This window comes from Hyla sarda, chromosome 4 (genome assembly GCF_029499605.1).
Source record: "Hyla sarda isolate aHylSar1 chromosome 4, aHylSar1.hap1, whole genome shotgun sequence".
NCBI classification, from domain to species: domain Eukaryota; kingdom Metazoa; phylum Chordata; class Amphibia; order Anura; family Hylidae; genus Hyla; species Hyla sarda.
Window position 1 is genome coordinate 358,463,304 of NC_079192.1, and position 72,089 is coordinate 358,535,392.

Consider the following 72,089-nt stretch of genomic DNA (forward strand, 5'->3'; position numbering starts at 1 on the left):
AGGTGCTCTGACCCGCTCCTTGGCGGTCACCAAAGATGAGGGCCCTTAGAACTACCTCTTGGAACTGCAGGTATGTCCCAGTGTTGCCAGCATACTTGTACAGTATAAAAGAGTTGTACATGGCAACCTGTACCATGTAGACCGCAACCTTTTTATACCATACACATGTTTTCCGCATGGCATTATATGGCTTGAGGACTTGATCAGAAAGATCAACTCCCCCCATATACCGATTTTAGTCCAGAATACAATCGGGCTTGAGGACCGGTCCCGCGGTACCTCACACAGGGACAGGGGTGCTGCCATTCCCATGAATTGTGGTGAGCATAAGGACATCCCTCTTGTCCTTATACCGGACCAACAACAGGTTCTCATGGGAAAAGGCACGGGACTCACCCCGAGGGATAGGAGCATGTAGGGGATGGGGCGGAAGGCCTCTTTGATTCTTCCGGACTGTCCCACAAGCGACCGTGGATCTGGCGGCGAGGGATGTGGCGAGGGATACTAGTATAAAAGTTATCCACATAAAGGTTGTAACCATTATCTAGCAATGGGTGCAAAGGCCCCAAATGATTTTCCCGCTAACACCCAGAGTGGGGGGACATTCTGGGGGTTCAAAACGGGAATCTCGTCGCTCATACACTATAAACTTGCAAGTGTACCCGGAAGTACTCTCGCAAAGTTTATACATCTTCACGCCATACCGCGCTCGCTTGGTCGGGATGTATTGCCGGAAGCTGAGTATCAATAGAGACCTCCCGCCCCGGGACATAAGCCTCCCAGAATCTGGCCCCGAAGTGATTGATGACCGGCCTGATTTTATACAGGCGGTCATACGCAGGATCAGTTCGGGGGGGACATGCCGCATTATCAGCATAATGCAAACATCTCCGAATGGCCTCGAACCGGGGACGTGTCATGGCCATACTGTAGAGGGGTGTCTGGTAAAGGACGTCCCCACTCCAATATTGCCTGACACTGGGTTTTTTAACTAGACCCATATGCAGCACGAGGCCCCAAAAGGTCCTCATTTCGGCTGCATCGACTGGAGTCCAGCCGCCGGGTCTAGCTAAAAATGAGCCCGGGTTAGCGGCGACGAACTGTTGGGCGTACAGATTCGTCTGTGTAACCATCAAATTAACAAAGGCGTCACAGAAAAAATGATCGAAAAAGTCCATTTCAGTGAACCCGACAATGTTACTCTTGATTCCTGAGTCGCCAACAAACTCAGGAATCACGGGCTCGTGGTCCGCAGGCTGAGTCCAGACAAGTTCTCCGGCATGATGCACCAGTGAACTTGGCTGGGGGGCTCCACTAGTATGAGCGCCAGGGGGACTCATACTAGCATGGGGCACAGGGTCAAGGGCAGAGGAGGTTTGCGGAGCCGCACGGCGGCGTCTCCGCCGCCTTGGTGGCTCATCATCTGAACTAGATGATGAGGAGGACGATGAAATAAGGAAGGTGGGGTCTTCATCATCCTCTGAGCCGCTCTCGGTGTCGGAGGCAATCATGTCATATGCCTCCTCCGCCGAAAACACTCTGTGGGCCATTTCCCTACTCTAATGTGGATACGGGGGTGGGGGGTCTGTGTGGGGAAAAACTTTATTGGTGTATGTGCTGCGTGTGGTGTGGTGCGATTCTACCTCCCTAACCCACCCTAGCCTAACCTAACTAAACTAAACTAACCCGCCCTAACAGAAAGAAAAAAATATATAAAAAAGGGGACTTCTAACGCAAAAAAAGCCCTGCGCCAAAAAAAGCGTTTATCTAATCAGTGGTGTGCGCACTGATTAGCGCTTGTGGCGGCAGGGGGCGCAGAAGTCAGTGGGGGGTCCAGCCACTCAGCCCAGAACAGTGGCTGGTGGCTTGTACGCAGACCCCCACACCAAAAAACGAAAAATAAAATAAAAAAACACTTAACCCCTAAAAAATTCCCCCGCCTGAAACCAAAAAAAAACGCTGATCAGTGATAAATCACCGACAGTGGTGGGACAGGCTGCACACACAGGTACGGTCCGTCCACACAGTACACGCCTGCTACTGGTGGCACGGAACGCCTATGGGTGCAAAAAAAGAACACGGTAACCGAAAAAAGTGCCTTTACCACAAAAAAACGGACCGCCTATGGGTGCAAAAACACGCTAGAAAACCCGAAAAAAAGCGCCGGCACCCCAAAAAAAAAAAAAAACGCTGATCAGTACTACGGGACTGATCAGCGGCGGGTGGGCTTTAACAAACGGTGGCGGACCGCTCTTTTATAACTAAGAGGGTCCGCACACATGCTTAGGAAAAAAAAAAAGATCAGCAGGGTCGGGGTCACGCAGCTAAAGGTGCTACGGACCCACGGACACCCACTTAGGTACGCTGAAAAAAAAAATGACTTTTTTTTTTAACCCTAACCTGTCCCTACCTAATCTAAAGCTATCCCTGGGGATTTCTGTGCCAAGGGGCCACAGAAAGGGGGCAAGGGGCACTTTTTTTTTTTACTGAGGGGATGGTGGGCAGCACAGGGCTCCGTCCTGCACACCAGAGCAACATGCTCCTAGCCCATCCAATCCCCTCCCATTATATTGTGATTGGTGTGGCCACTTTGGCCACCCAATCACAATTGTACTGAGGGGGGTGGCCACAATGCCCGCCCCCAGTACAGCATGGATGGTGATTGGTGGTGTATACTACACCACCAGTCACCATCTATATCCAGGTCACAGGGTCACACGTGACCCCGATGACCCGGAACCGCTGCAGAACGCCGGTAAGTAGTTACCGGCGTCCTGCAGCGATCGCCGGTTTAGGAGGTCCTCCGGACCTCCTCCGGCACACTGCCGGGATGTCTGCTGATAGAAATCAGCAGACATCCGGCTCCGATCCCCGCCCGGCGAGCGGCGGGAAACGGAATCGCAGCGCATTGCTCGTCTGAACTGGCGAGCGATGCACTGCGATCACCGACATGGGGGATCATCATGACCCTCCTGGGCGATATGCCGGGAAGCCTGCTGAACGATTTCAGCAGGTATCCGGCTCCGGCGCCCCTCCGGCTAGCGGCGGGGGGCCGGGATTTGACAGGACGTACTCAAACGTCCTGAGTCCTTAAGGACTCGGAAAAGGGGCCATTTGAGTACGTCCTGCGTCCTTAAGGGGTTAAGTGATGAAATGAAGATGTACTTTATATTATGACCTATGCGACTTGTTTACTGTGTATAAAATAGTGTTTGTAATCAAGTTGCCTATAATGATGTCACATATTAGTCCATAATGTGTGTCCTGGCACTAGGTACACTATGTAATGAGAGGTGGACATAATCGGCATGGCCGGTTGGAATTGTGTGTTCTAACACATATATAGTTGTAGGCCACTCTGTGCCCCCATATATAGTTTAAGGCCCTCTCTGTGCCCCATATATAGTTATAGACCCTCTCTGTGCCCTGTATATAGTTATAGGCCCCTCTGTGTCCCCATATATAGTTATAGGCCCTTCTGTGTCCCCATATATAGTTATAGGCCCTTCTGTGTCCCCATAGACATACTGCATCCAGCCATATACAGTATATGGCTGCAGTCAGTATGTCTGTGTTCTGCCTCCTGTCCTGACCACTACTCCTCCTTAGCAGTAGGTCCCCGAACCGGAGGACCAGTGGTCAGAACATTGAAGGTGGCTTGCTGGAAAATTACAGTCCTGGCCACCCATACACCCTTCTGCTTGGCTTTACCCCTCCAGAATGTGCACACATCATGTCACTGTGATGTCACTATGCATAATAACTCTGTTCTGTGAGGTCACTGTGCATATTATCACTGTACATGGTTAATATGCACATTGATGTCCCAGTACAGGGTTAATATGCAGAGTGACATTACAGTACAGTGAATTACACAGTGATATCACAGCCCAGGGCTAAAATTTACAGTGATGTCACAGTCCAGTGTTAATATGAACAGTGATTAGAGATGAGCGAACTTCCAGTAATTCGATTCGTCATGAACTTCTCCGCTCAGCTGTTGCTGACTTTAGCCTGCATGAATTGGTTCAGCTTTCAGGTGCTCTGGTGGGCTGGAAAAGGTGCATACAGTCCTAGGAGAGAGTCTCCTAGGACTGTATCCACCTTTTCCAGCGCACCGGAGCACCTGAAAGCTGAACTAATTTATGCAGGCTAAAGTCAGCAACAGCCAAGCCGAGAAGTTTGTGACGAATCGAATTACTGGAAGTTCGCTCATCTCTAACAGTGATGTGACAGTACAGTGTGTACTAGTACCGTGATGTCACTTTGCACATGGGGGGTGGACAGCAGGGTAATAGAAGAGAATGGCATAGTAGAAGTAGGCTAGGGTACACTGCACAGCATTTATATTGTTAACAAGCCACACGCCTGCACTTGGGGGCCCCCCAGAATACGTAATGTAATATATTTACACAGGACACCACCAGCAGAATATTGAGTACAGCTCATGAGTATAATAGAGAATATAACTTAGGATCAGTACAGGATAAACAATGTAATGTATGTACACAGAGGACCCACCAGCAGAATAGTAAGTACAGCTTGGGAGTATTATACAGGGTATAACCCAGGAACAGTACAGGATAAGCAATGTAATGTATGTACACAGAGGCCCCACCAGCAGAATAGTAAGTACAGCTTGGGAGTATTATACAGGGTATAACCCAGGAACAGTACAGGATAAGTAATGTTATGTACGTCCACAGTGACCTCACCAGCGGAATAGTAAGTACAGCTCTGGAGAATGCCAGCACTTATTGTTCTGCTGGTGGGGTCACTGTATAAAATAACATTACCTACCCTTTACATGGTTTTACATTATAGTGTATATACTGTATACCAGTATTTTCCAATTAGGGTGTCTCCAGCTGATGCAAAATTACAACTCCCAGCAAAAACGCTGTTCAGGCATGCTGGGAGTTGTAGTTTTGCAACAGCTGGAGGCACCCTGGTTGGAAAACACTGCTATATGACTCCACACCAGCAGAGCAGTTATGGAGGAAGTACTCACCAGACTCTCTCTCTCTTCTTTCCCGGCTGCTCTGCTCTACAATCTCTCAGCTCCGCCCCCACAAGTGCTGGTCACATGATTGTGACATCAGCAAAGGTCCTACACCTCCAGCATCCTGTAGTACACAGCAGGTTCTAATCAGGCAGTCATTGCCATTGTGCTGTGTGACTGCCCGCCCAGGATCTGCCTGATGCAGGGAGGAGATAACTGACAGCTGACATTCGGAGCACCAGTCTTTGCATTTGAGGCACAGGCCCAGATTGTTTGAACCTAGTGATGCCCCTGCTGTCCTTAGATGTCAGTACGTGGGAAAATGTCATGTAACAGTAGTGCTATTTTATAGATTATCATAGGCCCAGATTTATCAAACTGTGTGAGAGAAAATATAGAGAGATTTTCCCACAGCAACCAATCACAACTCAGCTAACAAGCTGAGGTAAAGTGAAACCTGAGCTGTGATTGGCTGCTGTGGTAAAATCTCTCTATTTTTTCTCTCACATAGTTTGATAAATCTGGGCCTGTATGTTACTAAGAAAGTGCAGGGCTTATTGCAGAAATCTACCAAGATGCTGTCTCTACAGTCATTAAAGGCTGCTGGGTTAAGTGCTTATCTTACCTTTTACATGTTGACCTTTCAAACTTGTCAAGTTTAATATAATTTTGGATTATGAGTAAATACATTTTAGGGAATGATACATTTCAAATTTAAAAAAAATTCCTGATTAAAGAATGTTCAGCTAATACCAAACCTTGTGGACAAGTTTCCACTTGTTTTTTTTGCTGTCAGTTTTTGGAGGACTGCCACTGCAGTTTTTCAGCCAAAGCCAGAAATGTATTCAAAAGGAATAGGACATATAAAGGAAGGACTTATACTTCTCCTCCCTTATGGATCCACTTCTGACTTTGGCTCAAAAACTGCAGTGGCTGCTTTCCAAAAACGTGGAAACTTAGCCTGTTTGGTTTCAAATCTACAACTTTTGTATTTGCTATTAAACAAAAATTAAACAAAAATTCAAGGGAGGCACCCCTTAACTACGAAGGACGTATATTTACATCCTCCGCCGGCTCCCGCGATATGCGGGGTCATGCAGTGATTCCGCGTCATATCGGGTCGGTTCCGGCGGCTATCAACGGCCGGGACCCACGGCTAATACAGGACATCACCGATCGCGGTGATGCCCTGTATTAACCCTTCAGACGCGGCGATCAAAGCTGACCGCCGCGTCTGAAGTGAAAGTATCACGGCTGCTCAGTCTGGCTGTTCAGGACAGCTACGGTGAAATCGCGGCTTCCCGAACAGCTTACAGGACACCGGGAGGGCCCTTATCTGCCTCCTCTGTGTCCGGTCGGCGTATGACTGCTCCGTGCCTGAGATCCAGGCAGTAGCAGTCAAGCGCCGATAACACTGATCACAGGCGCGTTAATACACGCCAGTGATCTGTGTAAAAGATCAGTGTGTGCAGTGTTATAGGTCCCTATGGGAGCTATAACACTGCAAAAAAAAAAAAGTGTTAATAAAGGTCATTTAACCCCTTCCCTAATAAAAGTTTGAATCACCCCCCTTTTCCCATAAAAAAATAAATAAAACAGTGTAAATAAAAATAAACATATGTGGTATCGCCGCGTGCGTAAATGTCCGAGCTATAAAAATATATCGTTAATTAAACCGCACGGTCAATGGCGTACGCGCAAAAGAATTCCAAAGTCCAAAAAAGCTTATTTTTGGTCACTTTTTATACCATTAAAAAATTAACAAAAAGTCAGATCAAAACAAAAATGGTACCGATAAAAACTTCAGATCAGGGCGCAAAAAATTAGCCCTGTAGATGGAAAAAAAAAAAGTTATAGGGGTCAGAAGAGGACATTTTTAAAAGTATATATTTTCCTGCATGTAGTTATGATTTTTTCCAGAAGTACGACAAAATCAAACCTATATAAGTAGGGTATCATTTTAACCGTATGGACCTACAGAATAATGATAAGGTGTCAGTTTTACCGAAATATGCACTGCGTAGAAACGGAAGCCCCAAAAAGTTACAAAATTTCTTTTTCTCTTCGATTTTGTCGCACAATAATTTTTTTTCCATTTCGCCGTGAATTTTTGGGTAAACTGACTAATGTCACTGCAAAGTAGAATTGGTGATGCAAAAAATAAGCCATAATATGGATTTTTAGGTGGAAAATTGAAAGGGTTAGGATTTTTAAAAGGTAAGGAGGAAAAAGCGAAAGTGCAAAAACTGAAAAAACCCTGCGTCCTTAAGGGGTTAAGGACATTGGAGCTAAATGTCTGTTCTGGTGCCCTGGTACTTAAATCACCAGGAAGTACATTTATATCCTGAGTGGTATACTGACTATGAAGCGGAAAAAATCAATAGCAAAGAGGGCACTTAAGTGCCGAAAACGCTGTGCCCCTCACCAATCAGCACCCCGCAACATGTATATTGTGGTCTGGTCAGTTTGTTTGCTCATCAGATGTCCTCTTACCTCCTCTGTATAGGTCCCAGCTCCAATTTGCTGCTAGAGCCTGCTAAGCCTGGCTCTACCAGCAACTAGCTGACAAAACAGAGTACTTCTCTGCAACACCACAGCATTACTTAGTGTAAGCAATCTAAAGATTACAAGGAAAGGTCCATCATAACACACATAAGCCCCTCCTCTAATAATAATAATTAAAATCAGCCCCTTATCCCATTAAAAAAAATAATATATATATATATATATATATATATATATATACCCCCCAACCCCCCCCCCCCCCCACACACACACACACATATTTGGCATCATTGTGTGCAGAAATTTCCAAACTATTAAATCATAACGTTTATGATCCCTTACGGTGAACGGCAAAATCATAAAAAAAATACCAAATTCCAAAACTGATTATTTTTGGTCACCTCACATCCCCCCAAAAAGGAATAAAAAGTCATAAAAATAAAAAGTCATATATGTGCAAAAGTGGTACTGATAAAAATGAAAGATCCCAGCACAAAAAATGAGCCCCAATACAGCCCGTATACTGAAAAAAAAAATTATAAGGGTAAGAATATAGCAATTTTAAACATATGTATTTTGCTTTTGCTTTTTTTTTTTTTAAGCAGTACAACAATATAAAAGCTATGCAAACACAGATATCATTTTTATTATACTGACCCACAGAATAAAGACAACATTACCATAAAATGCACTCTGTAAAAATGAAACCACCCAATATTTGTTAACCTACGGTTTTTGTTTCCATTTCTCCCCACAAATGTATATATTTTTTCTTGCTTGTGCTGTACATTTCAAGGTAAAATGAAGTGTCCTTACAAAGTGCAATTAGTCGTGCAAAAAACAAGCCCTCATCTGGGTCTGTGGATGAAAAAATAAAAGACAAGGAGGGAAAAAATGAAAGTGCAAAAAGGTAAACATGCTGCGTCCTAAAGGCAAAACGGTCTGTGTCTTTAAGAGGTTAAGTGTAATGATTCATTAATTTTTGCAAGACGCTGAACACATACTAATCATAAAATCTCTGTGTGAAGCCATTGTTGCAATTGTTACAGTTTGGCTATAATATCCCTTACTTTGATTTACTATCTATGTGTTCCCTATGTGTCACTACATATTTGTAAATAACATTGTAATTAGTACAGTATTTTATTTATTTAGTTTTGTTTGTTTTCTTCTGATTTATTTTTAGCAGATATCATACTGTATGATACTTTATAGCACTCAATGCATTTTTCTATACAGCTGTGTTATTGTTCTTAAAAAAAGGGGTTCTGTCAGGCTTTTTTTTTTTTTGGTCCAACAAGTTAGATGGATAAAGTCAGCAAGGGCTAATGCAATTGCCAGCACCAAAGAACAGGAAGGGAATTATTGCTCATTATTCTCTCCACCCTGAACCACAGGCATATTTACATGGCAATCCTAATTGTAGTCGCACCCAGGCTCTGGTGCCTGTGTCGGTCCAAAAGCCCCCCTTTAACATAGGATGATACTAGTATTATAAGTGTGCATTCACACACACTGGATCTGCAGTTTTACAAAGTAGTCAAAAATAGACAACAATTACCTTGTAAAATCCGCAGTTGCAGATTTTACAACTTCAAATCCGCAAATGATCCTGTGTGTGTAAATTAAACTTAGTAGGCGTAACCCATGTTACAGACTTTGCATCAGGGCCCAGGAGCTTCAAGTTATGTCACTGCCTTTAAAATAGAGTTCTGCCCGGCCGTGTCTTCCTCCAGATTATTCTATTAACCCTAAGATGTTATATGCAGTTCAATCCTGTGAAGCTGTTGATGTAATGCTTTTTTGTCTACATCAATGTCAGCAATGAACATTAATGATAATCACGGTACTCAATCATTATTAATACAAACCACTTAGGGAGCATGTTTACACGTACACATGAAAACAGAGCCTGGAACAGTTCATTAATGGAGGACATGTATAAAGGAATGACTGAGAAGTCTTCTTTTTTCTAGTCCTTTCCTCTGTATTTTTTGATTGCAATTATTCTTGGTCAAATAAATTATTTGGAATATATATATCAGACACAATCAACGGTTATACTTGATAGCTGATTAGAAAAAAATATATAAAACTTTTTATTTTTGTTTGAACACCTATATTTAGGAAAAAAAATTCACACCCTTCTTAAAAAGTATTGGCAAATATTGGAACTGATGGCATAAGCTGTGATAAGAATTATTGACCGGGGAGGGGGGGAAGTAATGTAGTGCTCTGACTGTCGGTGGTTGTAGCTAAAACAGACTAGTAATTCTTTAAAGTTTAGCCTGCATTTCAGCTACGTTTTTATAGGGATTCACAGGGATTTTGGGCCTCTCTATAAACACTATATTGAATACAGACAAAGTCAAACACAGAGGACTAAACAATTGCTTTTAAAAATCACTTAACCATTTCATTTTGACAAACCTTTTATTGTGTGTGAACTCACAGAGCAAACTTGGATAACTGGTATTTCTTCCTCATGTGTGGCATACATTGCTGCAGAGAAAGGGAGGAGGGGGCTCCTTCTGTCCTCATCATTTAATGAAACTCTTTGGCTATTTAATAGAGGAAACTACATGCAAATGCCTATGAAATACCTAGTTAGCACACATTGAAACACATTATATTATATGAGGACTTATATTTATTTATGTATCTATCATCTTTTTTCTGATTTCTTTCTAACCTATCTTTTATATTTCATGTATATGTAATTCTTTCTTTTTTTCTTTCCTTCCATCCTTCCATTCCTCCTTCTTCAATTTTTCTTTTTTTTTATATCTACCCATTTTTACTTATTTTATCTTAGATAAAGTCTCCTGGTTAGTTTATTGTATTTTTTTAAGCATAAAATATAGATATACGTCAGCGTCATGGTTGAAAAGCAAGTATAAAAGATTTCTACTTCTTCCTGACAAAGCCATATCTGTTATACATGCCTCAGCATGTGTTTTGTGGCTATTTCTGATCAGCTCTGACGGCAGTCCTTTTCAGAGCTGCGGGAACTACAACTGCTGCTTCTGGCACTTGTAAACCTACTTGCTCGGATACATTGATATGAAATACTTCACTGACTAATCATATAGGAGCTTAGAATTTAGGTTTTATTTTACAAAATATTTATCATTTCACTCTAATCAAGAATTGAAAAAGTCTGTAATCATGATCTTAGGCTGCTTTCACACTATGGAATTCTCCGTTTTAAAGATCCATTATAAAGACCCGTTAACAAAACCATTAAAAACGGACATAAACGGCTGTTACAAAATCCCATTATAGTCTATGGGATTTTTACATTACCTGTTTTAACCCCTCATAGCCCGTTATTAATAACAGACATTATTGTGTGACAGGAGAAAGTAACAGTAGAAATAGTGCATGCACTATTTCTCCTGTTCTTTCTCCCATCACAAAATAATGTCCATTATTAATAACGGGCTATGATGGGTTAAAACGGGTAATGTAAAAATCCCATAGACTATAATGGGATTTTGTAACGCCCGTTTAACGTCCATTTTAATGGTTTTGTTAACGCTTCTTTATAACGGATCTTTAAAACAGAGAATTCTATAGTGTGAGAGCAGCCTTAGCTTCTAATAGCTGCCAGCTTTCCTGAACTCTCATATTAAATAAAAAATAAAAAAACAACAGCTTTTAAGTTGTAAAGAAGGAAGCTGTTAAGATGTTTTGTTAAAATGTAACCTAAAGTGAATAATTTTTTGCAGTAATAGTAGTGAAGTTGCAGCTGCTTTTACCTGCCAGCACTGTGTACTTAATTTCTACTACTAAAAGGTTATAGCGTCATCTATTGGATTTTAGTGAAATGTGGCATAAAAAGATTAAATACCAACAATATGAAAACTGCTTATCAAATATATGTATAACTGTGAACTAGCTGGCATTACAGCTATCCAAAATATAATACATGTAGCCAAAATTATACCTTAAAATGCATACTATACAATACTATGTTTCTGCACATACTTCTATATTAGCTAGTTATATAGTATATTAATAGACAAGTAAAACTAATGGCAAAATAAACACATAAACTTTACTCCAACTATAGAATTGAGCTATAGAAAATCCAGGTAAAAAAGATGTGTGTGCATAAAATAATGCAACATTTTTAACATCAACTTTTTGGGATCTAGCATACTTTGAACCTGGTGGTATTAAATACATTTATACATATATATATATATATATATATATATATATATATATATATCTCCACAATCTATGAACAATCTATATACCATAAAGAATAAAAACAACATGGCTAATGATACATTTATTACGTTTAGTAAAAGTTGTTTCATAATTACATTATAATAAATAACAGAATTTAACTAGCAAAAAACACCAAGAAGCTTTTGCTTAAATCTGTTTTATTCCCATGCTCTTAATTTTTTGGAAAAAAAAAAAAAGTATTCACAAAAAAAAAATCTAAAACATAAGTTATAAAAAAAAAATGACACTGCATTCTCTTATCCTGCACAACATCATTATTAAACATCCAAACATCCACATTACAGTTACCACAGGTGTACAATACACTGAAGAGAAGGAGGGGAGCAGAGGAGAGAATGAGGGACATTTGTGCATTTTATATGGAGTTTCCTTAGAGAAAAAACATTGGCACATATCCGGCTAAAATGTTGATTGCCATATGATAAAAAAAATTCTGAATTAGAACAGCAAAGCACTATTCTTGCTACACCAGAATACTTTGCTTTGTTGCACGCTTTGACTGAATACTTTTTGTGACTGGTAAGCAAACTGACTTCGAAGACTGAATTGTTACATTTTCACACTATTAGGTATCTGGAGTTATTCGATTTATTTTACATAGCATATTAAAAAGATACATGGGGAGCTAAAATAGATTGCAGATAAATAAGATTGATCAACTGATCAAAGCATACGATAAATACAACTGGTTTGGTTTGGGGAAAGTCACTGATGAAGGCAATGCTGTTTATAAGTTTGATCACTGGGATGGTTATGGGGCTATTGGATGTTTCCATTCTACAGGAGGAACAAATAAACCAATAAATGATCATTTTTATCTGGACAACCATTGAAATCCATGCACTTGAACCAGTTTATTAAACTATGGCACACACTCATTAGACACAATGTAGCGGCAGATATATATTTATATATTTACATATAACCTTTTTAAGTGGTTAACCCTTATTATTTTAATACCTATTAGTTTAATATTTCCTCTCTCCCGCCTCTCCCCCTAGACTCTTCCTCTGCAAATACCTGTTTTGCAGTAGCAAATGATCACCAATCTCAGTGTAGACCACAATACATCTCCCCCATCTTTGATGACTACCAAAAATTTTAGATGAAAACGTTACCTCCACTAAATCTCTCTATAAAGTGGACACTGGAAAATCCTGTGCAAGTTCAAGTACATACAACCCGCATAATCCAGAGAGAAGATTGCAACTCATCCATGTTTATTAGTTTTTTGTTATTTTTTTGTGTCTCTTGCAAAACATTTCTGGTCCTTTATCAAAGTCAAAAGTCCACAGGGCACAATGGTTTGATGCTCGGTTCATCAGCTGTTGTATTGACAAGCATTCAAACTAGATCCTGGACTTTGTAAACTGCTATATCCAAAAGTTGAATGTTGTTTGGATTTAAGTCTAAGGCTAGCCAAACTGGAATTACAGGTGTCCCTATAAACGGTGTATGGGGAACCGGGAGGTCCATATGGACATGCTGTTGAAGACATAGCTGAGTTGAGCGAGGACCCACTGATATTATTAAGATTATTGATATTATTTAGGCTTGAATTTGGCATGCCAGGTACAGCAGAGTGCCCCATACTGGATGGCATGCTCATTGACGAAATAGAACTTGGGCCAGAGAACATGGACTGAGAAGACAAAGGACTCATTGAGTTGAAGAAAGTGAAGCTTTTGGTAGATAGTGGAGCAGGGGTCAGGCTTTTAGTAGCCCAGTTGTTGTAGGGATATCCTGCATACATGTCATCATAGGGCTGCATGAGGCCACTGAACTGAGGAACATAGCCATTCTTACATAGGTCCATTTGCTGGTTGCGCTCCCTTTTCCTCCACTTGGCTCTGCGGTTTTTAAACCAGACCTGCAAAGAAAATAAAAAAAGGTTAAGCCATAAGTGTGGCCTTACCATACAAAGGTCCCCCACAACCATCCAGAGTAGACCTATACTTGGCTGACCTCAGTAATAATAAGAGAACAAGTGAGGGTCAGGCAAAGAAGACAAACACTTCAAACCAAAATGGGAAGCATTTAGAAATTTCCTTACAACCATTTGTGTTGGGAGAATAATGAGGCAGGCTTATAGATGATGTCTGGTGCCTGGGCGTCTTAGATCTATAAGGGGAAATATTAATCAGTAAATCACAGTGGTGCTTATAAAGGGAATTAATAGGCTCCTCCAAGCAAAGTTTTTGAGCTCCTTGAGGAGGGAAGTCTTGGTGAAGGAAATTAGTATATCTGCCTTTACTTTATCATCTAATAGGCCTGCATTAAATCTAAATAAACCAAGTCTAACATTTTAACAGCAATTGAAACACTCCCTTTATATGGAGTCACAAAGTGAATGTTGTTGCTTACATTTCAAGCTTTTCATAACTTGTATTACATTCTATGAGAATAGACATTCAATACTGAGAAGAACTTAAATCGAACAAAATAATGACATTAACTTCCAGTCAGAATTGACAAGACAGGATATTTATTCATGCAAAAAGGACCAGAGAGACCATTTTTTCATAACAATAAAGAATACGATGATGGCATTTACCATCCTTGAGTGAAATTTGCTGAGTGGATCATGTATGTGTAATAGCAGTAACTCAATGAAGTGTTCCTTTGTGGCTAGTTAAACTGCCTTGTAGAACTACAAGTCAAAACATCTCAGCATTGTGTTTCCCATCACGTTTTAGGCATGCTAGGATTTGTAGTTCTACAAAAGCAGCCTGTTTATACTATTCATTTAACTAAATGTAGGTTACTTTTAACTTGTCGATTTTAATATATTATTGGGTTGCTATAGCTAATCAGATAATAGTAACTTTACCTTTTAATAATAATTTGATTCTAGATATGCAGCTGCTTCCACCCTTTTCTGGATTGCAAGAACCTTCTGAGCCTAGTTTTAATTTCCCCTCTTGTAGCAGCCCCTAGGTCCCATCGTATATTAATTGGCCATGGTAAATGTTTTATCAAGGACTTCTCTCTAATAATATAGTGTGCATAATAAAAATCCCTGGTTACAGATCATAAAAACAAGGATAGGATTAGTAATGTTGAAGCCCAATCTTCCCACTGCCCTTTGGATATGCAATGTATACAGGTAAAGCTCATTAGGATTTACTGCCCTGACCAGTTGCAGTTGCATATGTTCACATTGCCTTAGCTTTGCTTTACTTTTACAAAAAACACTCAGGGAACAAATAACGACTTTACAAAAAGCATTCCTAATTAAAAGGGTATTTGCAGCAGAAACACAACAGACAGAACCATTCATCATATGGTGTTTCCGTAAAAAGTACCTCTCAGAGGTTAAAAAACAAAGGTTTAATTAAAGCTCCACACACAAAATTTTCATGGCATTATGCTACTTTAAAATCTATAGCAATGTTTGTGGCATATTGGTGTAACTTGTTGGGGTTTGTAATATCTTTTGTTTTTGTGTAAAAACACAGCTGGCTCTGGGTATGGCGTTCTTTCTGGCATTTTTCCATATAATTCTCTGTTTTTTTAAGTCCTCGAGATCACTTAAATAACACCATGTATGTTACAAATGTAACAAAAAATGCATCAACATAACAGCACTGAAAATTAATGAACTTCATGGTATTTTAGCACTTAAAAATGCTAAAAAAAATTATGAGTGTGAAGGAGGGTAAAATTATGAGTGTGAATCAATAGCCCTACATAAAAGACTTGATTGTATGTTTAACTATTTTATGTTAGTTATTATGGTATCTACCTGTGTGTATTAGATTTTAATCTTATCTTGGTATGCATTGTCTGTTATCTATATGTATGTTCTAAAATTTTTAGAGAAATGTAAATTAGGTCTGCACTAAATCTACTTACATTGCACATAGATAACTAGACATATTGAGGGACATTTATCAATGTTTGCTTATGTATTCTTTTTTTTAGTAGTTTTTTCCTTACTTTTGTGTTGCTTATGTGTGACTTATTTATCAACTGGTTTCAGCCTGTTGATAATTTTCTTTCACGTAAGCAATTTTTACTTTTTTACTTTGGTAGTAGCTTTTTCTGCTCCATGTTTGAGCTGGAGTAAATTTAGTCAATTTTTAACGCTGTTGCGACTTTTTTTTGCGCAGTTGCGACTGTCGCAGTTAATAAATACCTGACTACCCGTAGTCCATTTTAAAATTATTACTACATAGTTAATTTTTGGAAAACTTGCTTTTCTCGCTTTCCAGTCAAAATGTCTCACGAAAAATCGCGTAGTCGCAGTTGCGACAATTTTGCGACAATTATAGTAAAGAAAACCTGACTAAACCCGTTGATAAATGTCCATAATTAACTTTACTAATATAAGAAGGCAAGTCTATTATTTCATTTACACATAAGAATTTTCCTAACTATATTATTGCATAGTATTTTATTGTATTTAGTATACTACTACACAATAATATATATATATATTTTAGTATTATTGAATTATATATATATATATATTCAATATTTCTTTACCGTCATTTTATATAATAACATTATGGTAAACATTTACTATACTTTTTATTATAATCTAATATTGCCTGATCTAAACATATGCACTGTGTCTGTTAGGAATGTAAATCTTTCTACCTGCATGTCTGCATATCTATCTGCATACTAAATATATATTTAAAAAACAGTTTTTCCTAGACGGTTAGACAGAAATTTAAGACTGAAAGACTTTTAGTTATATAGATTTATAGATGTAACATAACCACCCGATGTATAGACTGACACATATAGACTACACAATGTGTCTTTATATGTGTGAAGGAATGTTCAGGGTTCTGGCTATCTTTGTCTATGTATCCCTCTAAATATATTGTAATTTTGCAGTGCAGGACTATATTGATAATGAGTTTAATGCCTTTATTTTTTCTTTATTTTTTTCTTTCTTTCCTTCTTTCGTTTGTGTTCTCTCTCTTCACAATTTTTTACTGCCCTTATTTTTCCACCTTTTTAGTGATTCATTTGTTTTTAAAAACCAGTAGTAATAGCTATTCTAGAAAGCAATAAACCTATAAAGTAATGGAATACATTCTCTTCTTTTTTAACCTATATAATATTATGAGTTGTATAGTGTATTTCTAAAACAAATTTTGCATAGCTTTTCTGTCTTCATGTTTATCACCGCATACAAGGCACATTATTTTTAGTTTAAAATATTTTTTTTTCATCTTTTCCAAATCAAACATTTTATGCAAAGCACAAAGCTCCCTCATCTCATGGCGTCATTCTAAATTTACATACTAGTGGATGGTTCTATGTAAAAGCTATGTACAGCTGTATATAGAGTTAAACACAAAAAGTCAATAGATGAATATCAGAAATCTATATACTCTAAAAACAAAACAATAGTGACTAGTTATTTCAGTACTAAAATGGGTTGATTTCCATAAAATGCATGATAGTTTAGGGTTAGTTTCTCTGAGCAAATTTTGTATTTTCGTGCACATAAGTGGCACTATGTTTAATCATGTTTGTAGTTCTAAATATTTTTGACAGATTCCATAAATTTTCCTCAGTAAAATAACTGATGAGTTCACCTAGCACTGTATTAAATGTATATAACTTGCTATATGCTTGAGTCCTGTTTATACATTAGGAATGTAAGAAAAAGCTGAGATCTATCTAGTTACCATATTTATTGATTACTCTAACACACACACACACACACAAAGTTGCACAATCCTTAAACTAAGGAATACATCAAAACATTCAGTAGAGGCTTTTCTATGTTTCCATACATAACGGAATCAGATTATCTATCTATCTACATACCTACCTACCTACCTATCTATCTATCTATCTATCCATCCATCCATCCATCCATCCATCCAGGATCTCCACTATTAAGAGATCTAATACTGGTATATACAATGAAGCTTTTATAGTAACTTGCTAATGCATCACCTCAGTAGTCAGCATAAATAAATAGGACTCAATTATTCTAACACAGCAACGGCTTTTTGAGGTTTTCCCAGCATGTTCATAAGGAGTCACAAAGAGTTTCTGGTGAATGCACATTCATTGCACATACATTGCTTTGCACCCTCATCGACTTCACATGCATTTATCCTGTTTCTCTATGTGAAATATTCTGCCGAGCTGTACACAATAACAACTGACAGACGTTATGCAGCAAGATTTAACTGTTATTTTTTACATGAAAATAATTTCCGTTTCTTCATTCTTTTATTGGAGGCCATATGAAATGAGCCTTTCAATCTGTCTTTGCCTTGAGGTTCAGTAATGTGTTTTAGTTTTCCAGCTCGTCTTTGTTTGGGGCCAGTGCTTTTTTAATGTGTCTCTGTGCAAAATTATATTGGGTTAAAGAAAATGAGAAAATAGGAGTGTAATATTAGAGATAATAAACACCAGAGGGGTCTGTAAATTATCATTTGCCCATGTATAGTTATGTATTATTATTATTATTATAATCATCATATTGTTATTGTTAGCTTTATACCTTTATATACAAAACTACAGATAAACCACTGTACAAAAGATGTATAACTAAATAAAAGAAAATTAAAGCTTTCTATGTTATTTAACAAATTTAACACATGAATTCTAATTCTAACACGTTCATATTATAGTAATCTAATGAGATTTAAAAGCTTATTTATACCTCAGATCAAATATTGCTGTTATCTAGTTTTATTTACTCAATTAAACACTGACTGGTTTAAAAGAAGAAGGAACCACCAGAATTATTTAAAAGTATTTGTATATAAACAACTTAATATTAATTATTAAGATAATCATAACAGTAACGGTGAGCATTTTTGCTGTCCTACATTTACACCTCTGAGTGCTTGGATGGATGAATATGTGCCTGATGAAGGAAATGCTTATTTAATTTGCTCTGAAAGCGTAATTCTTATGTGCCATTCTAGGTCAGTCATCATGCTACATTTATTTAGTTAATAAAAGCTTTTTTTTTTTTTTTATTAGTGTCTGTGCTCACTTTTCTGTTAAGTTCACTGTCTTCTCTTCTGTCTTGTCAAAATGTTCAATAAAAACAAAAGGAAAAATAGAACATTTCTACATCGTAATTGAGCTGCATACAGTGAGCAGCATACAGTGAGTGTAGGTCAGATCAGATTTCCTAGTTATGATTTTTTTTTTATTAAGGGTCCCTACTTCCCCCTCTGCTCCTCATTGTGTGCAAATCTATCTATTATCTATCTATGCAAAAAAAAAGAACACTGATCAATCTAGTGAAGAACCTTTAGTTTTATTCCATCATGTCATAGCGAGCAATGATTCAGCCCTCTCTAAACGCAAATTTTGTGTGAAAATGGTCCCATAGAGTGTTCTAACAGTTTTTTTTTTAGTTTTTTTTTTTTGCTTATTTCACTTGGATTTTGATTGAGTCTGGGTCATAGTCACCTTCCTTCTTAAATTTTTTTTGTAGTGTTGTACATATATAGAGTCTGTGTATATCTATCTCTCTATCTGTCTACCTATCTAGAGCAGGGCACAGATATACACCTGTACACATACACACACACACACACACACAATGGGGGACATTTATTAATGATGGTGTGATGTAGTATAGATTTTAACCATGTTAGCTTGGTGTATTTTTTGCATTGCTGCTCAAAATGTACCAAAATGCTGAATGGGAATACATTTTGCTCAAGTATAGAAAACAGTGGGCTGCAGAGCTAGGTTTAGGCTCTGTGATCTTGCATCTGACACGTTTCTGTGAGTCCTCTTTGATGCTTGTTTAATTTGCTATGAAATCTTAATTCCTATGTGCCATTCTAGGTCAGCATTATTATGCTTGCGCAAAATAATGCTGCCATGAGCAAAATTAGTGTACAATTTATGTACACATGATAACTCGCTATCCACTGCAAAAAAAGTATCCACCAACCACCATAGCTTAGAAAACACATGGAAATGCTCTTAAAAAAAAAAAAAAAAGGTGCACCAAAAAAATGCAAAAAAAAACAAAACACAACATAATAGAACAGAAAACCAGTGTACATACAATGATAAATGTCCCCCAATGAGTTGCTCTTACCCTGACTCTGGCTTCTGTGAGGTTTGTCCACACTGCTATCTCCTCTCTCATGCTCATATCAGGGTAGCGGTTTCTCTGGAAGGTGGCCTCTAGTTCCTGCAGTTGTTGGCTAGTAAAGTGAGTTCTCTGTCTTCGCTGCTTTTTCTTCTTGGATGGGTCATCTACATTGCCATCTTCACTTTTTGGCTCCCCACTCCTGTCTTTTTCTGTGAAGAGTCCAGAGCTACAGATTGGTAACATAGCAATACTAGGGAATTCACAAACGCATGCACTTTTATCGTCCTATACTAGTAAATGTGATAAAAATTTTTATAAATGCACAATTTACTTGGTAGATTTTGTACCTATTCCATAAAACTCCATATAATCATATATGCTAACTTAGTTCTTAAAAAATCTAGTGACTATAACTAGAAAATGTTAAGGCTAAACTATATATCTGAAGACTATAGATAAACATATGTAAGATTATAATAAATATGCTGTAACATTATCAATAATAATGATAATAATAATAGTATTTTGGTTACAATGGGAACAAACTGAAGCAAAGTATGAGAAAGAAAAAGGAGAACTGAAATTGTTTACTAATAAATGCTGACATATCATACAAACAAGCAAACATATTGTATATAAATGCACATATACACTATTGTAATTAGAATTCATAGATAAACTGTTTCTTTTCAGTGTAATGTAAATGTCTACAAAAGCATCATATTTATTAATACATTTTTTTGTAAAATGTTAATTTGAAATAAAAGAAAAAAAAACAATTGTAACATTAAAATTCTATTATTACTGCTGCATTTATATAGTAATGAATGATAACGTTATTAAATAACAATTTTAAAAAAATGCACTACTGCTAATAATAATAATCATAATAATAATTATGATTTTATAAAATACCAACATTTAAAAAGCATAACAACAATAACATAATAGAATATAATTAACAGTGTTAACATTCATAACTTCCCACTGTAAATATAAAATGTACATTAATGTTTCTGTCTCATTGCATCATCATTATTATTATTGTTATTTTAAACTTGTGATAATAGGGTAAAAAGGTCTTAACAATTCATCAATGATGGCATAGTTGCAGTAATAACAATAATCATTTTTTATATTTTTTCCTGTGCATTCAGTTATACTTTTGGAATAATACATTTAACTTAACTATAATAGCGGAACAAATATTGATGTTCCTTGCATTAACAAGGGGCTTTCAGTAGCTGTTTTCAGAGTGAAAAACAGAGGGAATAAACCTCTGGGAATTTGTGATATTTCTATAAGGTTACCTAAACTGACCTAATTTTTACATGTCTGAAAAGGGAAAAATACCAGAAGGGAACCAAAACACACAAGTTATTATTGCACAGGGCTGATACAGCACAATAACGCTGTATCAAAATGCATAATACATAATATATATGGTCTATAGGCAATAATAATATAACCAGTCCTACTATAGTCCCTGAAGACTATATCTGTTTAGCTATCTATCTATCTATCTATCTATCTATCTACGTATCTACTACCTATCTAGCTTCTATCAATCTATTGCTTCTTTCTAGGTTCATAGTAAATTCAGAGTAAGCTTAAGACCTCCTTCATAGCTTCATCATTTTCCATAATTTTTATTTTCAGCACAGTATGTGTCTTCTTCCACTGGGTAGCAGTATAAGGCCTGACTATCAATAACCTAAACCAACAGATGTCCACAGATCTCTCTCAAATGTAATTTATTGCAAGGAGACTAAAAATTTTTTATTTTCTTTTGCTATAAAACCTCATAAACGTGCCGTCCCTGAAAATAACCACTCCAAACAAAAACTATACTTGGAACTCACATTTCAATAATATAACCAGACAAAATACTTAACTATAATAACAATAACAAGTCAAAACTATGTGAAAAAAATTATTGTAGTGGGAACCACTACTTCAGTTTTTTTTTTTTTTTTTTAATAACACAGTGAGGAACATATTTAGTCCTTCTGTACTTTTTAATATGTTAGTAAAACAATACATTATGATGATGCGTATACTCTAATGTCTACAAAATAATGCATGTCCTTGGTATTCATAAGGCGCAAGGCATAAGGATAGGATTTCATACAGTACGTACGTTGTCAATTAATATTATTACCTGCAATTTCAGTATCAGATGATTCACTGGCTGAATTCTCAATTGGATCTCTAGTTTCAGTTGATCTTTGCAAATGGAAGTTGGAGGCCATGTCATGAGACGGCTGGGGTCTTAAACTTTCAGGCAACCTCTCCAGATTCATACCCCCTTTAAAAGAATCCATGACAATAATGCTCATGAAAACTGGTATTCCACAAGACCCTATACAAACCAAGTCGCATCCAGGTTCTGTCTTTGTAAAGGCTGGAGACCCATAAAAACTCACTTGGAAAAAAGTTCCTTCTTCTTTTTAGGCAGTAGACTGTATATAGTTTCCCAAGCAAAGATACATAAGAGTGTTAGGAAGTACAAGCTGCTGGCTTGATAGTTTTTAGCTAAAGAGATTAAAGGACCTGCCCTAGGAGAAGTGGCTGCAGTATACTGGAGCACCGCCCAACTGAGCTTAATACCTCCCTGTCTTACTAATAAATTACTATGTGCAGTCTTCAGCCCAACCTACAGTCTAGCTAAGGAGCAGCCTGCAAACTCCCCATAGATCTTTGGAGCTGTTCTCTAAGGTATCTAAGCTTTACTGGCAAGGCCTTTCTTAAAGAGACAGAAATCCTTTTAAATAACCTTACTTCCCACTGTCAGGGGATAACTGTGAGAATAAATGTGCAAAGAATAATTAGCTTTGTTTTTCATTAGTTCAGACCTGCTCCTTTTCATGGCTATGATGTCCCTTGAACTTTACAACTTAGGTGATTTATATGGTTTTGTATAGCTCTGAATACCTTGCCTTTACTTCAAATATTGATAGACTCTTAAGTAAATATATACTTTCATACCATTCAACATACCATTCAACTATTCATGGCAGGCTTTGCCAGTAAAAGCTGGAAACCTTAAAGAGCAGTTCCAAGGCTCTTTAATTTATTTGTGTTGTGTGTATGTGTGTGTTTGTGTGTTTGGGGGGGGGGGGGGGGGGAGGGATAACTATAATTACCGTAGCTAACTAGATTCAGCATAGTTAATATACCAGGGAGTCCTATACTGCATTATTGAAAAAATTGTGCAAATATATCACATGACATAAAAATATGAAATAAAGTAGGACAATCTACTATAACAATAGACATGTAATTGCAGTGGAATATTTTAGGATTTTTTAAAAATATATTTTCTATATATTAATATGCTAGATTGCTTTTTATTTATAGAATGTTCATACGTATATGCACACAAAACAATATAGGCATTTATAGTTACTCATTGCCACTGCATTATGACTGAAAGGCATAACTATAATTTGAGGATATATTTTGCATTTTGTAATGCAGGTACATGTAATGTGGGTTGATTGTAATGTGGGTTGATTGTGGTGTACATTCAATTTGTATTTAGTTTGTATTATGTATTGCATTGTATTTACATAATGCTCCCCCCCACCCCAAACTTTGCCCATGGATTTGCACTTTAGAACATTTAATAATGTTTTAAAGTGCATTAAAGGATATTGATGTTTTATTGTATATATTATAGATAATTTATATTTCTGTCAGTATCAGGATAGTTATTTGTACACTAACTCATAGCATTATGAAAAATAAGAATATCAGCATGTTCTATCCCTGCTGTGACTTGCTTTGAGAAAACATAAGATACTGAGTAATAAAAATGGACAACGTATAGCATTAAATCAGTTTGAATATAATCAGCAGAATGCATGAGATAGATACAGCACAATAACAAAAAGTACACTACATAGTGCACACATTTGCTTTCATACAAACTATGTATAGATGTGCTTGCTAAATATTAAACAAAAACTTCTATGAGTTTTTATTTGATAGATATCAAATCAAACTCATATTATTGAATTAATAACTTATATTTTATCCCCAGCTTTTTGCTAGTACATGTCCTTTAGGAGCTGAGTTTCAACACATTTTGGAGAGAAAAAAATTGCAGCAAAATCTGTAGTTAATAAATTAAGGTATTTATAAGCTCTGACTCTATTCATTGTAGCTATGTTAAAAGTGTTTTTTTTTAGTTTGTATTAACAAAAATTTCACATTTTGCAAGCATTTGTTTTAGTGGTATTAGTTTTTGTATATGAATATAACATGCAGAACAGCTGACATGGCACTTCATTTTTTTTAATATTTAACAAAAAGCAGGACTAAATTGTTCATTGCCTGTGCTTCTTCAAGGCTGTGTAGTTTACACCTTCATAATGTTGGACAAACAGAACACACACACTCACAGTCAATATTGTGTAGCTTGCCACTTCATACAAGACAAAGCACAGCAGGTTAGGGCTATTGAATAGTAAGATAAACACATGTAGAGTGAGTGGTAAGGACCTGCAATCTGTGGACCAGGCTTGATAAGAGAACCTGATAAGATTACAAGTGTTTGCCTAGACACTGTCTAGGTTATCTATTTTACAAAGACCTTGAGACACACAAAGTTGTTCATCTTCTTTTTCTATACATAGACAAAATAAGAATTCCAAAAACATCTGCTTTAAATGAACAACTCCACCTCTCCATTTTTCTAAAGCAATGAGAAACTGTATATGTTCAGTACAAATGTAGCATTAATAACTCAATATTACTAAAGTACTCAATAAGTCCTGCCTATAACAATCAAAAATGAAAACATGCATATTAATATTAAGGCCACATATGTATCAATATTACTGAAGCAACAAATAACAATCTGTATATTTATCTGTCTATACAAATGCAAAAACTAAATAACTAAATATATATGTAGAGCTATAAATTATTTTTTTCTTATGCTAGTGAATATCTATCTATCTATCTATCTAACCAGATAAATCAAATCAAGGTTATGATATTGGACTGGATGACTATCTATCTTTTTATCTATCTAGATAAGCAAATTATCTACTATATTATTGTAACAATTATGACAGAAAGGCATTATTTTTCTTTTAACTATAAAATGAGGATAGATTTTGCTATTTTGTAATGAAGATACTGTGGTTTACATTTTCAATGTGTATTTATTTTGTATTATTTAGTGTATTTACATAAAGCTTGCCCCAAAATCTTGCCCAAGGATTCACTTTAGAACATTTAAGAGCTGTATTTGTCTCACTTTATACATCATTTGACATATATATATATATATATATATATATATATGTATATATATATATATATATATATATATATATATATATATTCTAACATATTTAGCTCCATCTATAACAAATAACACAATAATTAACTAGTAAAGTACTGGAGTGACCTGGTTAACTATGTTTGCTGTAGGACAATCCACCTCAAACTACCCTTTTTAGTCAACAGGCAATTTTTCTAAATGCTTTACTGTTTGCTGCAAGCTGCTCCCTTGAGCTATATGAAATTTGTGTATAAACTCAAATCAATTAGGCAAATCCTCTTAGTGCTATAGGGAAAAATCAGGTATGTTGCATAGGGATGGGATTAATCCTCACTATATGTCTACTGCATCTGATACTTATCACAACTAAAACAAAGGTTACAATAGAGATAAAGTGGAGTGGTCAACTCAGATTAGCTATTCAGAATTGTTTAAATTAGACAAAGATGTGACATTGAAATTTGTTATGTATCGTTTAAATCTTCATGTATGTAACAATTATAATTCGTATAAGTAGACAGTTGGGACATGTAATGTAAAGTGACATAAAGTGCAAGGCCACTAGAGGGGGGAATAGAGCTCTATATATTTTTACTCTCCTTCATGGATAAGATATATATGTATAAGTATATTTATTATTTGTATGTGTTTGTTTTTTAGTTTAATACACAACTCTTAGTATTGTTTTTATTAAACTTTGTAACACTGAGAATGATACATTATTACATTTTTTTAAGTAATATAGTAATATAAGGTATAAATTAGAATATTCACTTCCAAGCTAAATATAAATACAAATTAATTCTAAACTTCACATATTATGTTTGCGAATCTGATACATATATTGCTGATAAATTAAAGTCCAAATGTTAATTATACTTTTAAAAACTCCTACCAAATCACAGCATTCTCAAATTCTTAAAGAATATATCTAATGCACATAACATTACTGTATATTGTCTCCTTCTTAGGCTTTATCACTCATGTTTTCTAAGCCTTATTTTGACTCTTATTTTAGCTTTTTATTGCTGTCCACATGTGTTTTTTATTTTTATTTTTTTGCCTGCTTTGGGTCTAATTTTTTATCAATTTATAGCTCAAATTGAAAAAAAAAAAAAAACATAAAAAAGGAAGTTTTTCTAAAATTTCAAACATTTTAATAACGCATCAGTAAAGATTTGAATATTTATACCATATATACAGTACACACTTTATATTACATACTATAAGACATTGATTTGATATATAAATGCTTAAACAAAAAAATACCTGTATCTTTTCATATATAGTTTGTTTTCATAATTCTAATAGTAATATTATTTTATATATTTGCATGTTGATCAAAAACAATTTTATATTTACTTACAAATATGTGTAATGTATCTATAATTTTTTTTTAGATTTAGATTTTTGTGTAAATGCTAATATGACTAACTAGTTAAAAAACATTTAATTCTAGGTGAGGCATAGATTAATAACAATGGCATAGAGGCATAGATTAGTGAGGCATAGATTAATGAACATGTAAACATTTAAACAATCAGATCGATAATATAGGACCCTTTTTAAAATTATTGTATTAAACACAAATTTCGTAAGAATGTAGAAAATGCATAAATATACAAACTGTATTACCAATAAGATATAATCACACAACTATTGGTTGTAGTTACTAGAGTGTGTGTGTGTATATATATATATATATATATATATATATATATATATATATATACACATAGACAAACATTTTAAATCAAAACAATGAATGTAACAATTAAACAGACTAACTATATATATATATGTATTTATAAAATATATATATATATATATATATATATATATACATATATATATATTAGCTATGTATAAATATAATATATAATGCTTAAGATAGATATATTCTGAAAGCATATATAGGGGATGTTTATATGATTTTTTTTTGTATGGCTAATTGATTACAGATAAACCAATTAAGTCCCAGATAAGGAATATATCACATAAACATATCACATGCAGCTAATACGGCTAAATCATACTGTGGACACATCCATAAAACCTATCTTTGGTAAAACAAAAAATGTCAATGAGCTACAATTTTAAATGTAGAAAAGTCAAATCCATATTATTATTATTATTATTATTATTAATAAATTATTATTATTATTTGGAATTGTGTAATACTTGGGAATTATTTAGTAAATAAATATAATATTAATTATTGATAGAGCATAGAAAATATCAATCATAGCAGCTTTATAACTTACTGGGTGGCTTGTATTTCTTTAAAATAAGTATCTTAATGTATAAGTATCTATAATAATGCTAAGATGATTTTTTTTATTATAAGTCAGTGATGTTTTATTAAGAATTGTTCATTATAATGTTTTTTTTTTTTTTTTTTACACACACACACACACACACACAGGACATATATAAAAATATCCACAATATATATCTGATTCCATTGGGGTTGTAGTCTATTAGACAATTTTGATGATATTAATAACAACAGAAAGAAAAAGATGCTTTTAAGAACTTTTTATGTATCCAAAAGAATCTATGTGGTAGATACAATGCAATAACTTAAGTACACAGCATGCTTTTTTTCCTAAACAAACTTTAATGCTGCCTATTTACAGATATACTATCATAGATCTGTCTATCTACTGATCTATCTATTCAATATCTTCCTATCTCTCCATCTTTCAATCATCTATGTGTATATATGCTCTATAGAAAGGAGAAGGGATAAACAGAAACAAGAGTGTCTCAAACTTTAGGAAAACCCATGCGTGCTTTGCATGTAGCTCCTACCCTACAGTATCAATAAAAGGAACTTCTAGACTAAACAATTCAATTGATGTTAGTTGATGAAAGCTTTGAGTCTTAAGTAGATTTCAAAAGGAGATTTTAAATATAGTATTTCTAGTCTATTAATATGCTATTAGAGTAGTATATTTCAAGAAACTCTATAATATAGCTATTATCTATATTATAATTATATCTATCTATCTATCCTGTGTCTATCTATCTATCTATCCATCATCTATCCATCCTGTCTGTCTATCTATCTATCTATCTATCTATCATCTATCTCTAATAAACTGTTGACAATTTGCTGCTATTTAGCCAATAGTCACCCTCATCTTTGTTAATTTCATGTATTTGGTTAATGATATCATCAACTACTTCTGCTGCCAAACATACAAAAGATATGCATGTTATACAATAAAGACATTTCCATGACCTACCAAACCCATAAAATAACCAATTGATGACATGAGCAATCCCTAATAGCCAAAATGAACAATAATCTTATAAAGCTCACATTATGCAAGGTCTTTGTGTCTGGCTAAAGCTCCTATATCACCACAGAAAGGGCATGTAACCTTTTAGAATGTGAATTATGCAAAGTTTCTTAAGAACTTTTATTTATTTATGCATAGTTTTTTTTAGATAACATACTGTATATTTTACATGTAAGCACAAGATTATTTTCTTATTAGTACTATATTATATTTTATTTTTGCACAAGTGCAACTAGCATTGAATGGGTTCACAATACTGTTTTTGATCTATCTATCATTTTGATCTATCATCTATCTACCTGAAGACCTATATGTTGTAGAGAAAAAATGTAATAAATGATGCAATAATTATTTGCTAATATTATTACAAAATTGATATTACCACTATTTATTTTAAGCATATTATTTTTATACATTTATTTAATTCTGTTATTATTTGTGATGCTAATATTTTTATAATAATTATTGAAATAAATAGTTGTTATTATAAATAACATTATTATTTTGTGTTTGTTTAATTTTTATTTGTAAGTGAATTTAACATTAGTGAAACTTACACAAAAATAAACTAAGTCTTCTACTTACCTAAGTCAACATAGGAGAGGGCATTCTTAGAAAGGCTAAGCTCCATAGCAGTTGCTCTGTAAATATAATACAGGACAAATGTTAGTATTTTTTGTTATGGTGTTTTACCATTGAAATGTCAATGTAACAAATGTGGATTTAATCCATTGTGCCTTAATGCTAGATACAACTATTCCTGCCATTCTTATAATAGTTGTAAAGTTCGGATCATGCCATTTAATTTGCTTTAATCCCCTATTCAACCACCAACTTGTCCTTCATTTATTTTTAATTTAATAAAGTGTATTTTAACATGTGGTCTCCCTTTTGGTATTAATGTTGTAGTTGTGCACTTATTTTTTTCTTAATTAAAACAATAAAAATAGTGGAAAATAGTAACACATTGTAAAACTATAATTCTACATAACCTCTAGACTTACACAGATGAGGCTTTAATCGGGCACTAATTGTACAGTAGCCTGGATTCATTTGCATGACGTTCCTATGCATACATAACATTGTTCAGTAGATTATTTTTTCTCCAGGGGAGTGTTAAGAAGGAAGATGGGGGAGGGTGCACTCTATAATTTTTTATGGCTTATATTCTCATTTAGATGCACAATACTGACAGATCATAAGATTTGCTTTCCCCCTATTCATAATTATTAAAGAAAATAATGAAGGAGCTGGTGTTATTATTCATTTAACAGTTTGTGGTTTCCCCCACTAAGAGATACTGATCTGTTATAATCTAGCCTCTCCATTGCCTCTAAACAACCCCTATTACCAGATACAATCACAGTCACAGTAGAGCCAACATTTTCTTTTTTAGGATTATTCATTTATCAGAAAGGATAGTTTAAATGCAGAGTTTTTCTAAAGTCTTTTACTGCCATAGTAATTAATATTATTAAACAAAACACAAGGCTTCTTATGAGGAAAAATCTTTTCCCTGCCCCTTGTAAGTATTACATTTATTAGGCATTATAAAATGTGTGTCTTGTCAGATCACTTATGTTTTGCATGGCATTGAATTTTGTGAGGAAGTCTTGATATTGTATAATAATAACATCCATAAATACTGCAAGGCTACCTATATGGTGAGATCCAGTCTAAGAACAAACTGTTTTTTTGCCTAAATCCTTAAATTTGTGAAGTGAGCTAAAGCCCCATTGGAATTATATTTTCTAACATATTTGTCAGGTTTGACGAAGTGCAGGGGCACTAAAGAATTTATACAAGGTATAAAGATGTCAAGGACTTGACTTCAAGGCTGTACTAAGAAATCAGCCCTGCAAAAAAGAAGACCTTGTCTGGAAAATCTGTACTTATAGAAGTTTACTGCCCCATTATCAATGCAGATGATGTTTATACCCATACCTAGCTCTACCAAGGACAAATATCCCTGCCTTTATTCAGAAATATCTGCTTTTTCTACATTTATATCTGCTTTTTCTACATTTATCAATGTAATGAACAAATCAGGATATCAAAAGAGGCTTGACAGTATAAATATAGAATAGGATTTGAGCTTATTAAATGGGCATCTGTATTAGGAGGTCACATTTAATCTGGATGACTATCCAAATAATGACACACATTTTAAGTGGTTAAGGATAACCTAAGCAATTTTAGCTGTCAACTATGCACAGCAGACAATGTTAGAAGCAAGGGGCCTCTGTAAATTGGGGGCTAATCAGAGGGAAGAAAGGAGAAAGCAACCAGGAAACATTAATGTGCAAACAGATGTTTGCAGGAGGAATAACTAGTAAAAATAATTTATGGTGAACAAAATTATTTCAAGTAACACACACACATATATATATATATATATATATATATATATATATATATATATGTGTGTGTGTGTGTGTGTGTAATGCTTTTGATAGAAAAACATCAACACACAATAGTAAACAAAACATTGCAATTCATACCAACAACAATAAAAATTAGCAAATAAAGCAAATGTTTTTACTTAAAAAAAAGACTGCTATATTTTTACTCTGTGCACAGTCTATTTTAACCATAACGTTCATTACATTATTTTTAGTGTTTATCAGTGTTGTATCTGAAGGATTTAGCACAGTGTTGTATCTGAAGGAGTACATTCTTGAAGGGAAGTCAACTTCCTCAATATAGAGAGAAAAACAAAGGAATAATGTTTTAGTGACTTACCAGTAAAGTGATCCCTGCTGCAGGAATAGTGCAATATTCTCCCTGCTAGATCCCCAGTGATTCCTAGCTGAGACTGAAATGAGCAGATCTGGGAGACACTTTTAGCTCTTTTGGGTCCTCTCAAGTAGATCTGTAGAGATCTGGATGACGTCACTGGAGTTGTGTGTGTCTGTGTGCACTGAAGAGAAAGAGGCTGTGTGTGTGTGTGTGTGTGTGTGTGTGTGAGAACAGAGAGACAAGAGAGTAATCCCTGCAGTCTGATGAAACTTGCCCCACACTTGTAGGTAATTTCATTGTTTCCTTTGCAGTTATAGGGAGATACTGGATCACTTCACCATAGTGTATGCACAGATATAAACAATATGTACAGCTGACACATTCTGGACTATAACATAATGCCTTACTAATGGAGGAAAACACATTTCCTGTTTAATAAATAACTAGGGAAATCCAGCATCTGCATATCTCTGTTGTAGATTTGTCACTTTCCCTTTTTTTTTTTTTTTAGAAAATTTACTGGATAGTGTAATACTTCAATATATGCAAAATTTCAGTTTGCTTTATAAATTTTTATATAGAATGGCTCAATTTAAAATGCAAGTGTCTATATAGTTAGCTATCTCTTTTACACGTGCCAGGTTTTATATTTATATTGGTGCAGAGTTTATTACTTTTGAATAGTGTTCCATTCAGATTGCTACCATGAAAGCTCATCCTGTGAAGGTTTCTCATGGTCACTACCACTGCTAATGACTAAGCCTTTGGGACATGCATAACTTCATCTATACATGCATTATTCTCAGTAGGAAAGTGATCTTAATAATAGACACATGGCATTTTCTGGAGGGATAGATAATATGATGTTGGAAGCCAATAACAAGGTCTTACTTTTGGGATTTCTTTGTGTTCTCTGGCTTAATACCCATGTTTGTAAAGCTAGCCATACCTTTTATTAAATCACTAAATAGCAGGATACAGGGAGAAACTGCAAATTAAGGTTTAATAGGCTTGGGGTATTTAGAGGAGGCAGCCTGCATTGATGGAATTCATGTGGACCTGGAAATCCTTTGGGGAGGCTCCATGGAGTTCATCATTTTCAGCCTTCCGTGTGATATAATTGTGTCAAGCAATAATATATTTTAATACTGTCCTACAATATAAGAGGTCATAGAGATGGCATCAATAAAGTCATCTATGCAAACTAATTTGTCATAATGTTTAATACATTTTATTTCTCTATCTAGCTAAATTCTATCTTTCTATCTTTGCATTATGTTTCTCTCAATCTATAATCTTTTATCTACGTTTTATCCATATATTATATATCTATTGTCTTTCTACCTATTTCCTATCTGCCTATCTATATATGCATTATCTATCTACCTACCTACTATCTACCTATCTATCTGTCCAATAATTATCTATCTGTTTGTTATCAATCTCTGTGTCTCTCTCTTTCATAATCTTGCATTATTTATGAATCACCAGTACTTGTTTATAATGGTTTTGAATTGTTTTATTTATTTAAAATAATGTAATTATTTAAAGTAGTTTATTCCCCACAACCAATTTAATATGTAAAAAAGATTAAAATATTCTTGTGGACTTTACAGCTAGTATCCTGCAGACTGTGTCTCTAGAGAAGAAGGATTCAACATCTGCAGCGTGGATTCTCCACACTTCTGCTCAGGATGATTGTGATGAAAGCAGCCAGGGTACATGACTGTTTATTGGCATCCATGAGCTACTACTTGTCTCCTAAACTCTTCCTAAAAGACACTTAAAGAGATGGAGGACCTCAAGCGAAGGATTTAATGGTGATCTGCAAAAGATTATTCCCAACAGTTTAATGCACTTAACTAAACCACCAGTTTCCCCTATCATAACTCATATAAAATATGGAAAATATCAAGCAGATAACACAAAGACAGAAGAAAGAAGAAAATACATTCCTCTCCATTTACTCCATTGACTTCTGGGCTGAGTTTAACTCTATTCACCTGGATAAAGTATTGTTAGATGCATTTTTTTTTACTATGTTCAAAGTGCTAAAGTAATAGGATTTTTAACTGGCTCCTTGCTGGCAAAGTATGAGCTCCCCCCTCATCTGTTTATAAATCTAGGTGATCGTCATGTTAGTAGGACATGTTAGTGATGCACAAAAGGCCCCAAACAGCCACAGTGTACTGAAGTTTTTAAATGTAAATACATATTTGATGAAGTTTAGGAGGAAAAATATATTTTATCTCCAAAAATCCTGTTAAATCATTTCATATATCTACAATAATAATTTATATTAGAAAGGGGGTTAGGCCATTTATAAGCACTCTTAAGTCTTCTAGTAAACAGTCAGTCAGATGGTGAAGCAGAGGCTCCTATATTTATTCTATTCTACTGTTCTAAGAGGTAAATGAGTTTCCTGTCTAGGTTGCATAGAATGAGAATGTCTGACAGGGGGCTTTAAAGAGTGTATAGTCTAGAGCAATAACATAATTGCATTATAATTATTATTTTATAATGTAGCATATGCTGTTTTTAACACACACAAACAAACATATATATGTATATAATGTACAGGTGCAATGTATATCAATGGCTAAATTCAATGGCACAAGCTACAGTCTGCCAAAAGATTTACACAAACTAAAGAAATATTGCAGACTGAATCCCTCAGATCATCAATGATCTTCTGCACATTGTCTAAAATAAATTTAGTGTTTTTTTTTGTGTGTGTGTTTTTTGCACAAAAATTATATTCAACTTCTCTAACGTTTAATCCCTCAATTAGGCTTCGCCCAAGGCAGTTTTCCTATATCTTCTGCTGTAAGGTGCAAACTGAAAGAGATGGTTATGTCAGGAATTATGTAAAAGGTAATGTACTGTCATATAGAAATTGGCAGTTAAAAATAAAAATCCAAAGTAAAATTCCCATTATAGGATTCCCAAAAAAAAAAAAAAAATAACAACAAACAAATAATAAAAAAAAAAGAATAAAGTTTTAATGTCTTAAGGATGCCGATAAGTTTTAAAAGTTTATCCTAGAACCCTTTAAGCTTGTGCCAGAAAATTATTCAGATTTGTAGATTACTTTTATTAACCCCTTAAGGACAAAGCCCATTTAATTTTAGCGTTTTTGTTTTTTCTTCCTCGCCTTCTAAAATCCATAACTCTTTTATATTTCCATCTACAGACCCATATAAGGGCTTGTTTTTTGCGTGACCAATTGTACTTTGTAACGAAACCACTCATTGTGCCAAAAAAATGTATGGCAAACCCAAATAATTTTTTTTAGGGAGGAAATTTAAATGAAAACCACAATTTTGCACATTTTGGAGGGTTTCTTTTTCACACTGTACACTTTACGGTAAAAATGACATGTGTTCTTTATTCTGTGGGTCAATGCAATTAAAATGATACCCATGGCTAGATACTTTTATATTTTTGCACCGCTTAAAAAAAAATCGCAAACTTTTTGTAAAAAATCAGTAATATAAAATCGCCCTATTTTGACCACCTATAACTTTTAAATTTTTCCGTATATACGGTAGTATGAGGGCTCATTTATTGCGCCATAGTCTGTACTTTTTATCGATACCACATTTGCATATATAAAACTTTTAGATAATTTTTTATAAAATGTTTTTGGAATAAAATGTGACAAAAAAGCAGCATTTTTGGACTTTTTTTTGTTTACATTTACGCCGTTGACCGTACGGAATCAATAACATTATATTTTGATATATCTATCTATAGCAATCATTTCATTGCTAATACTGTTCAGTGCTATGCATAGGGCATAGCATTATTGATTATCTTCTGCTCTTGTGTGCTCAATCTAAGACTAGAGCAGGAGACGCCGGGAGGTGGACGGAGGCAGGTGAAAGGATCTCCGTCCACCATTACAGTGCGGCAGCGTTGTGGGTGATCCGATAATCGATTTTAACATGAGCATTGCCGCAGATGCCATGATCTGTACTGATCACGGCATCTGAGGGATTAATGGCGGACATCCGCACGATCGCGGATGTCGGCCATTACGGGTGGGTCACTGGCTCCTGCTAGCAGCCGGAACCTGCCGTGTATGATGCGAGCACCACTCCGATGCTCGCGGTCATACACAGGACGTAAATGTACATCCTGGTACGCTAAGTACTGCCACACCAGGACGTACAACGTCGGTGGTCGTTAAGGGGTTAAAAAAATATAAATAAAGCTTTCCAGTACTTATCAGCTGCTGTGCACCCTGTAGGAAATCATGTAGTTCTTTCGAATAGTCATGTGCTCTTTGCTGCCACATAGGGATTTGCTCATGCTCTAGGCAGTTTTTGACATGGACACAGCTTGGAGCACTGTGTTGGAATGGAAAGAACTACATTACTTCCTTCATGACATACAGCAGCTCATAAGTACAGGAAAGCTTTTTTTTTTTTCATATTAGAGGTAATTCCCTGTTTAACTTTCTGCAATAGTTGATTTAAAGGAGTACTTTAGTGAAAAACAACTTATCCCCTAGCCAAAGAATAGGGGATGAGTTATAGATCGTGGGGGTCCAACAGCTGGCTCCTGTATGGGGCCCTGGCAGTCCGCAGGAAGAGGCATGCCAACTCCCACATAAAGTGGCGGCCGACACGCCCCAACCATGTATCCTATAGAGAAACATGGAGGGGGCATGTCGGCCACGGCTTCATGCGGTGGGTCGGCACGCCCAATTCCTGCGGACTGCCTGAGCCCTGTACAGGAGATCTGGGGTGGGGGGGAGGGAGGCAGCGTTTGGACCCCCTGCGATCTATAACTTTTCCCCCATCCTCTGAATATGGAATACATTTTTTCTCACTACAGAACTCCTTTAATTTTGATTATCTGAAGCTGGCCATAAATGTTAGATGTCTGATGAATGCTATCTCTCCATATTACACCCCCCACCCCCCCATATAGTTGCACACTCAACTTGGCTAAGCATTTATACGCTTTCAATAGGGAGTAAGAATAAGCCACAGCCAGACAGCTCTTGTTATGGCTTATCTTCCACAAGAACAAAAAGATTGGACATGTTGACTGTTTTATCCTTTTCACTTCCAACATTGATTGACTGGCCCCACTGACATGGTTTGGCCAACTATAATCTAATGTATTTAGTGATCTTTAGAAACAGCAAATGCTGAACTGAAAGTTAATTTTCATGTTTGAGATGTTATGAGTCTCATAATACTCAATTCTACTACACTAGAATAATGTAAATCACACCATAGTAGACCATGAACAAGTATATTATTTGGGTTTAGAATTTAGCATTGTGTCATTATACTCTATAATAGCAAACATAAGTTTTGTTTAAAGATAAATAATGGTCCTGGCTGTACTCTCCCACCTTTCAGAGAGTAAGGGCCTCATTTACTAAGAGTTTCGGGTTTTTACTAGTGGGAAAAGTTGTTTCAGACTTGCAGGATTCCTCTCTATTTACTGTTGGGAAAAGTCGGGAACATTTTCTGACCAGCTTTTTCTAGGTCGATATTTCCAGCCATTTACCCACAGGATTTTCTGTGAATTCAATAGTAAATCGATCGGGTCGACCCCCCTTGCAACAGGCCACACCCCTTTTCGGCTTTTCACAGTGCAATGTCGGGTTTGTTGGATTTTTCAGGAGCACACTGTCGCAAACTGGTGCAGACTGGCGCAGACATGTCTCAGACACTCCGCGCCAAAATAATCAGACAAAAAGAGGTCGCTTTCAGCTTAGTAAATGAGGCCCTAAGTGTGTGTTTAGGACTCTATACTGTTTTATTCTATAATGTTAGATACTAATCATATTTTAGGTAGTGGTCTGCATAGGTCTTTGGGCAAGAAATAGGTTAGTCCATTTCTTGTATGAAGATGCCTAGATACAGAAAGGAGACCAATTAACATAATTAGCGAAAATTTATATGAAGACACCAACTAGCTACAAATATGTGTGATCTCAGCCCCATCAAGCACTTTAAAGCACAACTATCAAAAAGAATATTCTTGTGAAGCTGCACACACACAGTGGGGTACGCTCTGCTCAAGGGCCACACAACCTCTCTTTGGCTATGTCACACAATTGATTGGCACACAGGGCTCTCCTGCCTGTATCGGCCCTGTGCAGCAGACTGTCAGTTAACTGTGTGATCTATCAGGAGAGAGGCGCCGGAGCAGAGTGGCACAGCCTAGGGCACAGCCTCTCTGACTGTTGTCTTGACTCCTTTAGGAATTATAGAGCAGTTTTAGTTATTTATAAGCAGTCTAATTTATTTATAACATTATCCCTATAATATGCTTGTGAACCCTAGTGCACTGTGTGTGCAAGTTTGCAAGCATATTCTTGGTGGCAGTTTTCTACATCTAAGTTTGAGATTGAATTCCTTCTTTCTGGGCGATTTTATCTCTATTCACTGTGTACATCAGGGCACAACAGCTTTGCAGTTGATCTTTGGGGTGCTGTTTTTTGGAATCCTATTGATAAGGTATTGAGAATAGGCCAGCAATCACAAAAGCCCTTTAACCCCTTAACGACCACGGACGTAAATGTACGTCCTGGTCTGGCAGGACTTCCCGCACCAGGACGTACATTTACGTCCTGTGTATGACCGCGAGCATCAGAAGGGTGCTCGCGTCATACATGGCAGGTTCCGGCTGCTAGCAGCAGCCGGGGACCCGCCCGTAATGGCCGACATCCGCGATCGCGCGGATGTCCACCATTAACCCCTCCGATGCCGTGATCAATATAGATCACGGCATCTGCGGCATTGCGGCACTTTGATTGGATGATCGGATCGCCCGCAGCGCTGCTGGGGGGATCCGATCATCCAGCATGACAGCTGGAGGTCCCCTTACCTAGCTCCAGCCATCTCCCGGGGTCTTCTGCTCTGGTCTGCGATCGAGCAGACCAGAGCAGAAGATCACCGATAATACTGAGCAGTGCTGTGTCCTATGCATAGCACTGCACAGTATTAGCAGTCAAACGATTGCTATAGATAGTCCCCTATGGGGACATAAAAAGTGAAAAAAAAAGTTGAAAAATGTAAAAAGAAAAAGAAAAAAAAAAGTGAAAAATCCCCTCTCCCAATAAAAAATGAAAATTGTCCGTAACATTTTTTTTTTTATAAACATATTTGGTATCGCCACGTGTGTAAATGTCCGAACTATCAAAATATAATGTTAATGATCCTGTACGGTGAATGGCGTAAACGTAAAAAATTTAAAAAGTCCACAAATGCTGCTTTTTTGTCACATTTTATGCAAAAAAAAATTATAAAAATGATCTAAAAGTTTTATATATGCAAATGTGGTATCTAAAAAAAGTAAAGATGACAGCACAAAAAATTAGCCTTCATACCGCCCTATATACGGAAAAATGAAAAAGTTATAGGTGGTCAAAATAGGGCGATTTTAGATTACTGATTTTGTACAAAAAGTTTTAGATTTTTTTAAAGCAGTACAAAAATATAAAAGTATCTAGCCATGGGTATCATTTTAATCGTAGTGACCCACAGAATAATGAACACATGTCATTTTTACCGTAAAGTGTACAGTGTGAAAACAAAACCCTCCAAAATGTGCAAAATGTTGGTTTTCATTTAAATTTCCTCCCTAGAAATTTTTTTTGGGGGGGTTTGCCGTACATTTTATGGTAAAATGAGAGGTTTCATTACGAAGTGCAATTGGTCACACAAAAAACAAGCCCTTATAAGGGTCTGTACATGGAAATATAAAGGAGTTATGGATTTTAGAAGGCGAGGAGAAAAAAACTAAATGAAAAAATAAAATTGGCCTGGTCCTTGAGGTGAAAATGGGCTTGGTCATTAAGGGGTTAAATAGTTTTGCTACCAAAAACACACCCCTACTAATAAGACTTATCCCTTATCTATAAGATAGCAGACATGTGTATGATTTGTGCGAGTCTGACTGCTGGGACTCCAACAATTTCAAGAATGGGTTCTCCGGAGCTTAGCATTCAGAACAAAATGTTCTGAATGCTTAGAGGCGGTGGCAGGGACTTGTGACATCACGGCCCCGCCCCCTCGTGACATCACATCCCTTTAAGTCTCCATTTGGAATGGAGCAAGTGCACACTCATAATTATTGCTGATGTGACAATCCCTTTAACCCCTTAACGACCACGGACGTATATTTACGTCCATGGCCGGCTCCCAATCTTTGAAGCGCTCTCAGAAGCTGAGTGCGCTTCGTATCTGCTGGGTCCTGGTTGCTATCAGCAACCAGGACCCGCAGCTAATACTGGACACCGCCGATTGGGCTAATGTCTGGTAGTAACCCTTTAGACACCGCAATCAAAGTTGATTGCAGCGTCTAAAATGGGAGAATATGCTGCTAGTTAGCTCAGCAGAGCTGTTCGGGACCACCGTGATTTCACTGCGGTGGTCCCGTACAGCTCAGAGGACAGCAGGAGTCTTCTTACCTTTCTTCCGGCTGTCCGATCGGCTCTTGATTGCTTCAAGCCTGAGATACAGGCTTCAACAATCGACCACCGATAACACTGATCAATGCAATGCTATAGGAGATAGGGAAAAAAGAGATGGAGATGGCGCTATATAGTGCAGATTATCCTCGGTAATCACGGACGGTAGAACAAATAGGTAATGGACCTGCTCACCTTTGCAGGTTGCGCTTATTACAGGCACAACACTGGTAATCATTTTAGGCAGGTCTCTGTTCAGTATGTCGGGAGCACCTGGCCATCGGATTTTTTACTGAAAGGAAAGGAAACCCAGGCTGGAATTTCCACCTATCTACATCTGTATGCCTGCAATTCAGTGCTATTAGCATTGATCAATGTATTCAATCAGTGTAATGAATGTTATAGTCCCCTATGGTGGCTATAACATTGCAAAAAAAAAAAAAAAGAGTTAATAAATGTGATTTAACCCCTTCCTAAATACCTTTGAATAACCCCCCTTTACCTATTAAAAAAAATTGTGTAATTAAAAATAAATATAAACATGTGGTATCGCCGCATGCGTAAATGTCCGAACTATAAAAATATGGTGTTAATTAAACCACATGGTCAATGGCGTACACATAAAAAATTCCAAAGTCCAAAATAGCATATTTTTGGTCACTCATTGTACCATAAAAAAATGAATAAAAAGCGATCAAAAAGTCTGATCAAAGCAAAAATGGTACCAATGAAACCTTCAGACCATGGCACAAAAAAAGAGCCCTCCTACCACACCATGTGCGGAAAACTAAAAAAGTTATAGGGGTCAAAACATTACATTTTTATATGTATTAATTTTCGTGCATTTAGTTTTGATTTTTACCAGAAGTACAACAAAATCAAACCTATATAAGTAGGGTATCATTTTAATCGTATGGACCTACAAAATAAAGATAATGTGTAATTTTTACTGAAAAATGTACTGCATAGAAACGGAAGCCCCCACAATTAAAAAAAATTGCATTTTTTTTTCAATTTTGTCCCACAAATATTTTTTTTCTGGTTTTGCCATATATTGGGTAGTAAAATGATGTCATTACAAAAGAAAATTGGTGGCACAAAAAATAAGCCATCGTATGGAGTGTTAGGTGCAAAATTGAAAGGGTAATGATTTTTAAATAGCAAGGAGGAATAAAAGAAAGTGCAAAAATGGAAAAACGCTTAAGGGGTTAAAGAGGTAATGCCAACGTCAAATGTTATCCCCTACTATAGAACATAGGGGCTAACTATTGATGTTCTAAATACCCCTTACTTCTAGGCTTAAAAATTCCTATCTTGCAACTTGTGCTCCCTGGCCCCCTCTCACTTTCACACAGCTGATAGGTAAGCTGTTGGTTGTTTTAGGTAATTATGTAACTTTCATTGACTTTATTAGGAATTGCGTAAACAGTGGGAATTACACAAAGTCATTGGTTTTTATGTAAATTGTTGAAACCGCCACCTTGGCCAGAGACAGGCCTAAGGAGGTAGGGAGCTGAAGTTGCTTGATGGGAAAACCTCTTCAATACAATAAAATGTTCATCAACAGTGACATTAAGAGATAGTAAGCAAGAGTCCATTTTTCATACATACTCCTTGTCTCATGATGTAATGAAAGTATTAGGTGACTAATGAAACTCCTCCTTGGTAACACAAGGCGGATGTAGATTCCTCTTTCATAAAAAGACCTACTGTATCATAATTTGGTGTATGACGATAAGATAATAACAACAGTAAGTGAATTAATGTCACTTTCTGATCTTTGCACATAAATTAAGTTATAATTGCAATGATGAGGGGGAAAGCCCTTAATATTTTTCATATTATTTCCTGCCTTTACTTAGAAGCTCATCTTGTACCATAATATCAGTTCCCATTACTTTGTCCTGACACAATTCCCTGTTATATCTTTATATCTTTCTGAAAATAATAGTTCCTCAGTGGATACTGTAATCTGTGATATCTGCTACATGCTGTATATGAATTTACACTGAGGCTACTGTTCACATTTGGGCCTTAGGTGCAGCCACTTTTCTGTTCACACAATTGGTTCGGGCATCATTTGCTTTTGGTCGTTTTTGTTTTTTCTAGCTGTTTACAGGTCAAAATGAGGCTTAAAAAAGATGTATGAACATAGCCAAAGAGTCATTGGCCACATATAGCTTCCATGGATCAGCTGTATTGTTGTCACAGCTGAAAGCAACCACTGTGTTTTTTCTTTTTTACCACAAATCACCATGGTTTTGTACATTGATTTTTAAAACTACTAAAAACTAAAATTTTATCCAGTTTTACTGGTAATTTTAGAATAAGTTTCATATAAGAGCATGGACAGAAATCAGGTCATCTTTACATTAGTGTGGCTTTAGTTTTCATTTTTCTTTATTGTACTTAATAATAATATACAGAGGGATCTGGGGAAGCTGGAGCCTTGGGCACAAACATGGCATATGAAATTAAATGTGGTTATTCACTTGGGCTGTAAAAACAAAATGTACAATTATGTAATAAATAATAAAACATTTGGTAAAACTTCTACCAAAAAGACTTGGGGATACTCAACTTTAGACAGGTTAAAGGGGTACTCCGCCCCTAAACATCTTATCCCCTATCCAAAGGATAGGAGATAAGATGTCTGATTGTGGGGGTCCTGCTGCTGGGAACCCGTGATCTCGCCTGCAGCACCCTGTGTCATCTGCTGCACAGAATGAAGTTCGATCTGTGCCTGATGACAGACGATACAGGGGGCAGAGTATAGGGACATCACAGCCCCGCCCCCTCGTGATGTCACGACCCGCCCCCTCAATGCTAGTCAATGGCAGGGGGCATGGTGACCATCACTCCCACTCCCATAGACATGTATTGAGGGGGCTGGGCCATGACATCAAGATTCTCCGGCCGCTGTATCGCCCGTCATCAGACATGGAGCGAACTTCGCTCCATGAAGCAAATTACACAGGGTGCTGCAGGAGAGATCACAAGGGTTCCCAGCGGGCAGGACTCCTGCGATCAGACATCTTATCTCCTATCCTTTGGATAGGGGATAAGATGTCCAGGGGCAGAGTACCCCTTTAAGCTTGGGGTTATTTAGTTTGTAGAAAAGTTGTCTTGTAGCAATTTGATCACAATGTACAAATATATAAATGGACAGTAAAGATATCTTTCTAGTGATCTTTTTATACCTAGGCCGGTAACCAAGACAAGTGGGCATCCTCTACATATAAAGAAAAGAAGGTTTCACCATCATCACAGAAAGATATTCTTTACTGTAAGAGCAGTGAGACTATGGAACTCTCTGCTACAAGATATTGTGAAGTCTGACTCAATAAATAAGTTTAAGGGAGGGGGGTCAGGAAGGACTTTTTACTCTGTCATGGGGCAATTGGCATTAGCCTCATGAGGTTTTTTTTTTTTTTGCCTTCCTCTGGATAAACACAGTAGGGTTTTAGGTTTACCTTGATGGACTCTTGTATTTTTTTTCCGACCCTACAAACTATATTTCTATGTTACAGGAACTAAATGCTTAGTGTGGTTCTTTGGATAAAATAAAAAATAGATTAATTCCTGATCCTGAGAAAGAAACACTAAACCCAGACTATGTACAGCATGGACCTTTAATATTAAATAGGGGTCAGACTCCTGTTACACCATTGATCAGCTGTTTGAAGGAGTCCTGGTGTTCACGCAAGTGCCCAAGCCTCTTCCATGCTTGAATGTGACAAAGTTGTAGCACCTTGCAACGCCACTACTAAAAGTACTGAGATGCAGGTAAGAGCACAGGCAAGGATCGAAGAGGCTGTGGCATTTACATAATCACTGTGGTGGCTTCAAACACATATTTGGCAGGGTGTCAGGAGATGGACCCCTGCCAATTTAATATTGATGGCGTATCCTGAGGATAGCACCTTCAACGTGGAGTTGTATGTTAAACATAATCTTACTATTTATATCAGTTTTTAGCCTTAGATGCCCTGATTACAATAGTTGTATTTTTGATGCCCTCTCTTAAAAAAAACTTTTCACCTGTACAAGACAAATGTTTTTAATCGGTCTAGGTCTAATTGTTCAGACCCCGGCTGATCGCTATAGAGAGGTCAGGGAGAGAGGCACAGGGCTGACCGAGACAAACCCATAAGTGATAGGCTGTGCGGAAGTGTAGTGTATTGAGCCAGGACCTTGTTCTTCTACCTGGTGCCCGGGACCAAGTATGTCACATTGATACTCAGCATGTTACTGGCTGAGACAGGACATCATGGAGGCCAGTGATTAGCTGAGTGGCAGTCTGACGTACTGCCCCACGGTTAGAAGGAAAAGGACCGAAGGGGAGGAGAGGGCAGCAATACCCCCCTAGGGAGGAAATTTTGTTGATTATTTTCTTTTTTTTAAACATGGCAGCTAGGCAGTTTTTTGTTGTTGTTTTTTTATCCTATGCACAAGGTTAAAGCACAATTGTCATGAGTCATAACGTGAGTGTAACAATACCTTTATTGCTTTTCCTCCTTCTTTTATAACTTATTTATCCAGTGGTCAGGCACAGTCGGATAGGAATGGCTTGGGGTTCGCAAAGCCTCGCCGCCACGCCTATCCTCTCCTTTCAGCGCTGGGACCTTTTGTGTAGTAAGACGCAGCACATGCACCCCTTCCTTTCTATAGTACTGCACCTGCGCAGTGAGCGCATAGGCAGCAAGAGCAAGCGCTCCCTTTAACACTGCAGGGCGATGGCGCGCACACGTCAGGAGGGGTGCATGCACTGTGGATGCGCTGTGTCTTACTACACAGCAGTCCCAGCGCTGAAAGAAGAGGATAGGCATGGTGGCGGTGGGGCTTTGCGAACCCCAAGCCATGCCTATCTGACTGTGCCTGACCGCTGGATAAATGTATTTTATAAGTTATAAAAGGAAGAAAAGCAATAAAGGTATAGTTACACTCACGTTATGGAGATCTGTAACAACATGACAGTTGCGCTTTAAATAAAACTCCCCTATAATCTTAGAGGGAAAAAAATGTGTATGTGCAGCTCACAATTAATAATACACACCGAGGTCAAACTAGGGCATGCAACTATACCTTAGTTGCAAAAAAGGGAAAACCAGAAACATAAACTTTTGCCCGGACCTTCTAAGTGAGTATAGGTATATTATATTTGAGTTTATAATTATAGAATAGATTACTGGGTCGTGCTTCAATAATAATGAAATATATTTATTAAAATGACAATGTATAAAAGGTTACTCCTCACAGGGCCCTCATGACTACTGATGAAAGGGTTGCATTATATAACCCTGAAACGCGTCTAGTCCCGTATGCATAGCCACGGGCATAAACACTACTTATGAACTGTGTCCATTACTAACGGCTAGTTACCTTCTGTGAACCTGCAAACTACAGCGTATCTAGTCCAGCATTTGTCCGGTCCAGCTTTTACAAGTTCAACTCAGGTGCAGTGTTTACAGCTTCAACATCTGCTGACGTCACACGCCGATAACACGAGGTGAGCTCCTCGTATCCAGCGTGTGGTCCTCGGTCCCCCACAGCCAGCATCGTAGCCCAGCGGTGAGGATTTCTCCATCTACAGTGCCTGCCAGTGCCAACGGTCCCCCAGCGGTGAGGATCTATAGCGCCTGCCAGCGCCAACGGTCCTCCGGCAGCTTGTGTACATCGGCGCCTGCCAGCGCCATTAGCCCGTGATGACCACCACCGCTTCACAATAGGACTATGCTAGGCTATTTCTTCATCATCATCTGGGACCGCCGCACAGAGGACTCAGCGCGATAAACCACCCAGGCACTGTTATAACAATACCTGTTTCCAGTGCGAACTGCCCGAGTTGTCACAAAAGACCGGTAACATATTTAAATTGCTACAAACTGTCTAGTATTACAAAAAGGACACATTTATACATTAGCCACTTAAGTATTGTATTATTTAGGCTCTGCCTATGGCTTGTCTTGTGCAATAGGCATCTGCTTATCCCATATAGGCATTTGCTTGTTGCACACAAGAAACCACACATTTACGCCAGTGGTATAATTATATGCTTATTATTTCATGTACTTTTATTATCTATTGCCTGTATTTTATGTGTTCTCCACACACGGGCCCTGTGAGGAGTAACCTTTTATACATTGTAATTTTAATAAATATATTTAATTATTATTGAAGCACGACCCAGTAATCTATTCTATAAATATAAACTCAAATATAATATACCTATACTCACCTAGAAGGTCCGGGCAAAAGTTTTTGTTTCTGGGTTTCCCCTATAATCTTGTTGATGTCTCACAGGAGATCAGCCATGCCCTTCATCCTCCTCCTCAGTGTATCTGGCTACAAGATAACTGGCTGAAGCAGGAGCCTTTTTTCCTCTCCTTTCTGCAATAAAACAAAAAGATAGTTAAGCACCTCCTCTATGTCTAAGCCCTCATCATCTGAGGCGGTCACCCAAGGATTAACCACTGATTTCTACAAGACTTTCAGGAGTTACAGAAAATTCCAAAAATGACAAAGAAAAAAAAAAACAACTAAAAATTGTTCACATAAATGGAGAGATCAGTAATTACCATACTTATATATATAGAAATACAAAAAAAAAAAGAAAAAAAAACTATGCTTTTCCTGTTAACATTAGTGGTCTGTAGAGGAAGTTTATGTAATATGGTATGTTTTATTATGCCATATGTAGTGCAATTAACTGAAGGGAACATTTTTCAATATATTTAACCTCTTAATGAATTGCAATTTTATTACATTTTTTTTTTATATTGTATGTTGTCATATTGGTGTAACTTTGTACATTTACTCAGACTTTGCACAGAGCTTTTTCAGGTGAATAACTAAATTCTCAGATGGCATATTTTATGTCAAATTATATTCAATAAAAAATTGATTTATTTCCCCTTGCTTATTGTATCTTTGGCAGTGCTGTACAGAAATTGCCTCAAACTGTCTAATTCTTAGCACAAACTGTCTGGACATGCTGGGAGTTGTAGTTTTGCAACAGCTGGAGGCACACTGGTTGGGAAACCCTGGGCTACATAATATAAGTATGCTTCAGGTTTGTCAAAGTGTATCATGCTTTTTGATGCTTGTCTAGTCTAAGTTTAGGCCATCTATTAGGTGGCTTAAATGGTGCCAAAAGTTTGCACTACAATTCTGGTGCATTTTTGGTGCACCGTGTTTCATAATGCAATTTTTGACAAGGCCACACCTCTTTTGTTTATACATTGTCTTAAATTCATAATAAATGTGATGCAATTTATGTAATTCATGAAAGTTATATTTGGTAAATGACTTCAGAATTCTGGCACATTTGCAATGTATAATATTCCCTATTGTTGCCACCTCATTCCCTGTCCCAATCTATAAAATATATAATCAGAAAAGGACATATTGTTTAAATAAGTTTGTATTAGAACATTTTTAATAGAAGTTCTTCTTGCTTGTTTTTTTTTCTTTTTTTTTTTACAACTTTTCATATTAAAAAAATCTTGCCATACTCCAGTTTTCATACTTGCCATTAGAGCACATGGGCTGACATTTTTGCTTTCTGTAGCTCACTTTTTAGTTTTGTGTGTACACTGGAAAAGGATAAGCAGAGGGTAAGGAGTGAAATTAGAACTCTATTGTATTGCTGGAGGCATTGATAAGTTGAATAACAACACTGTACGTATTAGATCTGCTCTCCCTCATAAGAACAGAGGAAGAAAACTGGACATGTCAAATCCACTACACGGAAGACACCAACTGTCCGATGGACCCTAATCTGTCAGGGTGCCTGGCTTTTTACCTGTCCAATCCAGTAGAGATTCCCTATACAAGTTCTGGTTGGCGCCCTGATATTTCTTGCAAAATCACAAGATAGGACAGGCAGTCACAGCTTGATCCAAACTCAGCTTTCCCACACCTCTTTACAACATGTGGTAGCCGGGGGCAACAGGTATACCATAAATTCAACAATCCTGATTCGGGTGCTCAATCCCACAAAGGCAAAGTTCATGGAAGAAAACTTGAAGAGTAGATTCAGGAGGCACTCACCATCGTAGATTGGGCAAAAATCCAAATTCTTTATTGGATGGTGCACAGATAAAAGTGTGGACGCAGCACACCAGGGAAAGTTGACATCTATTTCACACCTATTGCAGGCGCTTCATCAGACCCTTGTATTTCTTGAAAAGTGGATTACACATGAAGGGTGCAGCTAATCAGTGGTCTCAGCAGTCACATGACATTCTTCTGACAGGGTGGTTTCCATTATGGCACATGATAGCTGAGGCTATTTATTGGCAGCAGTGGCCATGTGTCATCTGCTTTTTATATGTAGGGTCACACGTAATGGATCTGCAGCGTATTTTATGCTGCAGATCCGCCAGTGACCTGACCCATAGTGTGTCTCCAGCTGTTGCCAATCCCAACTCTCCATACCCCCTTGCCTGTTCGCCACAGCAGTCACAAAGGGGCCTGTGAGTTGCAGAGTGCACTCACAGTGTACTCAGACATCGCGGAGCAGCCACAATGTCTGAGTACACTGCGCATGTGTGCGGCGACTCGCAGGCACCTGTGTGGCTGCTCAGTGCTGCGGACTGGTGCTGCAAGCAGGCCAGGGGATGTCACAAGGCAGGGGGTTACAACAGTTGGGGTCAACGGCGAATCCGCTACCGATCCGTTACGTGTGACCCTACTCTTAGAAAGACCAGGGTGCAAGACTCCAAGCTTGTAAGGGGAAACACTATGGAATCAGATAGGCAAGTAACAATTGTATATATTTTGTGTATGTCATAGCAACTGACATAAAGCACACATACTGATATACTGTCTCTACACATCATACAGGAAGGAAGTGTGTGTCTCCAGCATGGCAACAACAGTTTAAGACAATAACAAAAACTTAATTTCTTTAGTACAAAATTAAACCTAATTATTAAAACATTTAATTTCATCTCAAGCATACACTAGGGTTAGTTGTATAGGAAACCAATAATATACCCTAGAATACAGTGCCATTCAGTAACAGTGTAAGCCTCTAAACCATCTATATCCGAATCTGTGAAAGATCATTTCCATGTATTTTTATTTCTTTTTCAAAATGTATGCAAAACAAAGGCTGTGTATTAAGATCTTAATGGCACAAGGACCAAGGACCAATTAAAAGTGGTTCATTTCTAAGTTTTGTGTCCTTTGAAGATTTCTCTGGATTCAACTGAGAGATTTCTTTAGTTTTAAAAAGTACCTTAAACATTTATGCTACGTATTGCAAATGCTGCTCGCAGTCAAATGTTTTGTATATTTCAACTTACATTTCAAATCTATCTTTTCTTGTTATTATACTTTTGGGCACAACAGATTGTCCAATGTACAATCTATGGGAAATTTTTTCTTAGCTGTACTAAATGCACTAAATGCAACCATTCCCATTAAAACAAAACAAAACATTAGTATTAATGATGTTATTCAAACGGCAATGCACTTTGAATTTCTGAAAAAATACCATATGTATAAGTGTAGGTACTCTGCCAAAAAAGGATCAGGAGGATTTTAGTATTAATGAAATTGTTACTTGAAGTGAAGACTAGGATCCAAATACCTCCAATGTATCATTTCACATTAGACATACAACTTTTGGTTAACTATAAGATTATCCATGAAGATTCAGTTTCATCAACGGAATAGTTAGAACCTCTTAGAAGCATCCTTTTATTTAACACTTTTTGTAATGCCTAAGACATCCAGGCAAAACAAATCAGGCCATAAATATTTGAACGTTGTTTATTTTATAGCATATCTGTTTATGTGTTTGTGAGGTTATTTTCTGTCTCGTGGACTGATGAAATGTAAAAAGTCTTAAATTAAAGGAATAGATTCATGACTGTTATTATAGAGAATGTTTCATGTTGTCTTCTTGAAATCCTTTGCAAGGGTGAATATTTGGAATTAGTTATATCCTAGATAATCTCAGGGCCTCTTGGAACTGGGAGATTTCAATCTGTTGATTTTTGTAAATAAAACATAAAAAATTGATGCCTCTAACAAAAAAGTAGCGCTAAAAGTAGACATTAGTACATTTTTATGGAAGACATATTTTAGGAATCTAATAGAGTCAATGGTATAGATTCATCAAAACCTGTGCAGAGGAAAAGTGGTGCATTTGTCCATAGCAACCAATCAGATTGCTTGTGTCATTTAAAAAAGGCCTTAGAAAAATTGAAGAAATTATCTAGTTGCTATGGTTTGGGTTATTTAAACAAGACTGCCCCATTAATTGTGAAGTTAATTCATTTATTTGTATCACAGCAGAGTTTTCCGAAACCACCAATTCAATAAAATTGACTTAATGTTTGCAGACTCTCCGAGCTAATAAATAAGGATTTTGATATTTGTTATGTAAAAGGAATAGATCTGTGAGACCTGTGGTACATACCTCTTAGTAAAGACACCATTTTGTGTGTTTATAGTTGGTGCTTACAAATGTTAATTGTGCTTTACACCATTGATCATGGTATATAGCCCTTAGGGACTTTTTGCGACCACTACTACTTTTCTCATTGACTATTTTAAATTTTCCCCTAAGAGGGTGACAGGTCACCTTTACATTGAGCTGTACTTGAAACAAAGTAGCATCACACTCATATGAAACATATGTCAAAATGAAACCTTTCCAGTGTACCTGTCCTATAGGCATGTCAAAAGTTATAATCAGTCGCAGCCTGACTGTTCAGACCCTGACCAATTGTTAGTTGCCTTGCTTAGTACACTCTTCTCCCGGTTAATTCTAGTTATCAGTCGCAGTCTGAACACTTAGACCCTGACCGATGAAAACTTTTGACATGTCTCCACAACATGTCAAATGTTTTTAAAAGTGACAGTGCCCATTTAAAGATCACAAACTTTAGGATGGATATCTTCATACCTTCTTGTCTCACCTTGGCTCAAATTCACACAGGGCAGTGTTTTCTTACTGTTTTTTTTTAACCAGATTAAGCAGTTAACAAAAAGGTTGAGAAATATATTACCACCTATAACATTATTGTCAGTAATCCTCCTTATTCTGCAGGTGAATTCATTTCATTTAAAGAACATTTTCGAATGCAATAGAACATTGTGTAGTGTCAGGCTGGCAGTTTTCTATAGTTACATTACTCCCATCATTTTACCCTCCAACTTAGGGTTTCTGTGATATTTCCTTATAGTGTTTGGTGTATTTTATGAGTTAATACAATACAATTCCATACGCAAGAGCAATATTGTGACCCATTTTTTTTATGCAATGTAACATTATTCAGTGTAATGTTGGCAGTTGTCTAGAGTAACATAACCACCACCTTCTAATCCTTTTGCCCTTCCACCAAGGGTCTATAATTCTTAATAATATCTGGTTAAATTAAAAAGCAATGCAGATTCAGCAGCATAGGACAGAACTAACATTTGGGTACAAATGCTTATAGCTCTAATGCTTTTAATTGGTGGGATAAGACAAGAATTAGGACATCCTTGAACTCTTTTAGTAATAGCAGACCGTAAAATAAACTATAACAAAGCAGAAAAAAATTTAATTATTTAATTTAAAATGTGCACAAAAGAGAAGATATAAGTGTAGTAATAATAATAATGATGAAAATGATAATGATAATAATAATAAACATAACTCATAAGAATACTACTCAACAAACTGATTGAGAAGAATCATTTTTATCTTACGTAACATGAAGCAAGCACCAACTTGTTCTTAACTCTATTCATTCGCAAGTGATCATTTCCAGAAGAATGTGAGTGATTGGTGAATGTAGAAAACATATGATGCACATGCCAATGTAATGAGGGAACCTGCCTTGCACATTTTTTTACTTAAACACATGCACCATCAAATCAGACTAAGGTTTTCTTTATGAATTCGCAGCAGTAAAGACATTTTTTGTAATGTGGGCACCAGGTGACCTCATTTATTCCACTCTGGGTGTAATTTAAATATGCCTGAAATAATTTCTTTAGATTGAAGTGGCCATAAATGTATCCTCAGTGTATAAGGAATCATGCATAAATGCAAACCAAACATGTATTTTATCCAGGTGAAACACTCAATATTGATGTGTTTAGCAAATACATAACAACCTGGGGAAGCATATTTCCTGTTTAGCATTGCAGACATGAGAGATCAAGTAAAAAGGTGCGATGTAGCTGCAGCCATTAAGCAGCTCGCGCCAGTTGAATGGGGGGAAAGAAAAGTAATTTGCTAACACAGCACAGCAACTGCAACGCATTTTACAGCCAATGTCTGCTTGGAGCTATGAATGCTGATTTATGTAGCAATCAGATAAAAACACTTATATCTTGAAAGGGACTTGTTCTCGATTTCTGAATTAACTATGCAGTTAGACATTTTTTTAAGGTTGGCTATAATGCCTTCATTTTTACATACTATGCTATTGAAGACCGAGGCACGGAGGCTGAATGGTTTTGATTCTTCTGAACGTTATATGTCGAATTTCACAAATTTAGACTCTGAAAAGCCAAGAAGGTGTTTTTTTTTTCTTCTTAACTGTTGAATTCTAACTTCTATAAGGAACCTAGGCCAAGGGTGGGTATTTTATGTGTTTAGAGTAACTTCTTCAGACTGAAATTACTGCATGAGCTGCTATAAATTTTCCAAACTAAACTACAGATTTATCTAGGAAAATACAGCTTGCTGTTTTTCTTTCTGCTTTGGAAAATTGTACATTGATTCTAATGGAGGTAAAGTAAACACAGAGGAAGACATTTCTTAATTGGAACTTTAGAACTGTTTAAACAGGGTCATATCAACTTATTACATACACTTACTTTGAAGACAGAAAGTACCAGAACAGTAGGGCTACCATAATTTGAAATTAAATACATGGGAATACTAGGACACCCAAATGGCCCGGAATTTGGCAAAGCCAAATTCACTCAAGTCCACTTATTACTTCCGATATAAATCTCAAATATGGATCATATTTATAAACGGATAGTTAAAATTATAATGTATTGGAAAAAAATGTGTTTTAAATTGAAGTCTACAGTCTATCGGCCTGAGTTCTTTTGCATACTACGGATATTATGAGGGCCCACTCAGATGCAATAACTTTGTAGCTTTTTAAAGGAAATAACATGTTGGTGGCTGTCTGTTATCTAGTACTACTATGTGAGTTATCTGTTATGTGACACTATAATCTGGAACTTCTCCCCTGTGCTGCAATGTTGAGTGGTGACCAGTGGCTGAGCTACAATTCTGGACATATCCAATATATATATGCCTAGTATAGACAGTCTGTTGCCGTGTAAAGGAATGAAAAGGATTTTCTAATCTTATACAACCATGATCTCCCAGATTGGGAACTGTTTTTACAAAGTGTTGTCCATTCTAGCTCATAGTGGAGGGTTTGTGATGTCCTTATACACTAATAGGGCATATAAACATCGGCTGCACGATTTGTTGACTTGTTTGACAACTTCATGTGAATTATCATGATGAGACTTAAATCAGTTTATTATTCCTAAAGTGAAAGTGACAGATCTTGTTTGTTTATTCTTCAAGGGACCTTTACTTAGCCTTCAAAGAACATATTGGTTCCACTTAACCCCTTAAGGACTCAGCCCATTTTGGCCTTAAGGACTCAGACAATTTAATTTTTACGTTTTCATTTTTTCCTCCTCGCCTTCTAAAAATCATAACTCTTTTATATTTTCATCCACAGACTAGTATGAGGGCTTATTTTTTGCGTGACCAGTTGTCCTTTGTAATGACATCACTCATTATATCATAAAATGTATGGCGCAACCAAAAAACACTATTTTTGTGGGGAAATTAAAACGAAAAACGCAATTTTGCTAATTTTGGAAGGTTTTGTTTTCACGCCGTACAATTTCTGGTAAAAATGACATGTGTTCTTTATTCTGAGGGTCAATACGATTAAAATGATACCCATTATTATATACTTTTATATTATTGTTGCGCTTAAAAAAAATCACAAACTTTTTAACCAAATTAGTACGTTTATAATCCCTTTATTTTGATGACCTATAACTTTTTTATTTTTCCGTATAAGCGGCGGTATGGGGGCTCATTTTATGCGCCATGATCTGTACTTTTTTTTGATACCACATTTGTATATAAAAAACTTTTAATACATTTTTTATAATTTTTTTTTTAATAAAATGTATTAAAAAAGTAGGAATTTTGGACTTTTTAAAATTTTTTTCGTTCACGCCGTTCACCGTACGGGATCATTAACATTTTATTTTAATAGTTCGGACATTTACGCACGCGGCGATACCAAATATGTCTATAAAAAATGTTTTTTTACGCTTTTTGGGGGTAAAATAGGAAAAAACGGACGTTTTACTTTTTTATTGGGGGAGGGGATTTTTCACTTTTTTTTTACTTTTACTTTTACATTTTTTTACATTTTTTTTTACACTTGAATAGTCCTCATAGGGGACTATTCATAGCAATACCATGATTGCTAATACTGATCTGTTCTATGTATAGGACATAGAACAGATCAGTATTATCGGTCATCTCCTGCTCTGGTCTGCTCGATCACAGACCAGAGCAGGAGACGCCGGGAGCCGCACGGAGGAAGGTGAGGGGACCTCCGTGCGGCGTTATGAATGATCGGATCCCCGCAGCAGCGCTGCGGGCGATCCGATCGTTCATTTTAATCGCGAACTCCCGCAGATGCCGGGATCTGTATTGATCCCGGCACCTGAGGGGTTAATGGCGGACGCCCGCGAGATCGCGGGCGTCGGCCATTGCCGGCGGGTCCCTGGCTGCGATTAGCAGCCGGGATCAGCCGCGCATGACACGGGCATCGCTCCGATGCCCGCGGTTATGCTTAGGACGTAAATGTACGTCCTGGTGCGTTAAGTACCACCTCACCAGGACGTACATTTACGTCCTGCGTCCTTAAGGGGTTAAAGGGGTACTCCCGTGGAAAACTTTTTTTTTTTTTTTTTTAAATCAACTGGTGCCAGAGGGTTAAACAGATTTGTAAATAACGCCTATTAAAGAATCTTAATCCTTCCAGTACTTTTTAGGGCCTGTATACTAAAGAGAAATCCAAAAAAGAAATGCATTTCCTCTGATGTCACAACCACAGTGCTCTCTGCTGACCTCTGCTGTCCATTTTAGGAACTGTCCAGAGCAGGAGAAAATCCCCATAGCAAACATATGCTGCTCTGGACAGTTCCTAAAATGGACAGCAGAGGTCGGTAGAGAGCACTGTGGTCATGACATCAGAGGAAATGCATTTTTTTGGATTTCTCTTTAGTATACAGCCCCTAAAAAGTACTGGAAGGATTAAGATTTTTTAATAGAAGTGATTTACAAATCTTTTTAACTTTCTGGCACAGTTGATTAAAAAAAAAAAAAAGTTTTCCACGGGAGTACCCCTTTAACACTAGTGGTTTAAAATTAGGCTTTATAGAGCTAAATGGATAATTTATATTTTCAGTCATGGCCGTAAATTTTGGCACACCTTAAATTTTTCAAGAAAATGAAGTATTTCTCACAGAAAAGGATTGCAGTAACACATGTTTTGCTATACACATGTTTATTCCCTTTGTGTGTATTGGAACTAAATCGCATGTCACACCAAACTCCAAAAATGGTCTGGACAAAATTATCGGCACCCTTTACTTAATATTTGGTTGCACATCCTTTGGAAAAAATAACTGAAATCAGTGGCTTCCTATAACCATCAATAAGCTTCTTACACCTCTCAGCTCGAATGTTGGACCACTTTTCCTTTGCAAACAGCTCCATGTCTCTCTTATTGGAAGGGCGCCTTTTCCCAAAAGCAATTTTAAGATCTCTCCACAGGTGTTCAATGGGATTTAGATCTAAACTCATTGCTGGCCACTTCAGAACTCTCCAGCACTTTGTTGCCATCCATTTCTGGGTGCTTTTTGACGTATTTTTGGGGTCATTGTCCTGCTGGAAGACCCAAGATCTCGGACACAATTCCAGCTTTCTGACACTGGACTGTACAGTGCGACTCAAAATCCATTGGTAATCCTCAGATTTCATGATGCCTTGCACACATTCAAGGCACCCATTGCCAGAGGCACTAAAACAACCCCAAGGCATCATTAAACCTCCACCATATTTCACTGTAGGTACTGTGCTCTTTTCTTTGTAGGCCTCATTCCGTTTTTGGTAAACAGTAGAATGATGTGCTTTACCAAAATGCTCTATCTTGGTCTCATCTGTCCACAAGACGTTATCACAAAAGGATTTTGGTTTACTCAAGTTCATTTTGGCAAAATGTAGTCCTGCTTTTTTATGTCTCTGTGTCAGCAGTACCCCACTGCTGACACAGAGACATAAAAAAGCAAGACTACATTTTACCAAAATGAACTTGAGTAAGCCAAAATCTTTCTGGGATAACATCTTGTGGACAGATGAGACCAATGGACAGATGGAGTGCTGTGCGGCCCCCAAAGAAATGCCACCTCACACCATTACTGACCCACCGCAAAACCTGTCATGCTGGGGGATGTTTCAGGCAGAGTAACGTTCTCCACAGCATCTCCAGACTCTGTCACATGTGCTCAGTGTGAACCTGCTTTAATCTGTGGAGAGCACAGGGCGCCAGTGGCGAATTCACCAATCTTGGTGTTCTCTGGCAAATGCCAAACGTCCTGCATGGTGTTGGGTTGTAAGCACAACCCCCACCTGTGGATGTCGGGCCCTCATACCACCCTCATGGCGTCTGTTCCTGACCGTTTGAGTGGACACATGCACATTTGTGGCCTGCTGGAGGTCAGTTTGCAGGGCTCTGGCAGTGCTTCTCCTGCTCCTCCTTGCACAAAGGTGGAGGTAGCAGTCCTGCTGCTGGGTTGTTGCCCTCCTAAGGCCTCCTCCACGTCTCCTGATGTACTAGCCTGTCTCCTGGTAACGCCTCCATGCTCTGGACACTACGCTGACAGGCACAGAAAACCTTCTTGCCACAGCTCGTATTGATGTGCCACCCTGGATGAGCTGCACTACCTGAGCCACTTGTTCCCTTAATTTTTTTGAGCAGTGTATATATAGTTAAAGTTTACTATACAGTCATGGCCGTAAATGTTGGCATCCCTGAAATTTTCTAGAAAATGAAGTATTTCTCTCAGAACAGGATTGCAGTAAAACATGTTTTGCTATACACATGTTTATTCTCTTTGTGTGTATTGGAACTAAACCAAAAAAAGAGAGGAAAAAAAGAAAATTGGATATAATGTCACATCAAACTCCAAAAATGGTCTGGACAAAATTATTGGCACCCTTTCAAAATTTTGGAAAAAGAAAATTGTTTCAAGCTTGTGATGCTCCTTTAAACTCACCTGGGGCAAGAAACAGGTGTGGGCAATATAAAAATCACACCTGAAAGCAGATAAAAAAGGAGAGAAGTTCACTTAGTCTTTGCATTGTGTGTCTGTGTGTGCCACACTAAGCATGGACAACATAAAGAGGAGAAGAGAAGTCCATCTCAAGAGATCTAGATTGCCTTTGTCCACAGTGCGCAACATTATCAAGAAGTTTGCAACCCATGGCACTGTAGCTAATCTCCCTAATATCCAAAGCTAATATCCAAAGGATAGGGGATAAGATGTCTGATCCTGCCGCAAGTCTATGGGAGGGGGCAACAAAAATAGAGAAACATAAGGAGCGATTAAAGGAGTTACAATTGTTTAGTCTTGAGAAGAGAAGTTTAAGGGGGGATATGATAAATGTATATAAGTATATTAATGGCCCATACAAAAATATGGAGAAAAACTGTTCCAGGTTAACCCCCCCCCCCCTAAAGGACGAGGGGGCACTCCCTCCGTCTGGAGAAGAAAAAGTTTAGTCTCAAGGGGCGACACACCTTCTTTACCATGAGAACTGTGAACTTATGGAAAAGTCAATCTCAGGAACTGGTAAAAGCAGGAAAAATTAACAGCTTTAAAACAGGATTAGATACATTCCTGGAACAAAATAACATTAATGCTTATGAAGAAATATAAAATCCCATCCCTTCCCCAATATCGCGCCACACCCCTACCCTTCAATTCCCTGGTTGAACTTGATGGACGTATGTCTTTTTTCAACCGTACTAACTATGTAACTATGTAACCACACATCCACCATTTGTATTTTGACCTACTTGCAGCATAATTTCCAAAACTAACAGGTTGTTAGTATACATTGTGGATGTGCGGTTATGTTTCTGTTTCTCTATTTTTGTTTAACTGTGCATTGCATTGAGAGGTAGGGCGCGACATTACGAGGGGGCATGGCCGTGACATCAGAGCTGCATCGCTACTCATCAGGCAAGGAGTGAAGGATGGCTGCAGTGCCTCAGCAGAGATTGCGGGGGTTCCCAGCTGCAGGTCCCCCACGATCAGACATCTTACCCCCTATCCTTTAGATAGGGGATAAGATGTCTAGGGGTGGAGTACCCCTTTAACTGTTCTCTCCCAGCAACATTGCTAATTCAAATGGCAGCACACACATTCATTTAGTCTTTATTATAGATTTATAGGCCATACAGGGTCCATACTCCAAAAATGTTGTATGCATGGTCAGTTATTGTTTCTATTACAATAATTTGCTTTACACTGATGTCTAGAAAGGTTTAGAAAAACATGGCTGCTTTCTTTCATAAACAGTGTCACGCTTGTTTATCGATTCTGATGTGTGAGGATGTAGCTCAGTTGTATTAAAGTAAATAAGACTGAGCTACAATACCACACAACCTATGGACAGGTGTAGTAACTTTTTTTTGGAAAAAAAGCAGCCATGTATTTCTCATCCAGTACAACCTCTTTTAGTTAAAGGGGTATTCCAGGATTTTTTTTTATTTGACTATGCTACAAGGGCTGTAAAGTTAGTGTAGTTCATAATATAGTGTCTGTACCTGTGTGTGACGGTGGTCTCACAATTCTCATGTGCTTTTCACCCCAATATTTATTTTTAACAGCATACAAAATGACTGTTGTCTCAGATTTTTCTAAGGTTGCAATGTGGCTGAGACCTGACCACTAGTCAGCTGATGACAGGGAGCCTGTCAGCTTCAATGGCTGGATCGCTTGGTGGGAGAGAGATCAATTTGCAAATAATTGTAGGCACAAACTGATTGAAGAACACAGATCTTTTGAATGGATGCAGCTCATTTATGTTTCAATGGGAGTGTATATATGTATGGGATTTGTAGGCAAGAAGGAAACTCAAACAGGAAATACCAGTTCACAAAAAGCTAGCCACAGTGTTATGGTAATCTCACAACATAGCCATTTATCCCCAAGACAAGTGCAGATCCTTCCTAAGCATGTCCGTTACTGTCTGAAAGGTACATACTAAAATCACCTTATGTGGATAACCCTTTTAAGTGGGCAGAGCATTGAAAGGCTTACAATTGATGACTGAGGATGACAGAAATAGCAATTGTATGTGAATTATAATACACTATCACTGGAAGATATCCTGGTCCAAAAAGTGGTCTGATATTTGTTTGTCCATTTAAAAGCATAATACTTTCGAGACCTTTTGTGGGGCATGTTCCTATACTAAGGGCCGTATTTACAGCTTGTGCTGCAGTAAGCACTCGAACTGAACACACCCAATTAGAATGATTTCACAAGTGGCAGATATTTTTCAAGGAGATTTATCACAAAACCTGTGTGTGCTACAATTTTGTTGTATATTCACAGCGAATCTTACCCTTAAACAGAGAAAGGGGTGAAATCAGTCAGAAATCCACAACAAAAAGGCAGGTGTGGCTGCAAATATGCAGGTAAATTATGTAGCAGTTCTGACCAATGTGGATTCATCTAAAGGAGAAAAAATATTTTCCAAGCCACAACATGGTGGGTAGCTACATCAAAAGTATTTTTTTTAACTTACAAAAATACTGCCTCATCTACATTGCTGCCCTAGGCATAGGCCCAAGAGTGCCTAATGTGAAATACAGCCCTGTCTAAAATGTCTAAGACTATTCAATTAAAGCTGGCAGTGCCAGACAATATAGAGACATACCCCAAACCAGAAACACCCAAGTGGCTAGTCACAATATACATTTCTAGAAAAAAACTAAAGAGAAACAGCACCGGTATATAATGTCCACGCACAAAACTGCTGTTATAATAAATAAAAAAAATGACAATAATTTCAGAAATTTTTTGAGTCAGTCTTTTTTTGTGCAATTACATTTTTTTTGGCCCTTTTGTACATACCCTCATGTCTCTTAATAGTCAAGGAGACCTGGCCCTTGAAGGCCAAAAGGAGTAAAGGGTGCCATATGTGTAAAACTATATTTATTTATATACACACACAGGATGGAAACTTTTTGGATTTGCTAACGCTTACATTTTTTTTTGTATCCTCGGAGCCATATGGGGGCTTGTTTTTTTCATGACCAATTGTACTTTCCAATAACATTTTTAATTTTACCATAAAATGTATATCAGAGCAAAAAAATTTTCTTTTCTGGGGGAAATTGAAAAAACAAACCTCCATAATGTTGCAACTTCAAGATGATACCAATGTTTACAAAGTTTTTCCATTCTATAACTACTAAAATAAGTAGTAAAATTTTTTGGACAAAATAAGTGTCAAAATTGTCCTATTCCAACCCATATGATTTATTTATATTTTTCGGATACAGGGCTAATTTTTTTTGCATAATAATCTGTAGTTTTTGTCAGTAACACTTTTTTTTTTTTGATGGAACATTTTGATTGCTTTTTAATATGCTTTATCTGACATGTGATGTGATCAAAAATCAGCAATTTTGGCATTTCAAATTTTTTTACATTATATTTTATAATTATGATATAATGTAAATATATAGTGTGGACATTTATGCATGCGACGATACTAAATGTAGTGTTTTTAATATTTTTCTAAATTTTTTTATGGAAAAGTTAAGTAATTTATATTTTTATTAGAGTGGGGGCTTTTATATATTTTTAAAAACATGCTTTTAACCTCTTAAGGACGCAGGCCGTACCTGTGCGCCCTTGTTTAAAACGGGGTCACGGCGTGACCCTGCATCACACCGGGTCGGTCCTGGCTGCTATTGATAGCCGGGACCCTGGGCTAATAGCGCGCAGCACAGATCGTTGTGCCACGGGCTATTAACCCTTCAGATGCGGCATTCAAAGTTGATTGCCGCGTTGAAAACGAAAGTAAAAGCTTCCCGTCAGCTCTGTCAGGCTGATCGGGACTATCGCGATAAAATCTTGTGTGCCTGAGCTCCAGGCTTAAGCAATCAACCCCCTATTACGCTGATCCATGCAAAGCTATGGCTTTGCAGGGATCAGGGTAAAAGATCAGTGTGTGCAGTGTCATAGCCCCCTATGGGAGCTATAAAACTGCAAAAAAAAAAAAAAGTTAAAAAAGGTCATTTAACCCCTTCCCTAATAAAAGTTTGAATCACCCTCCTTTTCCCATAAAAAAAAAGCTGTGTAAATAAAAATAAACATATGTGGTATCGCCACGTGCGTAAATATCCGAACTATAAAAATATATATCGTTAATTAAACCGCACGGTCAATGGCGTACACGCCAAAAAATTCCAAAGTCCACTTTTTATATCATAAAAAAAGATAATCATACATTTTTTTTATAAAAAGCAATCAAAAAGTCTGATTAATGCAAAAATGGTACCAATAAAAACTTCAGAATACGGCGCAAAAAATTTGCCGTCATACCGGCCCGTACGCGGAAAAATAGGGGTCAGAAGAAGACAATTTTAAACGTATAAATTTTCCTGCATATAGTTATGATTTTTTTCAGACGTACGACAAAATCAAACCTATATAAGTAGGGTATCATTTTAACCGTATGCACCTACAGAATAAAGATACGGTGTCATTTTTACCAAAAAAAATGTACTGCGTAGAAACAGAAGCCTCCAAAAAATTTAATTTTTTCTTAATTTTTGTCACCGTGGATTTTTTGGTAAAATGACTAATGTCAATGCAAAGTAGAATTGGTGGCGCAAAAAATAAGCCATCATATGGAATTTTATGTGCAAAATTGAAAGCATTATGATTTTTAGAAGGTGATGAGGAAAAAATGAAAATGCAAAAACGGAAAAGCGCTGAGTCCTTAAGGGGTTAATATTTATTTTACACTTTTTTTAAGTCTAGGAGACTGTTAATAGCAATCATTAGATTGTTATGTAATGTTTAGTACTATGTGATATTACGATCTTGTGCAGCTTGACTCGGCAGGCTGCACAGGAATATTGGCTATCCTGAAAACCGAGTTAGGTGAAAGACATTGGCCTCTGCGCTCGCTTCATAGATGCAGTGTAAATGTACTGCGCTGTGATTGAAGTTACTCACTGCAGCACTGTACAATTACTGTGCATGTCCTTAAGAAGTTAAAGGGGTATTTCATATTTTTTTTCAGATCAACTGGCTCCAGAAAGTTAAACAGATTTGTAAATTACTTCTATTAAAAAATCTCAATCCTTCCAGTATGTATCAGCTGCTGAAGTTCAGTTGTTCTTTTCTGTCTGACAACGGTGCTCTCTGCTGACACCTCTGTCTGTCTCAGGAACTGTCCAGAGTAGCAGCAAATCTGCATAGCAAACCTCTCCTGTGCTAGACAGTTATTGAGACAGACAGAGGGGTCAGCAGAGAGCACTTTCATCTGACAGAAAAGAACAAGTCAACTTCAGCAGCTGATAAGTACTGGTAGGATTAAGTTTTTTTAATAGAAGTAATTTACAAACCTGTTTAACTTTCTGGAACCAGTTGATGTGAAGAAAAAAAAAATCCCGCCATCAGCGACGGGACCGGGGCCCTCACTGCATGATGAGAGTTGTGGCTTTTGCAACAGCTGAAGGCACACTTGTTGCAAAACACTGAGAGTTTGTTACCTAACTCAGTGTTTCGCAACCAATGTGCCTCCAGCTGTTGCAAACTACAATTTCCAGCAGGCACTGATCGACCATACATTCTGGGAGTTGTAGTTTTGCAACAGCTGGAGGCACGCTGGTTGTGAAACACTGAGTTAAGTAACAAACTTTGTGTTTTGCAACAAGTGTGCCTCCAGCTGTTGCATAACTACTACCCACAGCATGCAAGGACAGCCAAAGGGCATGCTGGGAGTTGTTTTGCAACAGCTGGAGGGTACATTCAGTTGGATGTGAAAGTGAAAAAAAAAATTCACAAAAATGCTGGTGTTACCCTACATTTTTCATTTTCACAAGGGAAAATAGGAAAAAAGCCCTGCAAACTTTGTAACCCCATTTCTTCTGAGTATGGAAATACCCCATACAGTACAGACCAAAAGTTTGGACACACCTTCTCATTCTAAGTTTTCTTTATTTTCATGACTATGAAAATTGTAGATTCACACTGAAGGCATTAAAACTATGAATTAACATGTGTGGAATTATAGACATAACAAAAAAGTGTGAAACAACTGAAAATATGTCATATTCTAGGTTCTTCAAAGTAGCCACCTTTTGCTTTGATTACTGCTTTGCACACTCATTCTCTTGATGAGCTTCAAGAGGTAGTCACCTGAAATAGTCTTCCAACAGTCTTGAAGGAGTTCCCAGAGATGCTTAGCACTTGTTGGCCCTTTTTGCCTTCACTCTGCGGTCCAGCTCACCCCAAACCATCTCGATTGGGTTCAGGTCCGGTGACTGTGGAGGCCAGGTCATCTGGCGCAGCACCCCAAAACTCTCCTTCTTGGACAAATAGCCCTTACACAGCCTGGAGGTGTGTTTGGAGTCATTATCCTATTGAAAAATAAATGATGGTCCAACTAAGCGCAAACCGGATGGAATAGCATGCCGCTGCAAGATGCTGTGGTAGCCATGCTGGTTCAGTATGCTTTCAATTTTGAATAAATCCCCAACAGTGTCACCAGCAAAGCACCCCCACACCATCACACCTCCTCCTCCACGCCAGCACCCCTGTGAAGTGAAAAACATTTCAGGTGGCTACCTCTTAAAGCTAAACATGAGAATGCCAAGAGTGTGCAAAACAGTAATCAAAGCAAAAGGTGGCTACTTTGAAGAACCTAGAATATGACATATTTTCAGTTGTTTCAAACTTTTTTGTTATGTATATAATTCCACATGTGTTAACTTATAGTTTTGATGCCTTCAGTGTGAATCTACAATTTTCATAGTTATGAAAATAAAGAAAACTTTGAATGAGAACGTGTGTCCAAACTTTTGGTCTGTACTGTATGTGGATGTAAAGTGCTCTGCGGGCGCACTACAATGCTCAGAAGAGAAGGAGCTCCATTGAGCTTTTGGAGAGAGAGAATGTATCTAGAATTGAAGGCCATGTGTGTTTACAAAGCCCTCATGGTGCAAGAACAGTGGACATGTGACCCCATTTTGGAAACTACACCCCTCACGGAATGTAATAAGGGGTGCATTGAGCATTTACACCCCACAGGAGTCTGACAGATTTTTGGAACAGTTCCAAAGATCTGTCAAATGTAAGTGGGGTTTAAATGCTCACTGCCCTCCTTATAAAATTCCGTGAGGGGTTTAATTTCCAAAATGGGGTCACATATGGGGGGTCCACTGTTCTGGCACCATGGGGGCTTTGTAAAAGCACATGGCCCCCGACTTCCATTCCAAACAAATCCTTTCTCCAAAAGCTCAATGGCGCTCCTTCTCTTCTGAGCATTGTAGTTCGCCTGCAGTGCACTTCACATCTGCATATGGGGTATCTCCATATTTAGAAGAAATGGTATTACACATTTTGGGAGGCTTTTTCTCCTATTACCCCTTGTGAAAATGAAATTTTATAAAAATGTTCATGTCCAACTTTAGCGGAAATTTGTCAAACACCTATGTGAAGGCTCACTGTACTCCTTGTTACATTCCTTGAGGGGTGTTGTTTCCCAAATAGTGTGCAATGTACATATTTTTTTTTTTTGCTGTTATGGCACCAGCTTCCTAAATGCGACATGCCCCCTCAAAAACCATTTCAACTAAATTTGCTTTCCAAAAGCCAAAAGTGACTCCTTCTCTCCTGAGCATTGTAGCGCTCCCTCAGTGCACTTGACGTCCACACATGGGGTATTTCCATACTCAGAAGAGATGGGGTTACAAATTTTGGGGGCATTTTCTCCTGCTACCCCGTGTAAAAATGTTAAATTTGGGGAAAAACCATTATTTTAGTGGGAAAAAAAAGTCGTCAAACACCTCTGGGCTGATAAGGCTCACTGTACCCCTTGTTACATTCCTTGAGGGGTGCAGTTTCCAAAATAGTATGCCATGTGTTTTTTTTTTTTTTTTTTTGCTGTTCTGGCACCATAGGGGTTTCCTAAATGCGACATGCCCCCCAAAAACCATTTCAGCAAAATTCACTTTCCAAAATCCCATTGTCGCTCCTTCCCTTCTGAGCCCTCTAGTGCACCGACAGACCATTTTACATCCACATATGAGGTATTTCCTAACTCGAGAGAAATTGGGTAAAAAATTATGGGGATTTATCTCCTTTTACCCCTTGTAAAAATTCAAAAACTGGGTTTACAAGAACATTTGAGTGTAAAAAATTAAGATTTTGAATTTTCTCCTTCACTTTGCTGCTATTTCTGTGAAACACCTAAAGGATTAACGGGCTTTCTGTAATTTTGAATACTTTGAGGGGTGCAGTTTTTATAATGGGGTCATTTATTGGGTATTTCTAATATGAAGGTCTTTCAAATCCACTTCATATCTGAACTGGTCCCTGAAAAATTCTGATTTTGAAGTTTGTGAAAAATTGGAAAATTGCTGCTGAACTTTGAAGCCCTCTGATGTCTTCCAAAAGTAAAAACATGTCAACTTTATGATGCCAACATAAAGTAGACATATTGTATATGTGAATCAATATATAATTTATTTGGGATGTCCATTTTCCTTATAAGCAGAGAGTTTTAAAGTTAAAAAAGATGCAACATTTTCAAATTTTTCATGAAATTTTGGGATTTTTCACAAAGAAATGATGCAAGTATCTCTGAAAATTTACCACTAACATAAAGTAAAAGCATACCAGAGTTATTAATGCTTAAAGTGACAGTGGTCAGATTTGCAAAAAAATGCTCTGGTCCTTAAAGGGGTACTCCGGTGGAAAACTTTTTTTTTTTTTAAATGAAATGGTGCTAGAAAATTAAACCAATTTGTAAATTACTTCTATTAAAACAATCTTTATCCTTCCATTAATTTTTAGCAGCTGTTTGCTTCAGAGGAAAATCTTTATTTTTTAATTTATTTTTGTATTGACCACAGTGCTCTCTGCTGACACCTGATGCCGTATCAGGAACTGTCCAGAGCAGGAGAAAATTCCCATAGCAAACCTATGCTGCTCTGTATAGTTCCTGACACGGACAGAGGTGTTAGCAGAGAGCACTGTGGACAACATAAATAAGAAATTCAAAAAGTAAAGAATTTCCTCTTTAACATACAGCTGCTAAAAAGTACTAAAAGGATTAAGATTTTAACACATCTGTTTAACTTTCCAGCACCAGTTCATAAAAAAAAAAAAAAAAAAAAAAGGTGAAAATGGACCTTTTAAGGTGAAAATGGACTTGGTCTTTAAGGGGTTAAGTGGGTATCATAGAAATCATCAGCTTTTAGTATATAGCACCAACATATTCCACAGCACTTTACATTTCAGTAGATATATGCCAAAACAGAATCAAGCATTACAGAAAAGCAAACTAAGCAATTATTTAAATTAAGGGCCCAAGAGATTACAGTCTATAAGGAAATATCGATGGAACAAGGGCTAAAAAGAGCTTTGTTTATATAATGGTCCAGGGATCTTTTAAACAAATAAGGATAGTACACATTAGGCTACATGAGTACTACATGAGATAGTACTACATGAGTCAGTCACCAGCCAACATCTGTGTATGCATAGATACGAAGTGCATTTTTAGGTCAAAACTGTGGGAATTATTTTGACTGTTTAGGGTAGTGAACTCCAGAGAACTGATGCAGCACAAAAACAAAAAAAAATCTTGAAAACAGGAATGAGAAGTTTAGATTATAGGGATGCATTAGTCCAGAGGGAATGCAGTAGACAACAAAGCCTGCAGGATGACTGGGACCTGTGGTTCAACACATGTTACAATTGTCTTCTACAGTACTGCCTCAGGCTTCATGGGATGGACTGGCACTGTGAAAGGGGAGGAAGATCTGCACTATTGTGCTACAGGTGGTAATTCCTCTGGTGCTTTAATAATGTGGGGTGCCATTGATGTTGAGTCCATTCAATGAGCCAGCAGTAAAACCTGTCCAGAGGAAAAGTTGCTGAGTTGCCCATGGCAACCAAACAGATCACTTCTTTCATAAGAAGGCCTTTTCAAAAATGAAAGTAATAATCTTATTGGTTGCTATGGGCAACTCAGCAACTTTTCCTCTGGACAGGTTTTGATAAATCTCCCCCACAGTCTTTTTCTTAGCATCCCTTACACATGCCCTGATTTACTATTGTAAACCCAACATGTTTTGTCGGGTTGTGCGCCAGATTCTGTCTCATTGCCAGAATTCTGTCTGCTCCAGTACTGAAAAACCTGACCAACTCTCCATTTTACTGAGAAAACCCCAAAAAGGGGCGTGTCTGGGCGTGGCCACAGAAAAGGGGCGTGTTCCTGACATTTTCACATAAACCCAACATATTTACTATGGTTTCCACAGAAAATGGGGTGGATTTGAGCTGAGGAAAACCCTACAGATCAGGCCATTTGTAAAAAAAAAAAAAAAAAAAAAAAAAAAAAAAGCAAAATGTAGGGAAAGCTTAGTAAATACAGTGGAAAAAAATTGTAGGGAATTAAAACCCACAAAGAAACCTACACTCCACTCCAACAAATGGCTGAAGCAGGAGACTGTCCTAAAGGAAATTAGGTAGGAGTTAGGGGTCCCAGGACCTTTCTATGTTTTATTGTAGCCCTTTCAGTAATACATTAGTTCACTGACTTCTTTTCTGAGGGGTGCACGAAGGCTGGTTTCGTGCAGAATTCAAATAAACTTGTTGTGACAACTTGCGCTCCAGCCACTCACTCTAGCCGTGAGCGCATTGTCCCCTTCTTGTCCCCAGCCGGCAGGGCTTGCTCCAGGGTACTTAAGGACCAAGTGCGTACCTGTACGTCCGTGGGAATTTCGGTCCACGCTGCACACCGGGCAGGGAGCGGACCCAAGTGACTGCTGATATCGATCAGCAGGCACCCTGTGGAAATGCCCAGGGGGGTCCCCCATGTCAGGGGTCGCAGCAAATTGCAGATTAATTCACACCGGCGATTTGCATCTATTCTGGGTCATACGGGTCTCCGGTGACCCGGAAAGTAAAGGGGATCGGGGTTGTCCAAGACACCCAGGATCCCCCTGAAGGGATAGGAATGAGGTGGCAGGGGTGCCACTCCTCCTATCCCTGCTATTGGTCGTCAAGATGCGACGACCAATAGCAGATCGGGAGCAGGGGGGTTAACTTTCGGTTTCCCCGTTCTGCCCACCCACAATAGGCGGGGCAGAATGGGGAAACCGACAGGAACCGGCACAGAAGTCCACTTACCCATCGGCGACGGCAGCGGGCGGCGATCGGTGGCTGTGATCAGCGGCAGCAGAGGACGGCAATGTGTCTCCCTGGATCCTACGGAAGCCGATGAGTTGCCTAGCAACATCTGCAGGACTACAGTTTGAGACCACTACACAGTGATCTCTAAACTGTAGCCCTCCACATGTTGCAAAACTACAGCTGTTTGCTGTTTCGGCATGCTGAAATTTGCAGTTTTGCAACAGCTGGAGGGTCACAGTCTGTGCAGTGATCTCTAAACTGTTGCCCCCTAGATCTTGCAAAACTACAACTCCTAGCATGCCCACACAGCAGTTTGCTGTCTGGGCATTCTGGAATATTTTTGCAACATCTGGAGGGCAACAGTATGGAGATCACTGTGCGGTGGTCTCTAAACTGTAGCCCTCCAGATGTTGCAAAACTGCAAATCCCAGCATGCCCAAACAGCAAACAGCTGTCTCAGCATGCTAGGAGTTGTAGCTGCATACCTTCAGCTGTTGCATAACTACATCTCCCAGCATGCCCTTTGGCGATTAGTACATGCTGGGAGTTGTAGTTTTGCAACAGCTGGAGGCACACTGGTTGGAAAATACTGAGTTAGGTAACAGAACCTAACTGAAGGTTTTCCAACCAGTGTGCCTCCAGCTGTTGCAAAAGTACAACTCCCAGCATGCACGGTCTGTCAGTACATGCTGGGAGTTGTAGTTTTGAAACAGCAGGAGGTTTGCCCCCCCATGTGAATGTACAGGGTACATTCACACTGGGGGGTTTACAGTAAGTTTCCTGCTTGAAGATTGAGCTGTGGCAAATTTTTCGCTGCAGTGCAAACTCCTAACAGGAAACTCACCATAACCCGCCAGTGCGAATGTACCCGAAAAACACTACACTACACTACACTACCACATAATAAATGTATCGTACGGCAGTGTTTCCAAAACGGAGCCTCCAGCTGTTGAAAAACTACAACTCTCAGCATCCACGGTCTGTCAGTACATGCCGGGAGTTGTAGTTTTGAAACAGCTGGAGGTTTGCCCACCCAAGTGAATGTACAGGGTACATTCACACGGGCGAGTTTACAGTGAGTTTCCTGTTTCAGGTTTGAGCTGCGGAAAATTCGCCGCAGCGCAAACTCCTAGCGGGAAACTCACCGTAACCCAGCAGTGCGAATGTACCCTAAAAACACTACACTAACACATAATAAAGGGTAAAACACTACAGACACCCCCTTACACTGCCCCCCCCCCCAAAAGGAAAAATTCAGATTTTGAAAATGTTGTGAAAAATTGGAAAATTGCTGCTGAACTTTGAAGCCCTTTGATGTCTTCCAAAAGAAAAGACATGCCAACTTTATGATGCAAACATAAAGTAGACGTATTGTATAAGTGAATCAATATATCATTTATTTGGTATGTCTATTTTCCTTACAAGCAGAGAACTTCAAAGTTAGAAAAATGCAAAATTTTTAAGTATCGACAAAAATTAACCACTAACATAAAATAGAATATGTTATGAAAAAAGAATCTCGGAATCAGAATGAAAAGTAAAACCATCCCAGAGTTATTAATGCTTAAAGTAAAAGTGATCAGATGTGCAAAAAACGCTCTGGTCCTTAAGGTGAAAATGGGCTTTATGGGGTTAAAGGGACAGTGCGCCCTTAATTATCTGTTGCACCTTTCACACTGTTGTTAGTTTCTGCACCTTCCACTTCCCCCTGCCGGATCTTTGTTGCCCTAGTGCCTTAGAGAAAGCGTTCCTGTGAGTTGCCTAGCCGTTTTCTGACCTCATTGTTCCGTGACCTGACCTTGCTCCTTTGCCGCCTGCCTACTGACCTCTTGCTACGTTCCTGACTACGCTCATGTGCCGCCTGCCCTGACCTTCTGCTATCCTGACCACAAGTTGCCATATCCTACCTATGCCTCGAACCTCCTCAGCCACCTTTGTGGTGGAGTCGTGCCCAGGGTAGCGACCTGGGTGCCGCTTGCCACTGCAAGTCCATCACGCTTTGAGGCGGGCTCTGATGAAAACCAGCAACACCTTAGACCCCGCTCCCTGGTATGGCCCGTGACATCTGCCACACAGGTCCAGCGGATCCATTACCACAAGTGTTCCTGTTTACTGAACCGTGAGTGTTACACTTGTAACACTTACTGAGCTGAGTTGCAGCTCGGAGGGGGGGGGGGGTTCAGTACCTTTGTATGTGCCTTAAATTTAAAGTTCTTATAGTAAAGATGGCTTGTTGCCCCTGTATACTTAACCTTTTTTTCTCTAGGTGGAGGTAGTGCCCCTTGTCTTTTGAGGGGTTTTGGCTTACACAAATTTTCCCATATTTTTTGTATGGGGCATTTATATACTTAAATAAGTTGAACATATGCCCCTTTAAATGTCTGTTCTCAAAACTAAACAATTGTAATTTCTATAATCTTTCCATTACAGCTAAGATGTTTCATGCCTCTTATTAGTTTAGCTGCAAGCCTCTGTACCCTATTTAGCTCCAGGACATCCCTTTTATGAACTGCTGTCCAAAACGGAACAGAATATTCCAAGCAAGGCTTCCCCAATACTTTATTAACTAGTAGTATTATATCCCTGTCCACCAAGTCCATGCCTCTTTTAATACATGACAATATCCTGCTGGCCTTAGTAGCAGCTGCTTGAGATTGCACACTGTTCTGTCATCTATGATCTACAAGCACTATTAAATCCTTTTCTACCAGTGACTCTCCCAGATTTATTCCCCTAGAACATATGATGCATGCAGGTTGCCCGAATACATAATTTTACATTTATCCACATTGAACCCAAGTGGATGCCCAAACACTCAATGGCCCTTATTTACTAAGAGTGTTGTGTAGTTTTCTTTATGGGTTTAATTTCCTACAAGTTTTTTTTCCACGGTATGTACTAAGGTTTCCCTACATTTTCCACTTTTCCTACACTTTGCTTTTTTTTTTACACATGTTTTGATCTGTCGGGTTTTTCTCAGCTCAATTCCACCACATTTTATGTGGAAACTTTAGTAAATATGTTGGGTTTTTGTGAAAATGTCGGGAACACACCCCTTTTCCCGGTGGTCACGCCCATTTTTCAGGTTTCAGGCAAAATGGAGAGTTAGTTGGGTTTTTTAAATTCTGGCGCAAAATCTGGCGCAGACAGAATTTCTGGCGCAATGCGACAGAATCTGACGCACAACCCAACAAAGCATGTCGGGTTTGCAATAGTAAATGAGGGCCAATGTGTCCAAGTCAACTTGCAACTTATGCACATCTTCCATCGACTATACTGTACTAGAAAGGTTAGTGTAATCTGCAAAGATAGAAACAGAGATGTCAATTCCATCCACTATATCATTAATAAATAAGTTAAGTTAAGGGCTCAGTACTGAACCTTGGGGTACATCACTAAGAACCAAACTCCTGTCTGATAGTACTTCTCTGTGCTCTCTCCTGTCTGATAGTATTCCCCTGTGCTCTCTCCTGTATGATAGTACTCCCCTCTGCTCTCTCCTGTCTGATAGTCCTCCCCTGTGCTCTCTCCTGTCTGATAGTACTCCCCTGTGCTCTCTCCTGTCTGATAGTACTCCCTGTGCTCTCTCCTGTCTGATAGTACTCCCCTGTGCTCTCTCCTGTCTGATAGTACTCCCCTGTGCTCTCTCCTGTCTGATAGTACTCCTCTGTGCTCTCTCCTGTCTGATAGTCCTCCCCTATGCTCTCTCCTGTCCTATCAAAATGCTAGCCCACCCTCACTTACTAGACTTTGTCAATGCCTGTGCTTCAGCTTGGACAAAGATTTTATAAGCTATTATTTCTATAAAAAGGAAATATAATTTTCTTATGAAGTATATTAGAAAAGTTAATGTTTTGAGATGTACAAGATGTACACCATATAAAAAGTATCTGAATCTGACATTGCCCATTTAAGACAAGTGATACAGAATACACAGTGCTTAGTTACTGATCACACAC

General features: G+C 37.7%; 1 protein-coding gene and 1 long non-coding RNA gene across 8 annotated transcripts; one reads left to right on the forward strand and one right to left on the reverse strand.

Annotated features, from left to right (window-relative positions):
* Window positions 1-5,023: 5,023 nt before the first annotated feature.
* LOC130267227 (uncharacterized) lies at window positions 5,024-34,748 on the forward strand. Of its 3 annotated transcripts, XR_008843106.1 has the most exons (4): window positions 5,024-5,308; window positions 8,304-8,417; window positions 23,860-23,950; window positions 32,774-34,748. It is a non-coding gene; the product is annotated as an uncharacterized LOC130267227 (long non-coding RNA). The 3 variants fall into 3 exon arrangements; XR_008843107.1 differs by lacking the exon at window positions 23,860-23,950 and having other exon boundaries at window positions 5,024-5,312; XR_008843105.1 differs by lacking the exon at window positions 23,860-23,950.
* Window positions 11,823-32,371, reverse strand: PITX1 (paired like homeodomain 1). 5 transcript variants are annotated; one of them, XM_056516641.1, is made up of 5 exons: window positions 32,107-32,371; window positions 29,004-29,059; window positions 21,976-22,122; window positions 19,818-20,023; window positions 11,823-13,637 (listed from the first exon to the last, which is right to left on the reverse strand). In XM_056516641.1, exons 2-5 carry the CDS (start codon window positions 29,047-29,049, stop codon window positions 13,089-13,091), a joined length of 948 nt encoding a protein of 315 aa, XP_056372616.1. In that variant the 5' UTR covers window positions 29,050-29,059; window positions 32,107-32,371; the 3' UTR covers window positions 11,823-13,088. The 5 variants fall into 5 exon arrangements, with proteins under 5 accessions (XP_056372616.1, XP_056372615.1, XP_056372620.1 ...); XM_056516640.1 differs by lacking the exon at window positions 32,107-32,371 and adding an exon at window positions 31,161-31,563; XM_056516645.1 differs by lacking the exon at window positions 21,976-22,122.
* Window positions 34,749-72,089: the final 37,341 nt, after the last annotated feature.

Excerpts from the sequence above, each read along its gene's own strand:
- PITX1 (XM_056516641.1), bottom strand. The coding sequence starts at position 29,049 with ATGGAGCTTAGCCTTTCTAAGAATGCCCTCTCCTATGTTGACTTAG. Across the intron at positions 22,123-29,003 it reads CCTCTCCTATGTTGACTTAG|GGGGTATGAATCTGGAGAGG; the intron begins GTAAGTAGAAGA and ends ATTCTTTTAAAG. Across the intron at positions 20,024-21,975 it reads ATCTGATACTGAAATTGCAG|AAAAAGACAGGAGTGGGGAG; the intron begins GTAATAATATTA and ends GACTCTTCACAG.